The sequence below is a fragment of the Oreochromis niloticus genome, linkage group LG13, assembly GCF_001858045.2.
Source record: "Oreochromis niloticus isolate F11D_XX linkage group LG13, O_niloticus_UMD_NMBU, whole genome shotgun sequence".
NCBI lineage: Eukaryota > Metazoa > Chordata > Actinopteri > Cichliformes > Cichlidae > Oreochromis > Oreochromis niloticus.
In genome coordinates this window covers 27,770,798-27,831,125 of record NC_031978.2, presented here as the reverse complement: position 1 = coordinate 27,831,125, position 60,328 = coordinate 27,770,798, and the positions used below count along the sequence as shown (strand labels likewise).

General features: G+C 39.9%; 2 protein-coding genes and 2 long non-coding RNA genes across 4 annotated transcripts; 2 read left to right on the top strand and 2 right to left on the bottom strand.

Annotated features, from left to right (window-relative positions):
- Positions 1-11,540: 11,540 nt before the first annotated feature.
- LOC109204727 (homeobox protein otx5-B) lies at positions 11,541-14,080 on the bottom strand. The gene is made up of 3 exons (XM_019366286.2): positions 13,874-14,080; positions 13,232-13,416; positions 11,541-12,836 (listed from the first exon to the last, which is right to left on the bottom strand). The coding sequence occupies exons 1-3, from the start codon at positions 13,893-13,895 to the stop codon at positions 12,156-12,158; spliced, it is 888 nt and encodes a 295-aa protein (XP_019221831.2). The 5' UTR covers positions 13,896-14,080; the 3' UTR covers positions 11,541-12,155.
- Positions 14,081-16,185: 2,105 nt separating this feature from the next.
- LOC112841975 (uncharacterized) lies at positions 16,186-19,468 on the bottom strand. Its single transcript, XR_003213490.1, has 2 exons — positions 19,280-19,468; positions 16,186-16,594 (listed from the first exon to the last, which is right to left on the bottom strand). It is a non-coding gene; the product is annotated as an uncharacterized LOC112841975 (long non-coding RNA).
- Positions 19,469-22,969: 3,501 nt separating this feature from the next.
- LOC109204777 (transmembrane protein 254) lies at positions 22,970-33,190 on the top strand. The gene is made up of 5 exons (XM_019366507.2): positions 22,970-23,125; positions 26,000-26,103; positions 27,246-27,307; positions 27,513-27,604; positions 29,511-33,190. The coding sequence occupies exons 1-5, from the start codon at positions 23,039-23,041 to the stop codon at positions 29,550-29,552; spliced, it is 387 nt and encodes a 128-aa protein (XP_019222052.1). The 5' UTR covers positions 22,970-23,038; the 3' UTR covers positions 29,553-33,190.
- A 16,807-nt stretch (positions 33,191-49,997) lies between these two features.
- Positions 49,998-54,508, top strand: LOC109204778 (uncharacterized). Its single transcript, XR_002064274.2, has 2 exons — positions 49,998-52,690; positions 53,114-54,508. It is a non-coding gene; the product is annotated as an uncharacterized LOC109204778 (long non-coding RNA).
- Positions 54,509-60,328: the final 5,820 nt, after the last annotated feature.

Genomic DNA, 60,328 nt, shown 5'->3' with positions numbered 1-60,328 from the left:
TTCAGATCCCAACGTCAAACGAACACTGCGGCATCACTGAGCATTACAAACTGTTCAGATTCTTTCATCTTTAATCAAATGATCACTGTTGCTGCTCTACCAGGTGTAACAATTAAGTTTAACATCCACATCCATGAAAACAGAATATATGAAATTTAACGGTGTTAGAAGCTAGCAGGGAGTTAGCTCGCTAGTTTCCTGGGCTGTAGTTACATCATAAGGTTTTAAAAACTGAGCTTTAAAATGAATAGTGCTAATAAAAACTGAGAGAGGCTGACAGTGATCACTGACTTCTTTTAGGGGCTTGCTCAGATTAAATACAACAAGATACAAAGCATTAAAACATGTTAAAAACACAACAGCCTTAATAAATGCAGAGTAGTTTGGACCCGGAAGCAGCGTTCATACGTCATCACTTACTGACCGGATTGGCTCTAACGGGGGAACATAATTTACAAAATAAACTTCATGTTGTATTAAATTAGATGTGAAACTAGAGATAAAGCCCATCAACTCATCACAGATCTGCAGACAATTGCCTCAAAGACTTCTGTATAAACACTCCTTTTTGAAATCACAGGAGGAGGAGATTCGGAATATTGCATATTTAAAGCACTTAACAGTACTACGTTTAACCACCATAATATTTGATTCACTTCTACATCATCAGGATATAAATATTGAAGTTATATTCTGAGTTTAGTTATTTTCTCTGAGTGACTTATTTTTAGTTTTCTTGTGCTTATGAGTTCTGATTAGATTGTTTAGTTCCTTTTGCATTTCCCCTTTGATGCCTCTGTCTTCTTCCTGCGTTCCCTGTATTTGATCTGTCATGTCTATCATGTATGATAAGTTCTGTCTCCGTGTTTATTCATCTGTGTTCCAGTCGTGTCTCTCGCTCCCTCTGCTCTCTGTATTCAGTCAGTTCGCGTCTTAGTGTGTGTCTCGTATTTCCTGTTTTATTTTGATAGTTGCTTGTCCCGTGTTCAGTGCATTCAGTTTTGCTTCCTCCCTGTCTCATTATGTTAGATCTGTTCCAGCTGCATTCCCCATGACGTCCATCGTTACCCCTCTGTGTATTTTAGGCCCGTTGTCTTCCTCTGCTTGTTGTTGCTTTGTCCCACATAGCTGTGTGATTTCCTCCATGCTTGTGGTAATTCCTAGCTCTCTGTTCCAGTCTTTGTTTTCCAGTTTCCTAGCTTTATTTCCTTGTTTTTAGCCCCTAGTTTTTGAGTTTTTGGTCATTAGTGCCTTTATGTTTGAATATTTTTTATAAAGCAAAATAAAGCTGCATCAATCTAAATTCTGGCAATCTGGCACAAATTTCCACTTGGATTCAAGGATGACTTGATGGAAAACTGATAGTCAAAGTTCACTGACACCATGTTCTACAAAAAAAAGAAAACCCTTCTCTCTCATCTGTTCAACACCATAAGTCTGGAAAAGATGGATTGATTGTATTTTAGACTGACTGAAGTGGTCACACTAATCTCCTCTTGTGATACGATAATCAACAAATATCTATGTTTTTGTTTAAAAAAATGCAGCCATGTGAACTGATTCCTTCACCAGACTCAGTACTTCATGGTTGCTTGTAAATGGTAAATGGACTGGTTCTTATATAGCGCTTTTCTACTCTTCTGAGCACTCAAAGCGCTTTACACAACTTGTGTATTCACCCATTCACACAAGCACATTTTTCTAGGTGCTTTCTAAGTAACATTCACACACACTCATACTCCGATGGATGCATCGGAGAGCAATTTGGGGTTAGTATCTTGCCCAAGGATATTTGGCATGCAGACTAGGGGAAGCCAGGAATCGAACCACCAACCTTCCGATCAGTAGATGACCTGCTCTTCCACCTGAGCTACAGCCACCCATCAGGTATAAAATTTTAAATTACAGGGTGGCCCATTTATATGGATACACCGTAATAAAATGGGAATGGTTGGTGATATTAAAGTCCTGTTTGTGGCACATTAGTATATGTGAGGGGGCAAACTCCTCAAGATGGGTGGTGACCATGGTGGCCATTTAGAAGTCGGCCATCTTGGATACAACTTTTGTTTTTTCAATAGGAAGAGGGCCATGTGACACATCAAACTTATTGGTAATGTCACAAGAAAAACAATGGTGTGCTTGGTTTCAACGTAACTTTATTCTTTCATGAGTTATTTACAAGTTTCTTTTTGTTCACAGCCATTGACATGTCGAAGAGGTTAACACGTGAGGAGCGGATCGAAATTGTGTTGATATCTGGTGAACCCAGTAACCGGGTCATTGCAGCAGATTTCAATGCAAGACACCCTACGAGACCACCCATCTCCCATGCTACAGTTAGCAAACTGCTTGCTAAGTTTCGTGAAACTGGTTCAGCGTTGGATTTGCCAAAATGTGGACGCAAGAAAACTGTCACTAATGCAGAAACATCAGTGGCTGTCCTAGCTTCATTCAGCAAGAGCTCACAGCGTAGCACTCGCCGCATGTCACTGCAGAGTGGCATTAATTGAACATCCCTTCGGCGGATATTAGCTACTCACAAATGGCACCCTTACAAACTCCAGCTTCTGCAGCATCTCAACGAGGATGACCCAGATCGACGCACAGAATTTGCAGAATGGGCAAAACAAAAATTGGAACAGGACCCTCAGTTCATGCAGAAGATTTTGATCAGTGATGAGGCAAACCTTTATGTGAAGTTAACAAACAAAACCACCGCTATTGGTCTGACACTAACCCACACTGGATGGATCCCTCCAAGACTGTTGGAACAACAAAAGTAATGGTTTGGTGTGGTATATGGGGTACAACGATAGTGGGTCCATTCTTCATCAATGGAAACCTCAAGGCCACTGGATATTTGAAATTGCTACATGATGATGTGTTTCCCTCTTTATGCACTGAAGCTGGCACGTTCCCTGAGTTTTTCCAGCGAGATGGTGCACCACCACATTATGGGTGCCAGGTCCGAGCATTCCTAGATGAACAGTTTCCTGGAAAGTGGATTGGTCGTCGTGGGCCAGTTGAATGGCCCCCAAGGTCTCCCGATCTGACCCCCTTAGACTTTTATCTTTGGGGTCATCTGAAGGCAATTGTCTATGGTGTGAAGATACGAGATGTGCAGCACCTGAAACTATGGATACTGGATGCCTGTGCTGGCATTTCTCCTGCGGTGTTGCTATCAGTGTGTGAAGAGTGGGAGAAGAGGGTAGCATTGACAATCCAACACAATGGGCAGCACATTGAACACATTTTATAAGTGGTCAGAAACTTGTAAATAACTCATGAAAGAATAAAGTTACGTTGAAACCAAGCACACCATTGTTTTTCTTGTGACATTACCAATAAGTTTGATGTGTCACATGGCCCTCTTCCTATTGAAAAAACAAAAGTTGTATCCAAGATGGCCGACTTCTAAATGGCCACCATGGTCACCACCAGGGGCGATTCTAGGATCAGAGCTTTGGGGGTGCTGAGCACCCAGAGGGAAGAATGGATTGGAAATTTTTTTTTAAAAGGAATTAAAAAAAAAAAAAAGATATCCTAACCTTAATTACTGGGGGAGATGAATGATGAGTAAAAAGTAAACTGAGTGCATTTTTTGGACAGAGATTGTAGTTAGTTAACACAGATTGGACAGAGATTCACTTTTAAAGTGTGTGTATAACACAATACAGATACATAAAAAATACACTCCAAAAACAGAAGAGTCCTTAAAATGTACAAAATATTATTAAAAAATTAGAAAATTTGAGACACATTGGCCTCTGGTACAATCTATGAAAAGATCGTTAGTGCAGATACTACTATGGCTCTGCAGATTTTTTCTTTTCTTTTATCCTATGTCGCCTCACCTTGAGGTTGTTAAATCTGTCTATCACATTTTGGTGGTCAAGTCTCTCAAGCAGCTCTTTCTCATCTGACATCACAGCCAGTTGCTGGAGTCTGCTTTTTGGCAACCGTGACTTCCTCTGACTGAAGTTCAATATGGTAATGCAGTGACAGGGCTGACAACCGCGTTTGTTTTGCAGACAAACAACACAACTTCCAGATTGTACGAGTAAAATTAGTTGTTTTTTGTTTCTTTGCCAGTTTAACAGTTTATGTTGTGCTTGTTAGTATTTCCTGCCTGTTTTCTTACCTGGTTCTTCCTGACCTTTTCCCCTCTTTCCTCTCTCCCTCTTTGGACTGACAATCATACACAAATAGATTGTATTCAATTAGATTAAAAAATACTATTAAGATCACTAATAAAAAAAAGTCCTCTCAGTGTACTTTCAATTAAAAGGCAAATAACCAAACCACATGTACATCTAATAAAAGATATAAATATTGAAACACTGATCCAACATTATCCTCTATTGATGGATCATTTGATCTTACACTTTTACCTGAATGTGGCTCCTTTTTAAAATAAATAAATAAATAAACTTCCACATATCCATTATGAACCTGACTGTCTCTTTGCACACACACACACACACACACACAAAAGGAGTTATAAGGTTAATGGGCGTCCAGTCAGTTAGCTAGTAAGTACTTTGGGTTTAATATCGGCACATATGGCAAAATAAGCAGCTTCTCTCATTACATTTCAAACAGGACAGTGGTAACAGCAGTAGCTACGGACAATGTTAAATTTTTGATTTTAAATAGGCTGTAAACATTTCAATGGGAGCAACAGGACGGTCAAATATCACTGATTTTACTACAGAGCAGGACAGATTGTAGGGCAGCAAACATCGTAGGAAAACACGTTTTCAACACAGCAGGTTGCCTGGTGTAATGTTTTTCAGCTAAAAAGAAACATGGCCTGACTCCTACCAACTATATGAAGAGTAACTTAGGGTTAAATGCAGCTAATATGTCCTGTTTTAGGGCAGGCGCTTCCACTTCCGCTCCGCTGCATCTCAGACACCATCGCTCTGGCACAAAGGGCACCTGAGAGAGAGGTGGGCTGGAACAAACCATTTTGGGAGGGGGGAGGGGTTATCTATACTTCTGTTGTTAAAATGTTCCATCTCAATTACGTACTGTACGCTTTTTATATTTTTAGTAGTGTGTCCTACAAACAGCAAATATTGTCAAAAAAAAGTAAGAAATCTTTGGGGGTGCTTTGATTCATTTTTGGGGGTGCTTCAGCACCCCCAAAAATGGGCTAAAATCGCCCCTGGTCACCACCCATCTTGAGGAGTTTGCCCCCTCACATATACTAATGTGCCACAAACAGGACTTTAATATCACCAACCATTCCCATTTTATTACGATGTATCCATATAAATGGCCCACCCTGTAGAAAAGAAGTTAACCTCCTTGCCATGAACAAGAAGACACTCACAGGTGAAAAAAAGAGAAATGAAAGGCAGCACAGCCAAAGAGCTGATAATAATAATAATAATAATCAAAGTGTTTTTATTGAGTTTTCAGAAAGCATATCATTCATACAGGAAAGCTCGAACTCAAGTCCTACAACACAGTGTAAGACAAAACTATACCCAGACAGAGAAAAGAGAGAAGAAAAAAAAAAGAAAGAAAAAAAAGGGGGAGGGGGGGGGAGTTGCCAGTTATGGAGTAGACGGAAACTCATCTTCAAAATAGGAAATGAAAGGCTGCCAGACCTTAAAGAATTTCTTGGTGTTGCCCTGTATAGTAAATCTGAGATGTTCTAATTTGAGGTGTGCCATCACCTCTTCCACCCAGCGTTTATGGGGTGGCGGTGTTGCCTTTATCCAGTTAAATAGAATCAGTCTCCTAGCCAACAATGAGGTGAATGCTATTGCCTTCCTCTGAGAGGCTGTTAGTTGAGTTTCCCTCGGTGCCACACCAAAGATGGCTGTCAGAGGCATTGGTTCCATATCTTTATTATAAATGAATGAGAATGTTCTAAAGATGTTAGCCCAAAAGTCTTTCAGCCTGGAACAAGACCAGAACGTGTGGCATAAGTTGGCTGGCACCTGTTTACATCTGGGGCAGGTCGGATCGGCCCCCTGGTACATTCTTGCCAGTTTCTCCCTTGACAAGTGGAGTCTGTGTAACACCTTGAACTGTATCAATCCGTGTCTTACACATACAGAAGCAGAGTGTACTAGATCTACTGCCCCTCCCCAGTCAACCTCTAAAATGTCCAGCCCCAATTCTTCCTCCCATTTCCTTCTTACATTGTCCAGGGAGGGGGAAGCCACATTCTGAATATTTGCATATAGCGTGGAGATTGTCCCCTTAGCAGTCGGATCTGTGTCCATCAGCTCGTCTATCCATCCGCTTTGTGGAAGCTCGAGGGAGGGGCTGAATGACTTTTTCACAAAGTCCCGAACCTGGAAATATCTAAAGTAATTAGTCTTGGAGGAGATTCCATAGTCCTTTTCCAGTTGAGCAGCAGACATAAAAGTACCATTTTTAAAAAGATGTTTGACACATTCCACCCCAGCTCTATACCATTCCCTAAAGGCTGTTCCCCCGAGGGCTGGGGAAAACAAGTGATTTCCATAGATGGGAGCAGATAGGAGGGTGTTTCTGTTTTTAAAATGTGATCTGAATTGAGTCCAAATTTTCAAAGAATTAGATACCACCGGGTTGTTTGTGTAAAGATGTTTGCTCAAGGGCAGAGGAGCGCAGACCAGGGAGCGCAGGGACACTGGGCTAGAGACATATCTTTCCATATGAACCCATATTGGGGTTTCATCCTCATCTAACTCTTTGACCCAAAATAACAACTTATGTATATTAGCAGCAAAATAATAGTGCATATAGCTCGGCAGAGCCAGGCCTCCCTCTTCTTTCTGTCTCTCAAGAAACTCTCTTCTTATCCTGGGGGCTGTTTTTTTCCAAATAAAGGCAGACGTACATTTATTCAATTCCTTAAAAAATGATTTAGGAATGAAAATTGGTATCGTCTGAAATAAATAGAGGAACCGTGGCATTATATTCATTTTAACAGAATTTATCTTCCCTGCTAATGATAAGGGGAGCGATGCCCACCTTTCCATATCTAATTTTGCTTTGTCCAGTGTGACTTTAAAGTTATTGTCCAGTAAATCTTTATATTTACTAGTTACATTAACACCTAAATATGTGAATTTATCCTTATGTATTGCAAAGGGATAGGCCCGGAAAGAAAGTTTCCTCGCCTGTTTATTAATGGGGAAAAGAACACTTTTGTCTAAATTAATTTTATAGCCCGACACCCTCCCAAAATCTTTGATAATACCAAGGGCCACCGGGATACTAACGGCAGGGTTTGACAGGAAAAGGAGGAGATCGTCAGCATATAAGGACAGCCTATGGTCTTGTGTCCCCCTTTGTATCCCTACCAATTCAGCAGCCTGTCTCAGCATTATCGCAAGGGGTTCAATTGCCACATCAAAGAGCAGGGGTGACAAAGGGCACCCCTGTCTTGTTCCCCGGAATAGAAAGAAGGGTTCAGATATGATATTATTTGTTCTCACCATAGCCTGGGGGCTCGAATAAATTATTTTAATCCACGAGCAAAATGTTGGACCAAAGCCGAATCTCTCGAGGGCCGTGAATAGATAGTAATACTCTATTCTACTGAAGGCTTTGTGGGCATCTAGGGATATCACAATCTCTGGCATAATGTTATCTTCAGCAGTATATACTACATTGAACAGACGGCGGAGATTGCTGGAGAGTTGTCTACCTGCAACAAACCCTGTCTGATCAGGATGTATTATCTTACTTATAACAAGCTCAATTCTAGCTGCCAGTACTTTGGTCAGTATTTTATAATCACATCCAAGTAAACTTATTGGGCGATATGACTCACATTTAAGTGGATCCTTATTCTTCTTAAGGAGTACAGAGATCAAGGCCTGTGACATTGTTTGGGGCAGAGCTTTTTTATCAAGAACTTCTTTAAATACTCTGCAAAGCAAGGGTATCAGTTTGGGAGCGAATGTTCTATAAAACTCACTTGGGTACCCATCAGGGCCCGGCGCTTTTCCTGTCTTCATACTCCGAATTGCTTTGTCTATCTCCGTGGCAGATATGGGTTCCTCTAACCTATCTCTATCTGCTGCCTCTAGTGGTGGTATTTCAAGGTTTTCAAAAAAATTCTTCACTCGGTCCCTATCATTTATTTCTGAGGTATACAAGTCCTCATAAAAAGATTTAAATTGATTGTTAATACCCTTCTGATCTATAATTTTATTACCCACATTATCTCCTATCTCTACTATCATATCAGCAGCTGCTGATTGTTTCAGCTGGTAGCTCAGGAGTTTACCGGCACGCTCACCATGCTCATAGAGATCTTGTCTTGATCTAAGATATGAATCCTCCTCACGCTGACTTGTCAGGATGTCATATTCAGTCTGGAGCAAAATCCTTTTTCTATGCAGCTCCTCAGATGGAGTCATAGAATTTGCCCAGTCAACTTCTTTTATTGCTTTCATTAATTCTGTGGTACGTTTCATTTTTCTTTTCCTTTCAACAGCACTGTATGAAATGATTTGTCCGCGTATATACGCTTTTAATGATTCCCATAAAGTGCCACTGCTTATATCAGGAGTATCATTAAGATCCAAGAAAAAAACTATTTGTGAATTAATGAATTCTTTAAAATCATCATCAGCCAATAATCTACTATTAAGACGCCACATCCTCTGAGGTGGTGTATAGTCAGGGAATTTAAGTTTCAGTGTGACCGGGCTATGGTCAGATAGTACTATACCAGGGTACTCTACATTCATTACCATAGGGGTCAATTTATTGTCTAACAAAAGATAATCAATTCTAGTGTAAGTTTGGTGTGGCGGGGAATAAAAGGAGTACTGTCTGGTAGTCGGATTTGCATATCTCCATGAATCGAATATACCATATGTCTTACAAAAGAACCCTAACGCATTGAGCAGATTTACTTAGCACACTAGGTGTTGGGCTAGAGCGGTCCAGAGTTAAATCTAGGACACAATTCAAGTCTCCCCCCAAAATCAAATTATGTGTGTCCAAATTAGGTAGTAACGAAAACAAATCCTTAAAAAATTGAACATTATCCCAATTGGGTGCGTATATATTTGCCAACACTACTGGCATATTGAATAATTTCCCAGCTACAATAACGTATCGACCATGTTTGTCTTTTATGGCAGTTGTTTCTATGAATTGTACATTCCTGTGTATAAGGATGGCCACTCCTCGACTCTTACTATCAAAATTTGAATGATAGATCTGGTTGAATCCCCCCCTACACAGTTTGAGGTGGTCCCTGTTTAACAAATGTGTCTCTTGCAAATATACTATCTCTGCTCCCTGGTCTCTTAAATGTGAAAAGATCTTACTCCGTTTAGCCGGTTTATTGATCGCCCTTACGTTCCAGCTCATCAAGTTTGTGCCCATTCTGCTCACATCCATGTTTGGTGCCATGCCAGGAGTCCACAGCCCAACATGCCCACTAAGCTCCTATGCCGTCCACTATCTGGATCACACCCTGAAGATCTGGCAGCAAGAACAGAAAAAATAAAGGGGCGGTGTCTGGGAAAAAACGGGGAAGCAACACACACACATACACAAGTAACACACAACACATTGCATATATGAACATGAATTCAAACACAGTGCTCTTTAACAAGCACTCTCGTGGCCAACCGGTCCACCATCTCCTACACGCCAAGCCTACCGTGTGCGGCTCCGTGCAAAATATCCCATGGTTCTAAAAATATAATATCACCCCTCTAAACTACTCACCTCCTAAAAGGAGGGGAAAAAAAAGAAAAAACAGTAGGGGGAGCTTGTAGCAAAAAGATCTTTGAAAATAAAATACAGTAATACAAAAATAACGTGTAAGTAGTATAAAGCAGGGCCACAGTATTTCTTAAACAAAATTTTCAAATATAAAACAATATAATGAGATAGTACTTTGTCAATATTGTAAAATCTAATCAACAATATCTTTCCTGAGACATTTAAGTCCTTACACCAGTGTAGCCCTTATACTTAGCCAAACTCAGACCAGCACATATACGTCACCCGGGATTCAGTGTCTTCTTGATGAACTCCATGGCGTCTTTTGGGCTCTCGAAGGTTTTCGTTTGTCCTCCTTCTGGTGTAATCACCAGCGTTGCCGGGTAACGGAGCCCATATCTGACCCCCCCGCAGGTACGCAGGAGGCTCCTTGCTTCTTTGAAGGCTGCTCTCTTGTTGTTTACTTCCTGGGTGTAGTCTGGGAAGATGTGAATCTGTCCACTCCGACCTTCTGGCGTTCTCTCCATTTCCCTCGCCTTCTTCAGTATCTCCTTCTCTATATAGTAGTGGCATCTCACCACGAACGCTCTCGGTGGAGCCCCGGCTCCGTCTCGTCTCGCGCCGAGTGTTCGGTGTGCTCGGTCAAGCGTCGGTGTCACTGATAGCCCCAGTTTTTCTTTCAGCAGTCCAGCTATGAACTCCGGCGGCTTCTTGCCTGTCTCAGCCCCTTCTCTTACCCCCACGATGCGTATGTTGTTGCGTCGTGATCTCGCCTCGAGGTCTTCACTCCGTCTCCTCAACTTCAGCATCTCCTTCTCCATTTCTTTCAGTTTCGTCTCCATGCTGGTTATACTGTCAGACTGATCGTTCAGCGTGTCATCCACTTCTTTTTTCCGCGCTTCCATCTCGTTAGCCAGACTGATGGTCGTCTCGCTTATCAGCCTCACCTCCTCACGTAGCAACTCAAACTGAGCTTTAGTGTTATCTTCCACACTCTTAGCCCACTTTTCCATCTCGGCTTTTGACTCTTTTCTTCCTTTTTCTATTTCTTCTTTGCATCTCATGATCTCGGTTTTTGTCTCCTCTCTGTATTTTGTAATACCAGCATTCGTTTTTTTGATCTCGGACATCATGTCTTGAGCCCACTGAGGCATGTTGTCGGCATGTGCTGGGCTAGCATTGGCTTTGCTAGCTGCGGCGGCAGGGTTGCTATCCGCGTGCAACTTTTCTACGCCGGCACGGGTCTGTCGGTTGGACATTTTCGGTCATAAATTGCCCCGTGAGCACACTCGTTCACTCCAAAGCACGAATCGTATTAAACGAGCTTCCTCAAAATGGTAGCAAACTGGCGATAGCACTATTTTGACTACTTTTACACGGAGCCTCCACACGCACATCTTCACACGGCGAAGCACATCCGGGACCCCGCCAAAGAGCTGATAAATATAAAAGCCTCTAATTAAACCCAAATAACTGAGTGGATATTTTTATCCACTCACTATGTTAACTGGAATTAAACTGAAAACTTAAACTAGCTGTGAAAAAAAAAAAATCTTTGTTTAAGTTGAGCTTGAAAAACTAAACTAATATAAAATAAAAATAATTATGTAGAAAATAAACTAAAACTTAATTGAATTCAAGGCAAAACAAACAAACAAACAAAGTAGAAATTACAGAATAAGAATCACTGTACACGACACCATGATGTTGCAGTACTATGTTGTAAGTTATGAGTCATGGATGCAATGTGAACGTTCATTTAGAATAAACTTTATTGGCAAAACATGCGAACATAATAACAGAATCATATTTATAACTGTATATTCTCTATATTATCATACACTATATGTCAGCCATACAACATAAGAACAAAGCTTAACAGAATCAAATATATTATATCAACATCTTCGTTTCCCAAACCAATAATTAACCTCACAGGGCTTCATAATCTTTACAGCAAACAACATCCTCTGTTGTCAGATCCTTAAAATTAATCAATCAAAATGGAAACATTATACAATAACATCTCTATATCTATAAATTATTTTTGTTAAAATTATTTTTTACATAAAGTCTTATTACAGATTAAATTTAATTTCAGCATTCATTAGGATTTAACATGTCTTTATATTACTCTCCATAATGTCTCTGCACAGAAAGAAAATCCCCTTTTTCTCATATTTACAACTCACAGGCACCATCTATGAGCAGAGCCAAATCTCTGGTCATGAATTAGCTGAGAGTACATTCTTGGAAAGGGGAAGCCAAGAAAACAGTATTATGCAATATAACGACTGATTTTTGTTTCTTTTTTTTTTTTCTTTTTTAAGTAAACTTGAAGAAAATCAAAAAACAATCCTAAAAATGTGCAGTAATTACTAATTACTGCAAAAACATGGCTATTTTGAAAATACGTCAAACACTTGAGCCATTAAAAATACTCATCATAGCCATCAGAAGTAAGGGGGCTCCTCTCCAGTGACTCCGTTGTCCAGTCCATTTCCTCCCAGCCATTCCTCATTCAGCTCCCACATAATATCTTGCAATGACAGCACTGGCAGTGAGCTATGCTGGACCACTGGCGGATGTCCTGCATCCCTGCCGTCCTCAAGAGCTGCTACAGTCTCCCCAATACTCCTCATCTGTGGGGTCGGAACTTCCAGACAACCCGTTGGGCTGCTCTCTCGGCTGCTGTTGAAGTATCCAGAATCAGGAGTGTCTGCTTCGAATATTTGAAGGAGGTCGTGTATGTCTGAACTAGGGTGCATGGAGGCTGCCTGGCTGGAGCTTGAGTTGTAGCTTACCATCTCCACGGAAGGCTGACGCCACGCAGGCACCCCAGTGTTGTTTTGGCAGCCTGGCTGAGGCATGTACTCCCACAGGTTTGAGCTGGGGTTACTGCCCATTGAGCCTCCTGGTTGAATCCCATATGAGGCTCCACACTGTCCATACATTGAAGTGGCATTGAAGGCAGGAGGAAACTGTCCATTGTTCAACACCTGCTGCATTTGAGGTGCAAAGGCCTGTGTGTGGCGGCAAGCCTGTGGACTGTGCGCTGGGCTCTGAGACTGCCACTGAGCTTTGCTGGATCCTTTTGATTTTAGGGTGCGAGCCCTTCGGTTCTGAAACCACACCTGGACGGGAAATGAAGGAAAAATACGTGAGCTTAGATTTAAAAGCAGTACAGCTAAAGCACTCTATTATGCTGTGTTAATAATCGTCTTTCTCTTTTAAGCGGAAGCTATCAGCTGTCAGTGTGTCTCTTCCCTCAAATAAGCTCCTGATAAAAACAGCTGGTGTTATCTCAACAGATAAAGACATACAGTGAGCGCGGTATCAAGTCCCCGCACAGCAACAGTGGAAGAGGTACAAAGTCCATGAGGGTCTTTAACCAGCTCGCAGGTCGAATAATGTCAAAAGTATTGTTATTTTATGTTAAAAAAAGGGAAATCCTAACCTAATCTAAACTTACAAGCTGTATTTATTTCATCATTATATTAATCTTGCTCCTTCATTAACAAATATTTACCTGGATGCGGGACTCGGGCAGGCCTGTGGTCTGGGACAGGCTCTCTCTGATGGTGATTCCAGGGTACGGGTCAGTCTCGAAGGTGGCGCGCAGCAGCTCCACGTGTTCTTTGGAGAAGCTGGTCCTCTTCCTGCGACTGGCGGTGCGAGAGGAGCCGTTGCCGGAGGACACAGGAATGGCGTCATCTGTGCAAAGAAGAGAAAGCAGATTGTTCCATCAGATCAGACGGGATATACAACCTATTTTCTTGCTGTACTATCTTTGCAGCTACATAAAGATGTAAAATGTGGTAATCCAGCTAATAGTTTTCTTGTGATCTTGTTGGTATGAGTCACTGTGCAGTGTCCCAGGAAGCTGACTGTTCATCCGGATGCAGTGTTTCCAGCAGGACAAATGTTTCTTCACTCATCTAAGTGACTCTATCAGTCTCCAGATATCACTTGGATGAGAAATGTTGCGTCTCAATGAACAGATTCAACTTTCTGGGATTTTAAAAATTGTCAACCTGGATGATTGAGCATGCAAAAAGCACGCCACACTTAGTGCTGTTTGCACCTGGTGGACTGTTTGACCCAGGTAGAAAAACCTGAAAACACACAGTTTAGTTTTTCTAAGTTTTCAAACCTGGAGAGGAGCTCTTACCATTAGAGGAGTCGTTCCACATGGCAGCAGCTAGAATGGATCTCTGGATGTGCAGCAGTTGAGAATGGAGGTCACTCGTCTTTCCCTCGAAGTGTCTCTGAGTGTCCCCTGTTTACCTCAGGTCACCTTTTATGAGCTGTCACCTGAGGCCTCCACAGGTGATCCCAGTGATGTCACGGCAGCTGGATGGCTGACTCAGAGTACCCCCACCCCTTGACTCCGCCCCCACCCACATACCCATTATCACCTAAATTGATTGATCGTCGAAACCAGTTAATTAAAATACGACGTGCATGTGATTGTTTGCGTTTTGGGATTGTCGGCACATGATGGCCGCCCAAGAAACAGTAAACATACAGAGCAAGGTAGAGCACGAAGATTAGCCTGCAACTTTTCTGTGCACATATTTATATATCAATACACAGTTTCATATTTTTTATATATTCGTTTGTGTTTTTGCATATATTTTTATTGTGTTAGTGTTATATTTTATTTGTGTTAGTGCTCTGTGGTTTCATTCCAGTAATGTGGATGCATTGAAATGTGCAGCAGAAAGATATAATGTTATATTTTCACTTAAAGGAGGCCACTTTAGAAGCCACTCGTCTTTAATGCGAATATGACAGCAGGGAGTCATGTGATGAGTTTTAAACAGTCTCCTGATGATTAATCAAAACATTAACAATCTTGAAAAACAAACAAACACTTTTGTCGAATTGGAAAAGAGCACTCTGAGTTGAAGCTTGTCAGTGTCTTTGCTTTGCTCTTCATATGCAAAACACCAGCACAGCTGTTATCAGAAGAGGAAAGACAAAGGGGACCTTCTTGATTAACTGTCCTGGTCCAACAGTAGCCTCAGTAATTGGTGGGTGTGTGTGTGTGTGGGGAGGGGGGGCAGATTGTTTAACATGTCCAGGCCTTTACTGAGCTGTGGATGCAGTGACCTTTAACCTTTATGTGTCAAACTCTATTTTCTGTCTTTAAACTAAATCAGATATTACTTCTTGCACTTACTATGCACGGGGATCCCCCCTCAAATGTTTGCCTAAGTCTTCAGCCATTTTTCACGCAGCTAGCTTTTATTGATTCTTCTAAAATCAAGAAACGCGGTGCCAGAGAGCAAAGTGCGCAGATCTGTAGTATGCATTATTAAAACACAATGCAGCTTTGAAGTCTCTGTGAGTTATCTGATACAGGCGTCGACGTTTTTCTTTTTTGTGGTTATCTGTTCCTGGAGCAGAATCAATGTCTCGGTGTGTGAGACCGGCTCCTTTAAGTCCCCCTTAGTTTTTTTATCTGTGGGTCCTATATCCAAATCCCATCACACATCCATTATCAAAGTCCTGCAAAGTAATGGGACCTTCCATCATGACCAGTGTGAGGTAATGTTTTGAGCAGAGCAACTTTACCAACTGGAATAAATCCGATTTTTATTTTTAAATAAAATGAAACGCAGATCTGTCTTTGAATATAAACGCCATGGGTGAGTTTGCACACAATGACGATGTGATTAAAGTCTGCTAAGCAGCTGATCAGCCTACAGGTTGTTCAACTAATGGAAAAGAGTCTTAGTTTGATACCGCTGCCTACAGCGAGCTGCACAAACAGCCATCTGATCAGCTTATTACTTCAATTAAATTGCATATCCTCCAAAAAGGTAAACCGTAAAAAAGTGCATTGCAGCGTAGGGGAGCGATTCACTGCAATCTTAATGCTACGATTATGACTATTGATTATTACGTTATTGCAGGTTTTCTGTTTATTTCCACAAGAGACACATACAAGCTTTTATTACTTTCTGTATAATTGATGTAACGTAATACTGGAAGAAAAATCTACAGGGGGAATTACGGGATTGCAATTTGAATAATAATTAAATGTAGCGTTATGCTAAAGGTACAGAAGTCTCAGAGGTCATTTTAAAAATTCAAAATGGGTACAGAAATCTTTCAGAATACTAAAATAAAGTATGACTTTTTCGAATAAGCATGAGCTCTCTATATAAATATATAAATGATATTTTAAAAAATGACAATTTTATGCAATTTTTACATTTCATATCAGCAAAACAAATTTTTGAAAAAAGAAAATTGGAGCAGAAGATTTTAAATAAATAAACAGCCTATGTCTATGATTTCTGGGTCTTCAGGCTGCAGTGTATAGAAAACACACATGGTTCTCTAGAAGAAGTAGTTACATTAGCACAGTTCTTTTTTGATAAAGGCTAAAATCATACAGTGTAACAACAATTTAAAAGAGAAAGGAAGAGGAAAACTGTAATAAGATCTGACCAATCATAATATAAAAGTCCCTTTTTATATATCATCAACATTTAATTCTCTGTGCAAAGGAGGAGAAGGACATCTGACTTGTTATCAGTGCAGTTCAATAGCCAGCATCCATGATGGGAGGTGCATTAAAGCACAGAGCATGGCTAACGTGCACATTTTTTAGGCATCGACCTTTATTTAATCAGAAAGTGGAACTCTTGACATCAACAATCTCTTCGGCAAGAGTGTCTTCGGCCCAGACAGTCAACATTAACTTAGCTTTTTTTTTGTCAGTGTAAGGTCCACACAGAAAGGGTGCCAGGGTTCAAACCCAGGACCTCCCTGCTGTGAGGCAACAGTGGTAACCAGTAGTTTTCCGTGAAGGCATTGTTTATTTCAAAAAAAGGCAAATATCATTCTGGATACAACAGCATGCGTTCTGCTGTAAAAGCTGTAAAATGTGCAAGAACAAAAGAACAATTTACATAAGAAAAAACTTCAACACTTCTATGTGCATCTCTGCACTGATTTAAATTTGGTTTGAATATGGCTGATAAATTCACAAAGGTTTGTTAATGGAGAGCCAGTTTAGCACAATGCACCATACAAATCCAGTTAATGTATATAGTGTGTCTGTTTATGCTGATAACTGTTGTTGTACGTGATGGTTTCTAGTTTTAAAACATGAGTGTTGTCATTTCTTGACACTCACTGTTTGTCTCAAAGATATTATATGTTAAATTCATCGCAATGAAATATTATGGCAGCTATAAACAAGTACTGAAAACAACTAGAGAATCAGACCACATGTCTAAAGACATTCAAAAATCCTTTAACCTTACCTCAGGGTGATCAATTTGTATGTTCAGTCTAAACTCTTATTTTTATAAGAGTTTAGTTTATTATAACTGACATTAATTACTGGTATTCATTTATTATTAGCATTATTTTTATGTTTTGTTTTGGGTAATATTCTATTATCATTGGACTTTTCAAGACAAGCATTTGTGGAAGAATGCGTCTTTCTGAAGGGCTCGCTGAGCTTGAGCGTGGTTGTGTAGCAGGATCCCACCTTTGCAACGAGTCAGTTCATGAAATGTGTTCGCTCCTAGTTATTCCGCGATCAGCTGTAAGCGGTGTTACTGCTAAGTGGAAGCGTTTAGGAGCCACGGGACTCAGCCGTGAAGTGGCAGACCCTGTAAGTTACACAGCGGGGCCACCGAGAGCCGAGCGCGCACAGTGCGTAAAAGTCGCGGTGATGACTTCATGTTGAGTCCCACGTCTTCTCTGGCATTAAGAACGAAAATAAATGAATAAAATAAAATAGAAACGAAATAAGTAACATTATTTTTTTTAATTTTAAAACAAGAACAAAAACGAAGGGAAAAAACTGCTCTGGAAGCTTCATGGCATGGATTTCTGTGACTGAGCAGCTCCTTTGGGTGTAAACGTGACTCAGTCATTTTTCTATATAACCTGTATAATTAACATAAGCAGGACAAGACTGAAACAGTAATTCAGGCCGGTCATTTGCTGCTTTTACCCTGCGCGTTATTTAGCCTTCACAATACCCGGGCTGCCGTAATTATTGAGGCAGGAAAGGAAAATCGCTTTACTGAGATTATTGGATGTCTAGCAGTTAAAAAAAATTAAAAGAGAGAGAGATGAGTTGCATTTTAGTGACGCACAAGGAGACAGTCTCCATCCTTAAATGCGCCAAAGATCTATATAATCATTTGTGAATTTATATTTATTATTAACATATTTCATTTTAAATGTTATTTTCAGCACCAATGTGCAGCTATAGAGACAACCCATAAACTGGAATTTAGTTTTCAAGTTAATTCATTTATTCACGTGTTCGGGGTAATGCAAAAACTCAGCAGAGATGCAGAAATGAGAGCGCATACACATGCAGGATGATTAGAGCACACCTTTTAAACAGAAGTTAAAACAGAAAAACTTCAACTAAAAAAATAAAAAAGCTATATACACGCAGACCAAGTGTTTTCTTCATGCGTTACACACACACACACACACACATTTTTCAGCGTTTTACTTTTGTTATTATTAAATGATCTCTGTTTGTTCTCTACCTTTACTCCGATCTCATCGTCAAACACCAAGAGTAACGAATCAGGCAGCCAGAGACAGAGAGGCAGGCTGCCCGCCTCAGCTGTGCTCGTCTTTGGGGTACGCACAGGTGACTGCCGCTGTGACCAAAGCTCACGGTGTCGCAGGTGAAGCAGTGCGCCTGGCGTGTGGCTCTGAGACTTTCCCCACTCCTGCTTTAAATCACTGCCCGGGGGTAGCTGCTCACAGGAGGCCAAAACAACCTCAGAGCACCGGGTAATGCTCCGGATAGTCCCCTGTTTGGAGTGTAAGTGTATCTCCAGGGTTGTTAAAGAATACCAAACAGGTTTATAACCAACTGATGTTTGTGTTTTACTGCAGTGCATTGTCTCCTTTTGTGTAATTTTTCTACATAGAATAAATAAATAGCTAATTTAATAATAAATGAATAAATAAAAGAGGCTACCAGCACTGTTCCATGAACCCCCTCCCAGCCCATCAGTAGGTTTACCCCTACGCTTATGGGAACTAGAACAGCAGCAGACTGCAGCCATGGATAAAAGTGGTTGGTGTGATTATTTGAGAAGAACACCGAAATAAGGTAATTTAACTCATTAAATCAGCTGTATTAAGGTAAAATTGAAATCAGCCTTGTTTTCTGCTCTGCAGCTTTGAAGTTTACTTTAACTTTAAACTTTAAAGTTGTTTTTGCATTAAATTTCCTTAAGTGTTTTTTTCTGAAATTCACTAAAAATCGCTGTTATCACCAGATTTGTAATTAACAGGTTTTATGTCAGCACATCAGTTTTCTGAATCCTTGCCAAGTCAGCTAATCTTATCAAGATCCATTCAGGCCTCAGTGCTGCACAGATTAAGCAAACAGCCTGAAGTCCACGTAGCAGCAGAACTTAGCAGCTGATACGAAAACATCGTTACAATTATGTTAGCATACCTCGCCTAGCTTCAGGCACTTGAAGCTAACATGCCAGCTAGTCTGTGAATGCTGAGGGTTAGCATGTAGCTAATGTACCTTTGTTTGACCAAGAAGATGTGCCAAACTTACCTCAAAACGTCTTCAAAATGCCTTCAGACAACTTGCAAAGTACTTCTCCTCTGAATTAAAAAAAAAAAAAAAGTAAATAAAAACAAGTAGGGAGAAGTTTTTAAATTGATATAATTATTAACAGTTTGTATATTCAGGCTAAACTCTGTAGCTTTGTAGATGAGCAATGCCACAAACTTACAAGATATATGTAACATAACAACATAAACAATAGCATTTGAAACTACAAGAATCAAACTCAAAAGAATTATTTTTTCAACATATTAATGACCATAATTCATTATTGTTTTTGTTAGTTTTATATTACAGTTTGGCTGTTCTGATAATATAATTTATGTTTCCATGGAAACTTTGACTTTATTCAGCATATGTAATTAATTTTTAGGAGGGACCAAAACATGAAAATAACTCACTTTAATGATATTAAGTGGAGATGTTTGGTTATGGACCCGTGTGTGTCTTTAATGAAGCGACACTAAATTAAACTAAACTATACTATAGGAACCATGCAATCACTGCACTCTGTATATCAAAGTATTCTAGAGTCAAATGTGATGCCCTCTGTGTGACAGCTAAAGCTTGGGCCAGACTGAACCAGGCAAAGGGACAACAATCCCAAACAGCAAATCAACAGCAGAATAACTGGAATTATTAGAAAATATTGGGTTTTCTTAACTAATAATATGTATATACACACATTTTTCATCATATTCTTACATGCATATATCCTAGATTCTTCATGTATATATATATATATATATATATATATATATATATATATATATATATATATATATATACACACACATATACATATTATACCTTTAGAATTAGAAATGCACCAAAATTGTGTTCTGATGTGCACTAACTGGTGGAGGTTCTAAATGATAATAAAGTGGCTACTCTATTCTATTGTAAAGTAGATCATAGCTTGAGGTGTTGTAATGCTCCGGTCAAAGTCCAGACCTCAACCTGTATGAAATGCTGTGGCGGGACTTTACGAAAGCTGCAACAAACCTCAGTGAACTGAAGTAATGTTGTAAAGAATAGTGGGTCATAAAGAAAATGATTACTGTGAATTTTTGTTAATCATTGTGGTTCTGCATAAATCATGGGGTAATCTACTGTAGTTTTCACAGGACTGCGGAGAGTCCTTTTTTTCACATAATATTTCAATTTAAATTTCTTCAGTACTACTTGTGACACAGTGTCACTACAGTAGTGACACTTATAGGACTGAAATTTATAAATGCAATTTTTTAAATTCATCATTCAGTCTGAATGATGAATTTAAAACCGTTCAAGGTAATTCTTTCATTCAAAGTAATGCAAAGCAACCCCAAAACTGTCTTCCTCTTCCCCAGAAATGGATCGTTTAACGTTACGTGTAGATATTCAGGTAGGCAACAGGGACAGAGATGGAGAGAGACAGAGAGGAGGCTTGGGGGTTCGCATCAGTGCACCCTGGACCCAGGCACGTGCGGGGGGGGTCGGAAGGGGCTTGAGCACCCGCCCCTTTCCTGATGGGTGCCCAAAGTGCCCTTTTGTTGAGGCAAATATTTTTTTAATTTTTAATTATTTTTTTTCAAATGTGTGTGTGCGTGCGGAGTCCTGTCTGTGCCCCTCAACAATAATATTTAACTATTAATCACAGTTTTGCTAAATAAAAGGATCTGGCTTGCATCAGTAACATGATCACCATTAACCAATGATCGCCCTTGACGGCAGAACGCGCTGGTTACGAGCCGGGAACGAGCTCACAAAGAGCACGCGCATTTTTTGCGGTCCGGACGGAGCTGTAGGAGAAACACAAATTACCTCAGACACACAGACTGATGCAACAAAACCAGTAAGTAGGTGTAGAGCGTACACTGTAGTATGTAGCACACAGGAGTATTAGCTTATTATGTACACGTTGGTAAGCTGTCTTGTGACAACTGACGAACTGAAACAAACGAGCGTGCTGTGTGTGTAACAGCGCGACAAACATTACCTGTCCTTTTATTAACTGCACAAGTAGTGCTGGTCATAGCTGCTGGCTAACTGGGTAGGGCTGTCGTGGGTCTGTAGCTCTTTCCACCGTTTTAGGGAACATATTTAGTTTTAAAGTAAGTTACAGGGCTTTTCCTGCCTTTCTGGAGGGATTATATGTCACTTAAAACGATCTAATATGCATGTCCACATAATAATGGATTATTATAAATATAATATTTAAAAAACATGCTGTATTTCAAAGAACATACATTAAGAAACAGATTATATTCGATTTATATTTTAAATAAGACAAAATGCTGATTTTACAGCAGCAAAATTATTGTATCTCTACAGTTTAAAAATGTAATAAGCTTTCTGCCTGCACAGAGTGGATAGTGAAACAAATGGAATCATCATAAATACATTATTTCATATTTATTACTTTTTTCCCCTCATCACTTTATTATTGTAGCTCTAGTAATAAATAATAAGGGAAGGATTCTAGATCAGCACCATGATGGAAACTTGTGCCCACAGTACATACAGTATTCTGAAGAAGGTCTAAAATGTCACTGCGTGTGCATGCATGTGTGTGTTTTATGTATATGGATTTTTTAAATTATTACTCATGATATAATATTGTCCAGACATGGCTGGTAAGGAATGAGGAGGAAACAGTAGGAGCTTTGTGAGGCTACTAAAGGCAGTGAATCTCTCAGCAGCTGGATTACAAAGAGCACAGGTAACATTAACACATGTACGAGTTGTTGGAGAGGTATTCCAGTATAAAAATAATAATAAGCACAACTGAAATGTTTTGCTTCTATAACATTTTTCTGTCATCATTTTATTATAGATTAAGTGTAAGAGTTGTTAAGTGTGGATAATTAAATAATAGTTTATTGCAATAGCAAGTTGTGCCTTGTTCTCAGATGGACAGCAAGTGGAGAGTGATAGATGAGATGAGGAAATAGAAGGAGGAAGAGAGGCAAAGAGTGAATCACAGGCAGAGCCTTGTTTATTTCTGTTTTTTGTTGCCTTATGGTTCCAAGCACTGTCACCAATCTTTGCATTTTGTTATTATCTCATGACACTTGTTTAGTCAGCTACCATCTCTCCTATGGACTTTTTAATGTCTACAGTCTCAGATCAACACAGCCCTGCCCTCCAGCACTATCAGCAGCAGGAGCAGCAGCAACCCCTCAACACCAACATTGTACCCATCAGGTAAAACATAGGCTACGTTTACTTTGCCTCACAACAGTGATATAGTATGATGCGATCCCATATTAGATTCTTGATGAATGTGTGTTGTTGTTATTCAGCCTGGTTCAATGTGCCCCTTTTTAGCTTTGAGCACCCACCCTGTAAACGTCTCTGCACGGCCCTGCCTGGACCCCACAGTTACAGCTGGATACCGAGTGCCGCCTGGTGTCTGAGTGTGAGAGCTCCCCCTCAACCTATTCCTACTTTAACGTAACATCACTTTAACATAACATCACTGCTCAAAGTGGCTGCTCAAACCTCAAACCAAAGGAAATGACCTGGGCTACCGGGTGGACAGTCCGCTGATTAATGAAACTATCCTGTCGACTTAAATTAATTTAAAAAAAAACATTTTTAAAAGTAAAGCGATAATTGTCATTATTTCGGTAAAATTTTCCCATTTGTGTAATAATCAAAAAAAAGGGGGGAGGGAAAAAAGAAAAAGAACCCCTGCCCGGACGGTTTAAATATCCGGGTTTAATTGCACGGTCATATTTGTACGGGGCAGCGGCAGCAGTGATGGCTACAAGTGATGGACGCGATTATTTTCAGAGAACACGTCTCTTCTGGATGGTCACCCTGTCAGTGGCGCTGATATATTTCGCTGTAAGTTCGTTAAATCAGCTGTACTGTGGTACAACTGAGATATTATTACCGTCAGTCTTTTTTCTGTCATTTGTAACTGCTCGCGGAGCCCGTGGAGTTGTGTTGCACAATATGTCCTCCGGGTAATTTTATTTTTCTGAAAATTACTCGGGGCTCGGGGAGAGTTTAGTCCTCCCTGTTGTCGATTGCTACTTAATTTTTAAATGGGGAAAATGTATAAATATCGGCAGGTTAGTGTATGGAGCCATTGCCAAGGGTGTCTATGTAAAAGCTAATGTTATCGAGGTTCATTCAGTTCTCGGTGTGACACAGGTCAAACAAACAGCTCAAAGTCCACTGTACGGGTTAACATTAGCAGCTGATACAGAACTCAGTTCAAATTAGCTACGTTAGCTTTCTTTCATTAAGGCTGCCCGCGGTAGTGCTCGGTGAGCACTGAGCTGTAACGTAAGGGGCGCTTAAGCTAACAGGTGGGCTGGTTTGTACGTGTTGGGGTTAGCTTGTAGCTAATTAACCGTTTGTTTCGTCAAGAAAATATGGTAAAGTGACCCCAAAGCATTCATGCCTGCTTTCCAAAGTATTGCCATTAAGGAGAAATGACTCAAACTGGGGTAGATGGGAGCATAACCGTTTAAATGTACAAACAGTACGGTGGCCCGAAGATGCCAACGTTTCAGAACTAAAAACACGCGAATTTTAAATAAGTTCCACTGTGCTGAAATTACTTTTTAATGCCAAGCTTCTAAAATTGGTTTAAAATTTGGAGAGTATCACTGCTAAACAGACGAAATGTTATCAACCTGTTGCCAGTGCCAGGTTTGTTTATTTAGGTAAACGACAGGAATGTTGTCCCTACCTACTCTGTGAAGTGCTTTTTTTTTTTGTGCCTTTGACAGTGTCACTGTTCTCATATCCATGTTTTCTGAAATGGTGTATTTTGCACCTTGGGGCCACCAAATCAAAATATCCCAGGGTTGATTTATCTATAACCAATTCTAGTTCAAGAAACAAGGCTTGCTGTTGAGGGTATTTTGTGGACATCCAAAGTGGGTTCCAGCAATATCTGTGTTGTTTTTGTGGCCAGAGCCACAGTCAGCCTGACAGGTCAGAGGTGGGAAGAAATGGACAATGGCAGCAGTGTGTTCTATTTGTCAGCTCATGTCTTTAAAAGAAATGTTTTTCATGAATATTTATCGTTAAATGAATTAACAGTTAGTTGGAAGCTGAAGATTATATTGTGTAGAAGATCAGTAATTGGATCAGACCACAATTATGCCTACACTTGGCTTTCTTTGGTATAACTCAAACAGCCAAACACAGTGAACAGAACTGATTTTCATCTAAAACTGTGACATATTTTATGGCATTTTGCACAACAAGGCTGCACTTTGTAGTGCATAAATCGGCTACAGCCATGGTCTAAACTGCTGGAAAGAGTCATTCATAGCACCCTTCCACAGCAGGAAAATAAAATTATTGCCACTGTGGGGTCTTCTCATTAAAACAGCAAGTCATTGCCTGTGAGCACTGAGAGTGTCTGATGTTGGCAACTCTTGTTAATATGGGGACCATGGAGGGGACTTTCAGCAGGAAAAAATACGACTTGCTGTGGTCATATGCATGCCATGAAATGAGTATATATCATACAGTAGGGCTGCACGATTTTGCATAAAATGAGAATCACGATTTTTTGGCTTAGAATTGAGATCACGATTCTCTCACGATTCTCTTTTCCAGTATAAATATTTATTGCACTTATTAACTGCACATCAACTTCGTAACAGTTGAGACTGAACATAAAAACAATAAATAAACATAAAAGCAACAAATGTCTCACGTTTTGTTGTTGCCGCAAAATGTTGTACTGCTTGAAATTCCGTCTCCACCGTTGCTCGACACTGTGTGTATAGAGCAGGTAGTGCAACAATAGAAAAATAGTTGCGGGACGGCACTGTGTAGCGTTTGTCTAGGGTGTTGATCATTTTCCTAAATCCCTCGTTTTGCACAGTGTTGATGGGAGCCATATCTTTGGTCAGGTGATAAGTGATAGCCTCCGTAATTTCTTTGTGCCTTCGGAAGTTCGACGTGTATAGGGAAGTGCTGTATAAGGTTCCCGTTATTAACGTTAGGGTGGTTGACCGGGACGGATTTTCTCCTGTCACTTTCTCGTCATCCCTGACGTGGTCTCCATTGTTTTTTCCCTGCTAATTTTAGCATCACACGGCACAGCTTCTGTATCACGTGGTATAAGGCTCCGCCCTTGTCATTTGTTGAGCAGGAAGAGTGAGCGCTTGTTTTCATGCAGAGTACGTCCCGGATCAAAATGCGGTACAGTCGTCGTCGTCTTTTTTTTTTTTTTAAATCGTTGTCATTTGGAAAGGAGATCGCACATAAGTATGAATCGAGATCGCGATTTTCTAACGATTAATCGTGCAGCCCTATCATACAGTCATTAGAAACACAGACAGTCTTTGACTAAACTAAAGTTCTCACACAGTACTGAGCAGAAGTCTTGAGCCACCCATCCTTTAAACTTATTTCTTTAATTTTTTATAACACTGGGCCGAAGTATGGCAGTTTACTAAAACGTGCAGACATACATGGAAATGCAGTTTATAGGGCAAAAACAAAGCTTAACTGTAGTCTTCACATTTTGAACTCTCTCAGGCAAGCTTTCATGTGATTTCTTTAAGTAGTCTTTGGGAATAGTTCTCTGGACTTGAAGGACATTCCAAAGGTCTTTTTTGAGCAGGGAAAAAACTTCAAAAGACCTTCAGAATAATTGCTTATTTAAAGATATTGCCCTTCAAAAAATTAGAAGGGAGTTTTGTTTTTTGTATATGGTGTTTTTAAACTCCTTCTTTCTGGTTCCAGTGCACAGTGTTTGCACCAGATGTAGTCCCATTTGAGCTCCTTGGTCCATTTGGCACCTTCTCCAAAAACTTTGCATATAACCATCCTGATCTACTGTACAAAGGGTAAGTAATGCAGCACTGTGAAGCCTGCAAACAAAGAATTCTGGTAATGAGGTTTGCTCATTATAGCTTTTGTAATGCAAGCCAATCACTTTAGGAGATCTAAATATACATTTTTCTAATGATGTGCAAATCACCACGCCCAACCCCCCTCAACCGGCACACGCATGCCACACACGCCCTGCACATGTGGCTCGTTGACACCACATTCATAGGTTGCAAATTGACGCTCATGCTGTGGAGTAATAGGACGGCAATCGGAGCTTAATGTATTGTTGTGGTTTCGGTCACGTGACTCAGCTGCTAAGTCAGTCTGTTCAAAGGCAAGGCAGCTGGAAGCCATCATCGAGTCACTGGTGGTTTGAAATCTGAAACGACTGATCACTTTAAGCCAGGGGCGATTTTAGCCCATTTTGAATCAAAGCACCCCCAAAGATTTCTTACTTTTTTTGACAATATTTTTTGTTTGTGGGACACACTACTAAAAATAAAAAAAGCATACAGTACTTAATTGAGATGGTACATTTTAACAACAAAAGTATAGATAACCCGTCCCCCCCCTCCCAAAATGGTTTGTTCCAGCTCAGCTCTCCCCTACCGTGGCTCTAGCTCCGTTGCTGCAGTGCCAGAGCGATAGTGGCTGAGACGGAGCAGAGGTGGAATTGCCTGGCTTAAAACAGGACATATTAGCTGCATTTAATCTTCGGTTACTCTTTATATATTTAGGTAGGAGTCAGGCCATGTTTCTTTTTAGCTGAAAAACATTACACCCAGGTAACCTGCAGTGTTGAAAACGTGTTTCCCGACTATGTTTGCTGCCCTACAATCCGTCCTGCTCTGTAGTAAAATCATTGACATTTGACCGTCCTGTTGCTCCCATTGAAATGTATACAGCCTATTTAAAATCTAAAACTTAACATTGTCCGTAGCTACTGCTGTTACAACTGTCCTGTTTAAAATGTAATGAGAGAAACTGGTTATTTTGTCATATATGCATGTGCTCATATCGAACCCAAGGTATTAACTAGCTAACTGACTGGATGCCCATTAACCTTATAACTCCCCGTGTGTGTGTGTGTGTGTGTGTGTGTGTGTGTGTGTGTGTGTGTGTGTGTGTGTGTGTGTGTGTGTGTGTGTGTGTACAGAGACACAGCCAGGGTCATAATGGATATGAGGAAGTTTTTTCAAAAACAGGAGCCACATTCAGGTAAAAGTGTAAGATCAAATGATCCATCAATAAAGGATAATGTTGGATCAGTGTTTCAATATTTATATCCTTTATTATGTGTACATGTGGTTTGGGTATTTGCCTTTTGGTTGAAAGTACACTGAGAGAGGACTTTTTTTATTAGTGATCTTAATAGTATTTTTGTAATCTAATTGAATACAATCTATTTGTGTATAATTGTCAGTCCAAAGAGGGAGAGAGGAAAGAGGGGGAGAGGAAAGAGGGGAACATGAGAAGTACAAGAGTACTATAAAGTACAAGATCAGGAAGAAGCAGGTAAGAAAACAGACAGGGAGTACTAACAGGCAAAACAAAAAAAGTTAAACTGGCAAAGACAAAAAAACAACAACTAATTTTACTCATACAGTCTGGAAGTTGTGTTCTCCCTATATTAAAGCTGCTATACAGAATCTGCAAAACAAACTGGGTGGTCAGCCCTGGCACTGCATTACCATATTGAACTTCAGTCAGAGGAAGTCACAGTTGCCAAAAACTTTTTGAAGCTCAAGAGTGAGGCTGATGCCATTCCAGATATGTTAACATTGTACAATCTTCTGGATAATCAGATTTTCCCCACACTGAAAACTGTTATTCAGGTTGCCCTAACAAACCCAGTTAGAGCTGTATCTGTCAAAGGTCTTTTAGAGTCTGGAGTCAGCTCCATACCTGGCTGAGAAGGACCATGGGTCAAAGCAGACTCCAGCACCTGGCTGTGATGTCAGTTGAGAAAGAGATGCTTGAGAGACTTGACCACCAAAATGTGATAGACAGATTTGCCAACCTCAAGGTGAGGCGACATAGGTTAAAAGAAAAGAAAAAAATCTGCAGAGCCATAGTAGTATCTGCAGTAAAGATCTTTTCATACATTGTACAGAAACGGCTTTAGTGAAGGTTACAAATGATCTTCTTATGGCCTCTGACAGTGGACTCATCTCTGTGCTTGTCCTGCTAGACCTCAGTGCAGCGTTCGATACTGTCGACCATAATATCCTAATAGAGCGATTAGAAAATGCTGTAGGTATTACAGGTACTATGCTGCACTGGTTTGTATCATATCTATCTAATAGACTCCAATTTGTACATGTAAATGGAGAGTCCTCTTCACACACTAAGGTCAGTTATGGTGTTCCACAGGGTTCAGTGCTAGGACCAATTCTGTTTACATTATACATGCTTCCCCCAAGGCAACATCATTTGAAGACATAGCATAAATTTTCACTGCTATGCAGATGACACGCAGTTCTATCCATCTATGAAGCCAGATAACACACACCAATTAGTTAAACTGCAGGAATGTCTTAAAGACATAAAGACCTGGATGGCCGCTAACTTTCTGCTTCTTAATTCAGATAAAACTGAGGTTATTGTACTCAGCCCTGAAAATCTTAGAAACATGGTATCTAACCAGATTCTTACTCTGGATGGCATTACCTTGGCCTCCAGTAACGCTGTGAGGAACCTTGGAGTCAGTTTTGACCAGGAGATGTCCTTCAACGCACATATTAAACAAATATGGAAGACTGCTTTCTTCCATTTGCGCAACATCTCTAAAGTTAGAAATATCCTGTCTCAGAGTGACGCTGAAAAACTAGTTCATGCATTTATTACTTCCAGGCTGGACTACTGCAATTCATTATTATGAGGATGTCCTAAAAACTTGCTGAAAGGCCTTCAGCTGATCCAAAATGCTCCTGTTTTGGCTTCCCATCATTGGCTTCCTGTTAAATCCAGAATTCAAAATCCTGCTCCTCACATACAAGGTCTTAAATAATCAGGCCCCTTAATGACCTTGTAGTACCATATCACCCTATTAGAGCACTTCGCTCTCACACTGCAGGCCTACTTGCTGTTCCTAGAGTATTTAAAAGTAGAATGGGAGGCAGAGCCTTCAGTTTTCAGGCCCCTCTTCTGTGGAACCAGCTTCCAGTTTGGATTCAGAAGACAGACACTATCTCTACTTTCAAGATTAGGCTTCAAACTTTCCTTTTTGCTAAAGCATATAGTTAGGGCTAGACCAGGTGACCCTGAATCCTCCCTTAGTTATGCTGCAATAGACATAGGCTGATGCATCCCATGATGCATGAAGTTTTTCCTTTCCAGTCACCTTTCTCACTCACTATGTGTTAATAGACCTCTCTGCATTGAATCATATCTGTTATTAACCTCTGTCTCTCTTCCACAGCATGTCTTTATTCTGTCCTTCCTTCCTCATTGTGATGAGTAAAGTTTACCTTCCTGGATGGGCAGCTCTCTGGGTGCTCAGCACCCCCAAACTTCTGATCCTGGAATCGCCCCTGGTCACCACCCATCTTGAGGAGTTTGCCCCCTCACATATACTAATGTGCCACAAACAGGACTTAATATCACCAACCATTCCCATTTTATTACGGTGTATCCATATAAATGGCCCACCCTGTAGAAAAGAAGTTAACCTCCTTGCCATGAACAAGAAGACACTCACAGGTGAAAAAAAGAGAAATGAAAGGCAGCACAGCCAAAGAGCTGATAAATATAAAAGCCTCTAATTAAACCCAAATAACTGGGTGGATATTTTTATCCACTCACTATAGTTAACTGGAACTAAACTGAAAACTTAAACTAGCTGTGAAAAAGAAATCTTTGTTTAACTTGAACTTGAAAAACTAAACTAATATAAAATAAAAATAATTATGTAGAAAATAAACTAAATTGAATTTAAGGCAAAAAAAAAACCAAACAAAGTAGAAATTACAGAATAAGAATCACTGTATCACGACACCATGATGTTGCAGTACTATGTTGTAAGTTTTGAGTCATGGATGCAATGTGAACGTTCATTTAGAATAAACTTTATTGGCAAAACATGCGAACAAAATAACAGAATCATATTTATAACTGTATATTCTCTATATTATCATACACTATGTCAGCCATACAACATAAGAACAAAGCTTAACAGAATCAAATATATTATATCAACATCTTCGTTTCCCAAACCAATAATTAACCTCACAGGGCTTCATAATCTTTACAGCAAACAACATCCTCTGTTGTCAGATCCTTAAAATTAATCAATCAAAATGGAAACATTATACAATAACATCTCTATATCTATAAATTATTTTTGTTAAAATTATTTTTTACATAAAGTCTTATTACAGATTAAATTTAATTTCAGCATTCATTAGGATTTAACATGTTTTTATATTACTCTCCATAATGTCTCTGCACAGAAAGAAAATCCCCTTTTTCTCATATTTACAACTCACAGGCACCATCTATGAGCAGAGCCAAATCTCTGGTCATGAATTAGCTGAGAGTACATTCTTGGAAAGGGGAAGCCAAGAAAACAGTATTATGCAATATAACAACTGATTTGTTTCTTCTTTTTTTTTTTTTTTCGTTTTTAAGTAAACTTGAAGAAAATCAAAAAACAATCCTAAAACTGTGTAGTAATTACTGCAAAAACATGGCTTTTTTTTAAAAAAAATATTTTGAAAATACGTCAAACACTTGAGCCATTAAAAATACTCATCATAGCCATCAGAAGTAAGGGGGCTCCTCTCCAGTGACTCCGTTGTACAGTCCATTTCCTCCCAGCCATTCCTCATTCAGCTCCCACATAATATCTTGCAATGACAGCACTGGCAGTGAGCTATGCTGGACCACTGGCGGATGTCCTGCATCCCTGCCGTCCTCAAGAGCTGCTACAGTCTCCCCAATACTCCTCATCTGTGGGGTCGGAACTTCCAGACAACCCGTTGGGCTGCTCTCTCGGCTGCTGTTGAAGTATCCAGAATCAGGAGTGTCTGCTTTGAATATTTGAAGGAGGTCGTGTATGTCTGAACTAGGGTGCATGGAGGCTGCCTGGCTGGAGCTTGAGTTGTAGCTTACCATCTCCACGGAAGGCTGACGCCACGCAGGCACCCCAGTGGAGTTTTGGCAGCCTGTGTACTCCCACAGGTTTGAGCTGGGGTTACTGCCCATTGAGCCTCCTGGTTCAATCCCATAGGAGACTCCACACTGTCCATACGCTCCGGTGGCATTGAAGGCAGGAGGAAACTGTCCATTGTTCAACACCTGCTGCATTTGAGGTGCAAAGGCCTGTGTGTGGCGGCAAGCCTGTGGACACTGCGCTGGGCTCTGAGACTGCCACTGGGCTTTGCTGGATCCTTTTGATTTTAGGGTGCGAGCTCTTCAGTTCTGAAACCACACCTGGACGGGAAATGAAGGAAAAATACGTGAGCTTAGATTTAAAAGCAGTACAGCTAAAGCACTCTATGCTGTGTTAATAATCATCTTTCTCTTTTAAGCGGAAGCTATCAGCTGTCAGTGTGTCTCTTCCCTCAAATAAGCTCCTGATAAAAACAGCTGGTGTTATCTCAACAGATAAAGACATACAGTGAGCGCGGTATCAAGTCCCCGCACAGCAACAGTGGAAGAGGTACAAAGTCCATGAGGGTCTTTAACAAGCTCGCAGGTCGAATAATGTCAAAAGTATTGTTATTTTATGTTAAAAAAAGGGAAATCCTAACCTAATCTAAACTTACAAGTTGTATTTATTTCATCATTATATTAATCTTGCGCCTTCATTAACAAATGGATGCGGGACCCGGGCAGGCCTGTGGTCTGGGACAGGCTCTCTCTGATGGTGATTCCAGGGTACGGGTCAGTCTCGAAGGTGGCGCGCAGCAGCTCCACGTGTTCTTTGGAGAAGCTGGTCCTCTTCCTGCGACTGGCGGTGCGAGAGGAGCCGTTGCCGGAGGCCACAGGAATGGCGTCATCTGTGCAAAGAAGAGAAAGCAGATTGTTCCATCAGATCAGACGGGATATACAACCTATTTTCTTGCTGTACTATCTTTGCAGCTACATAAAGATGTAAAATGTGGTAATCCAGCTAATAGTTTTCTTGTGATCTTGTTGGTATGAGTCACTGTGCAGTGTCCCAGGAAGCTGACTGTTCATCCGGATGCAGTGTTTCCAGCAGGACAAATGTTTCTTCACTCATCTAAGTGACTCTATCAGTCTCCAGATATCACTTGGATGAGAAATGTTGTCTCAATGAACAGATTCAACTTTCTGGGATTTTAAAAATTGTCAATGTGGATGATTGAGCGTGCAAAAAGCACGCCACACTTGGTGCTGTTTGCACCTGGTGGGCTGTTTGACCCAGGTGGAAAAACCTGAAAACACACAGTTTAGTTTTTCTAAGTTTTCAAACCTGGAGAGCAGCTCTTACCATTAGAGGAGTCGTTCCACATGGCAGCAGCTAGAATGGATCTCTGGATGTGCAGCAGTTGAGAATGGAGGTCACTCTTCTTTCCCTCGAAGTGTCTCTGAGTGTCCCCCGTTTACCTCAGGTCACCTTTTATGAGCTGTCACCTGAGGCCTCCACAGGTGATCCCAGTGACGTCACGACAGCTGGATGGCTAACTCGGAGTACCCCCACCCCTTGACTCCGCCCCCACCCACGTACCCATTATCACCTAAGTTGATTGATCGTCGAAACCAGTTAATTAAAATACGACGTGCATGATTGTCGGCACATGATGGCCGCATAAGAAACAGTAAACATACAGAGCAAGGTAGATCGCGAAGATTAGCCAGCAACTTTTCTGTGCACATATTTGTATATCGATACAGTTTTATATTTTTTATATATTCGTTTGTGTTTTTCATATATTTTTACTTTTAGTGTTATATTTTATTTGTGTTAGTGCTCTGTGGTTTCATTCCAGTAATGTGGATGCATTGAAATGTGCAGCAGAAAGATTGTTAAGAGATTTTTACATTTACTTTCTCAGAAACTCACACCTTTTGAAATCATTCATGGCAGACCATTTCCACTGCCAATCACAAGTGAACCTTTAGATAAATCAATCAGAGACCACACTAGCAGAATGGATGTCGAAGCTACTAGAAAACAAAGATATTGTTTTGAACAATAAACTGCCTTCTGAATCTTCTCCAGTATCTTGCAGGTTGGAGCCAGGTGATTGGGTCCTGATTCGAGTTCTCCATAGAAAGAATTGGAGCTCGCCCCGCTAGGAAGGTCCCTACCAAGTGCTCATCACCACCCAAACCGCCTGTAAGATAGCAGAAAGACCATCTTGGATTCACCAAATCCACTGCAAGAAAGTGAGTGACAGCCTAGACTCATAGACTCCAGCACCCCTACCTTCTGGTGATCTACCTGGTGAAGAGAGGGCTGATTGGGTATATCCCGCCCTCTACTTCTCGCCAGTAGTCTACTCACCCGAGGATCTAGGTGTGTTTGGCTGTCATGAAGACACTCGCCGTCCTAGCAGCTGTCCTGCTCCTAGCAGGACTCCTCGCGCTTTTCGAGGACAATAAAGAAGACAAACAACACCACCTGCAGACAAGATGGACACATGACAACTCATATCTTCGTGACATGACACAAGACCACATTCACCCATGGATGAATAACGCATAGTATCGCTATGTGCATGACAGAACCAAGGGAGAGCCTAACAACACTGCGTGTTACATCTGCTCCCACATGCCAAGCACCTCAACGCATCCCACCTTTTATGGAGACTACATGAACAAAACACAAGCCAAATGTGCCGCCAGCTTTTCGGGCATTGGCTATCAGCATAATAAAATCACCATCAACGAGACAAGCTCATCTACCATCTACTCGCTTAACTTCCTTAGTATCTTTCAGGGACCACCCCAATACGAGATAATCACCATTGAAGACGCTGGACTTGACAATGGAACGTGTGACCAACTTTTCTGGATCAACTTCAACGTGACAAACCGGAACACATCCATTCACTTCCCAGTGTTCTTGGACCAAACCCCAGGAAAGAACCACTCCATGTGCTACCAGCAAAACAATGGTAACAGACCGCTTGGAAACACCACTAACTGTAATCAGACCGCTGGAAGTGGAGAAGGTGCCCCTGTGAACACGACCGGCCCCTCAAATGGCACTTACTGGGTCCAAGGAATGGCCTGGCTATGTGGACAACGTGCTTATTTCATACTACCCCCAGGCTGGACCGGAGTTTGTGCCCCATCTTCATATCAGACCACACCTTCAGGATGACCGCTGTAAACACCACCCCAACCACACGACGGAAAGGAAGATCAACATCTCCAGGTATCAACCACACGACCCCGTGTACGGCAGTGATGTGCCCGAGGAATTCAAACTATGGACCACTGGACAGAAGGTCCTCCACTCACTGTTTCCGTGGGTTGGAACCGGAAAAAACATGTTAAGGATTGAAACATTGGATTATCGCTTTGGACTCTTTCTGAACGCGTCATGTAAAATCAATGACGAACAAAACCAAGAAATCGACGCTCTGTGCATTGCAGTAATGCAACGCAGAGTAGCATTGGATATGATTCTCGCCGAGAAAGGAGGACTATGTGTCCTCTTCGACAACACCTGCTGTACCTACATCCCGGACAATGTGCATTCCTCAAACATGACTGATGCTCTGAATGCCTTGAGGCAACTGAAGGAAGCCCAAAGTCAGGACTATGTGAAAAACACCACTGACTGGTTCACCTGGCTTTTCAACGGCTCATGGCTACAAGTACTGAAGAGACTACTCATTGGAGTTGGAGTGTTTTTAATTTTGTTCTGCTTCTTTGCCACATGTATTATCCCATGTCTAAAAGCCATAATCAAACAAATGATTAACACCTCACTTGCAGCATACGTCAGTATTCCACTTGATTTAGAACCTAATGATGAGAGTGAAGATGAAAATGATGAAAATACCACTGTTTAAAATTATAACGTGAATATAACCATGTTTGATTAAAATCACATGCACAATGATGAGCTACTTGAAAATGCAGACAGCAAGAAAGTAGACTTTGATGTTGTAAGCATGTTTTATGAAGAAATTAAATCAGCAAAAACAGGAGGGAATGTTAAGAGATTTTTACATTTACTTACTTTGATAACTTTTATTTTGCTTGAGTATAATTTCTTGTGAGAACATGATGTGCCCGCAACCTACAGATTAAGGAACAGAAGCATGCGTGAGGAAGTTACAAAGTCACACCCTTTCAGGCAGAGACGATTACAACCTGAAGCTGATATGACAAAAGATACTAGTTCCTCTTGTCTTATGGATAACGGCCACTCATGCGATAACCATATCTAGAGATGTTTTTCTATTACGTATGCTCCACCTAGAGATGCTGTGTAATCTATTCTCTGCTATAAAATAAAGAACGGACTGAGGCTCTGCGCAACTTGCTTGTGTCTTGCCACGCAGTAAGCTTCGCCCGTGTACACGAAATAAACTGAGTTTGTGTTACTTACTCTCCTTCCTGGGGTCCGTTCTTCGTACCTCGCTAAGTAAGTTAGCTGGATTTGATTGTTGACGATTTCGCGTGATCTTGGATCATTCGGTTCTCCGAAGCTCATCCAGGACTTGCTGTCATAGCAACAGATCCGTAAGCGTAAACCTGCTTGGGAGCAGGCTTACTTTATGTAAACAGGATTAGATCGCGGCCACTCAGGTATGTCCGCTTCATTTATACGAAAGCAACAGCAATATTTCTCCACCGTTTTTCCATAAATAAATATTATCAGTGTAACTAAAGATAATGCAGTATTTGATTCTTTTATTGATTTCATACAGATACATACAGGTCATTTCCTAAAAAAAAGGGAAATGTACTATTAATCATTCTATTTCATGTATTTGATTATTTCAGATGTAATTCATATTTTAGAGTAGTAATAGTAAAAAAACTTCGTGTAATCAAGATGAGAGACCACGGCTATAAAAGCGAAGGTGGATTTGGGAAGTCTGTCGCAGCCATGTCCTGTCCGTTTGTACGCGAGCAAGGAAGGTGCAAGATTGATAAGGAGAGTTTTCAGAATTCAGCGGATATTGCGGGATAGACAGGATCCTTTAGCTCAGCGCGACAGTGTGCTCATAGAGAGATATCAATTCTCCCGTGAGGGTATAATTTACTTAACACACTCTCTCTCTCACTCACACACACACTCTCTCTCTCGCTCTCTCTCTCTATATAGATGTATATATATCTCCCAACTTACTGTGCATGCTTCAGTCACCCCTTGCATGGGAACAGGTAAAAGTGATGGAGTGTTATGTAAAACTACACACAAAAAAACCCACAATGTCAAATGTCACAGTACAAAAAGCCGGGGTGTGACGAGGGGGTGCAGGACCACCACCTGTCTTTATTTGCTCTGCCCTTTTCTTGGTTGCTGTTATAAACAAACAGATTATTTCAGGGTCTCTTTTCAAGATACTAAAAGCAATATAAGTGATAAATATTACCATTCTGTAGAATACTCTTATATTTCACTTTTACTTGTTCCCATGTTCTAGTGGGTCCAGTTGTGGCTCTAATGTGAAAGAGGATATAATGTAATATAATAAATTACTTACGAGTTTAATTTGTCAGCAACTTTCTGCCAGCCCTCTCTCCTTCCTTTTGCAGCCTTTGCGGTGTTCCCTTGCGTTTTAATTAAACTCTGAAACTCCTGAAATCCCTCAATCAAGAGTTCTTGCTCTGCTGCCGTGAAATACTGAGCGCGCTCCTTCGACATCTTCGCCGACCAATCAAAGGGTTGCCGATCAATGTTTCTACTATCGATGCGTAGCCCCTTTTAAGCCACCCAGTGATCTCAGATCACTTCATCCAGCTATACTAATCGTCAACAACAGGTGTGTTCGGAGAACCGGATTAGCGAGCTCAAAGTTAGCGCGATGATTTGATCTTGGATGTGTCATTTGATCTTGGATGTGTCATTTGATCTTGGATGTAGTAAGCGAGGTACGAAGAACGGACCCCAGGTTTTCCTTTGACATATTTCTTGGTCCTTCGAGCCGGATTGGAAACAACAGCTGATTGAGCTGTGACTCCAAACCACAGACCCTCAGTGCATCCCGACGTCGTGAGAAGCCGACCTTGAAGTCTGTCGACAGCCCTCTCTAGGCAGAGGAGAGAAGTCCTAGGACGTGAATTCGGGTCTAGGCCAAGGTGTTAGAAACGGTCCACGACGGTGGGGTGCAGTGAGGTGATCTGAGCACTCGCAACACACCCTGTGAAGGAGGTAAGACACAAGTTTTGTTCTATAAATAAAACCGTTTAGACGCGTTAAGCCTGACCCACTGTACAGGTGCACAAAAGAAAAGCGCAAAGGTCTTATCCGCCGCAAGGATTAATAGCGCATTAGGCTGACCCACTGCACGGGTGCACAAAAGAGAGAGTAATCCGCTGTAAGGATTTATGACGTCTAAAACCTAACTTGAAAAAGTTAAAACTGGCCTGGTCCGCCGCAAGGACCCGCGCGCGTAAAGAAACAAGAGTGAATATATGTGTTTTGTGTATGTCATTTTCTGTCTGTTGGAAGCAAACTAATTTTACAGCACAATACGCTGCTGAGTTGCTTCCAGTTGTTATTGTTATTTTATTTGCTGTAAGACGCTGAAGTACTGGTGACAAAGGAGAAGTAGGTTGGACTTCATCCCGTAAAACTGACACCGCTCCGCGAATAGCTCGGAGTAGAAGGGCGTGTCAGCAACCACTCCTGAGTCTCATACCAGAGAAAGCTCTGCAGTTATGTTGTCCAATTGGAAAAGGGCACTCTGAGTTGAACCTTGTCAGTGTCTTTGCTTTGCTCTTCATATGCAAAACACCAGCACAGCTGTTATCAGAAGAGGAAAAACAAAGGGGACCTTCTTGATTAACTGTCCTGGTCCAACAGTAGGCTCAGTAATTGGTGGGTGGGTGGGTGTGTGTGGGGGGGGATTCATAGCGCAGCCCAGCTCAGTTTCCAACAATGGCGGCAGCTAGTTAGTTAGTTTTAATATTACTCTTATTATTCTTTCTGGGTCACAAAATAAACGTTTAACATATTTTCAGGCGAGAATGTAACTGTAAACCTAAAATATCTGCTCAGTTTATCAAGACACCACATATTTTCAAAAGCGCGCCGACGTCTTCGGAGACGTCTGTTACCCACTAGCTCCATAGCTAGCCGGGGGCAAGGCTCACTAGAGCCCGTGAGAACACCGGTGTCCCATTATATTTTAGATAGCAAGGAGTTTATTAAACTTCACCGAAACAATCTGCAAATTTCATTAAAATTTAATAAACTATCATCTTGTCTTTATTTTTAGTTAGCACATACCTTAAACACTTAAAGCTGTAAGTTAATGATAGTTATATAAGAGCAGATACATGCTGGTGCGATAAGCTGTACGTTTTACGTCCAATGGATGCATGATCTGATTAGTCGACTAATCGCAAAAATAATCGGTGACTAGTCGACTATCAAAATAATCGTTTGTGGCAGCCCTAATGTGGATGCAGTGACCTTTAACCTTTATGTGTCAAACTCTATTTTCTGTCTTTAAACTAAATCAGATATTACTTCTTGCACTTACTATGCATGGAGATCCCCCCTCAAATGTTTGCCTAAGTCTTCGGCCATTTTTCCCGCAGCTAGCTTTTATTGATTCTTCTAAAATCAAGAAACGCGGTGCCAGAGAGCAAAGTGTGCAGATCTGTAGTATGCATTATTAAAACACAATGCAGCTTTGAAGTCTCTGTGAGTTATCTGATACAGGTGTCGACGTTTTTCTTTTTTGTAGTTATCTGTTCCTGGAGCAGAATCAATGTCTCGGTGTGTGAGACCGGCTCCTTTAAGTCCCCCTTAGTTTTTTTTTTTATCTGTGGGTCCTATATCCAAATCCCATCACACATCCATTATCAAAGTCCTGCAGAGTAATGGGACCTTCCATCATGACCAGTGTGAGGTAATGTTTTGAGCAGAGCAACTTTACCAACTGGAATAAATCCGATTTTTATTTTTAAATAAAGTGAAATGCAGATCTGTCTTTGAATATAAACGCCATGGGTGAGTTTGCACACAATGACGATGTGATTAAAGTCTGCTAAGCAGCTGATCAGCCTACAGCAGGGGTGTCAAACGTACGGCCCGCCGGCCGGATCAGGCCCGCAAACGGGTTTAATCCGGCCCGTGAGATGATTTTGTAAAGTATACAAATGAGTTGCAGTTTTTCAATAAAGAAACTGCTGTTCCAATTGTGTCCATTGGATGGCGCAATAGCAATTGTGAGCTACTTTCTTTTGCCCGCGAAATTTAAACCTGATGTGCTTTGGCATGGGAAAGTGAATGGGAAAGCTGTATGTTTGGTGTGTCCCCAGCATGTTGCAGTGCTGAAAGAATATAACCTCTGTCGCCACTATGTGAGTCTTCATGCCTACAAATATGACAACTTTCAAAGACAGTGGAGAAGAGAGAAGGTGAATGAACTGTTGGCGGGTCTGAAGAAACAGCAGTCTGTGTTTACTCACAGCAGAGACATCAGTGACGCTGCAGTGAAAGCTAGCTACCTCACTGCTAACGAAATTGCACTAGCTACAAAACAATTTAGTGAGGGTGAATTTGTAAAAACATGTATGATGAAGGCATCGGAGATTGTGTGCCCTGAAAAGCGCCAGGCCTTTGCAAATATCAGCCTGACAAGAAATACAGTTGCCGACAGGATTTCTGATCTTTCAGTGGATTTGGACAGCCAGTTGAAGCAAAAAGTAAAGTCATTTATTGTGTTTTCAGTTGCAATTGATGAAGGCACGGACATTACAGATGTTGCACAACTGGCAATTTTCATCCGCGGAGTTGATGACACATTGACCGTCACCGAGGAGTTCGTGGAGTTGGTACCGATGACAGATACAACGACCGCAGCTGATATTTTCACCGCACTCGTCGGCGCGCTGGACAGGGTCGGAGTGGACTGGTCGCGCACTGTCAGCCTGGCTACAGATGGTGCGCCCTCAATGATCGGGAAGAAAGCAGGCGTTGTAAAAAAGTTCATAGATAAAGTGCAATCTGCAAATGGAGGACGTGAAGACCACATCTATGGCTTGCCATACCACACTGAGGCAAGATGGTTGAGCAGAGGTGCTGTGCTGAGGCGTTTCTTTGATTTACGAGAAGAAATTGAACAGTTTATGGAAGAAAAGGGCAAACCAGTGTTAGAATTTCATTCCGCAGAATGGATGCAGGACCTTGCATTTATGGTGGATGTTACAGAGCACCTGAATAACCTGAACAAACAGCTGCAAGGACGCAACAAAGTTGTCACGCAGTATTATGACAGCATACGTTCTTTCGAGTCGAAGCTGTTATTGTGGGAGACGCAGCTCTCTGGTGGTGATGCAGCTCACTTCCCCTGTCTGAAAAATGTGTGCACGATCCAAAGTGTGGCAGATATGAAGCGGTTTAAAGATAAAATAACGGGACTGTTACTACAGTTTGAGCAACGATTTCAGATTTTTGGTGAACTGGAGAAAGACTTCAAAGTATTTTGCTCGCCGTTCACCGCGAATCCCTTTGATCTGCCCGTCAGGATCCAACTTGAAATAATAGACTTGCAGTGTGACTCGGATTTGAAGGGCAAATTTGCCGCAGCTGTCTTGAACACATTCTATCAGAATCTCTTGCCAGGTTACCCCAACTTGACAGCCCTTGCTGCAAAACTGTTGTGCATGTTCGGAACCACGTATCTTTGTGCGCAAGTTTTCTCTGTAATGAGCATAAATAAAACAAAACTGCGCTCAAGGCTCACGCACAAGCACTTGAATCACATCATGGAGTTAGCTGCCGCTCAGGATGTGAAACCTGATATTGATGAGCTGGTGAAAGCTAAAAGATGCCAGGTATCAGGAGTCAAATAAACTATGCAACCCCACTGAAAGTGCTGCATGAGACACCCTCATGTAGTTCTGTGATCTGTGATATAGTTCTGTGAATCACTGAGGCACTGTGTGTTTGTGTGTTCTTTGTCCTCAGAATTTTCAAATAACTTGAGGTGTTTTATGATTAATAGCTATGTTGTGCCTATACTATTTTGAACATACTGGCCACAGGCTCTAGCTTTTTTATGTTGATGGTATTAAAACGAAAGAAAACAATCTGAAGTTGTTGTTTTTAAGTTATATATATACACAAGGATTTTACCAGTCCGGCCCACTAGAGAATAGACTTTTATCCATGTGGCCCCTGAACTAAAATGAGTTTGACACCCCTGGCCTACAGGTTGTTCAACTAATGGAAAAGAGTCTTAGTTTGATACCGCTGCCTACAGCGAGCTGCACAAACAGCCATCTGATCAGCTTATTACTTCATTTAAATTGCATATCCCGTAAAAAAGTGCATTGCAGCGTAGGGGAGCGATTCACTGCAATCTTAATGCTACGATTATGACTATTGATTATTACGTTATTGCAGGTTTTCTGTTTATTTCCACAAGAGACACATACAAGCTTTTATTACTTTCTGTATAATTGATGTAACGTAATACTGGAAGAAAAATCTACAGGGGGAATTACGGGATTGCAATTTGAATAATAATTAAATGTAGAGTTATGCTAAAGGTACAGAAGTCTCACAGGTCATTTTAAAAATTCAAAATGGGTACAGAAATCTTTCAGAATACTAAAATAAAGTATGACTTTTTCGAATAAGCATGAGCTCTCTATATAAATATATAAATGATATTTTAAAAAATGACAATTTTATGCAATTTTTACATTTCATATCAGCAAAACAAATTTTTGAAAAAAGAAAATTGGAGCAGAAGATTTTAAATAAATAAACAGTCTATGTCTATGATTTCTGGGTCTTCAGGCTGCAGTGTATAGAAAACACACATGGTTCTCTAGAAGAAGTAGTTACGTTAGCACAGTTCTTTTTTGATAAAGGCTAAAATCATACAGTGCAACAACAATTTAAAAGAGAAAGGAAGAGGAAAACTGTAATAAGATCTGACCAATCATAATATAAAAGTCCCTTTTTTATATATCATCAACATTTAATTCTCTGTGCAAAGGAGGAGAAGGACATCTGACTTGTTATCAGTGCAGTTCAATAGCCAGCATCCATGATGGGAGGTGCATTAAAGCACAGAGCATGGCTAACGTGCACATTTTTTAGGCATCGACCTTTATTTAATCAGAAAGTGGAACTCTTGACATCAACAATCTCTTCGGCAAGAGTGTCTTCGGCCCAGACAGTCAACATTAACTTAGCATTTTTTTTTGTCAGTGTAAGGTCCACACAGAAAGGGTGCCAGGGTTCAAACCCAGGACCTCCCTGCTGTGAGGCAACAGGGGTAACCAGTAGTTTTCCGTGAAGGCGTTGTTTATTTCAAAAAAAGGCAAATATCATTCTGGATACAACAGCATGCGTTCTGCTGTAAAAGCTGTAAAATGTGCAAGAACAAAAGAACAATTTACATAAGAAAAAACTTCAACACTTCTATGTGCATCTCTGCACTGATTTAAATTTGGTTTGAATATGGCTGATAAATTCACAAAGGTTTGTTAATGGAGAGCCAGTTTAGCACAATGCACCATACAAATCCAGTTAATGTATATAGTGTGTCTGTTTATGCTGATAACTGTTGTTGTACGTGATGGTTTCTAGTTTTAAAACATGAGTGTTGTCATTTCTTGACACTCACTGTTTGTCTCAAAGATATTATATGTTAAATTCATCGCAATGAAATATTATGGCAGCTATAAACAAGTACTGAAAACAACTAGAGAATCAGACCACATGTCTAAAGACATTCAAAAATCCTTTAACCTTACCTCAGGGTGATCAATTTGTATGTTCAGTCTAAACTCTTATTTTTATAAGAGTTTAGTTTATTATAACTGACATTAATTACTGGTATTCATTTATTATTAGCATTATTTTTATGTTTTGTTTTGGGTAATATTCTATTATCATTGGACTTTTCAAGACAAGCATTTGTGGAAGAATGCGTCTTTCTGAAGGGCTCGCTGAGCTTGAGCGTGGTTGTGTAGCAGGATCCCACCTTTGCAACGAGTCAGTTCATGAAATGTGTTCGCTCCTAGTTATTCCGCGATCAGCTGTAACCGGTGTTACTGCTAAGTGGAAGCGTTTAGGAGCCACGGGACTCAGCCGTGAAGTGGCAGACCCTGTAAGTTACACAGCGGGGCCACCGAGAGCCGAGCGCGCACAGTGCGTAAAAGTCGCGCTGATGACTTCATGTTGAGTCCCACGTCTTCTCTGGCATTAAGAACGAAAATAAATGAATAAAATAAAATAGAAACGAAATAAGTAACATTATTTTTTTAATTTTAAAACAAGAACAAAAAAGAAGGGAAAAAACTGCTCTGGAAGCTTCATGGCATGGATTTCTGTGACTGAGCAGCTCCTTTGGGTGTAAACGTGACTCAGTCATTTTTCTATATAACCTGTATAATTAACATAAGCAGGACAAGACTGAAACAGTAATTCAGGCCGGTCATTTGCTGCTTTTACCCTGCGCGTTATTTAGCCTTCACAATACCCGGGCTGCCGTAATTATTGAGGCAGGAAAGGAAAATCGCTTTACTGAGATTATTGGATGTCTAGCAGTTAAAAAAAAATTAAAAGAGGGAGAGATGAGTTGCATTTTAGTGACGCACAAGGAGACAGTCTCCATCCTTAAATGCGCCAAAGATCTATATAATCATTTGTGAATTTATATTTATTATTAACATATTTCATTTTAAATGTTATTTTCAGCACCAATGTGCAGCTATAGAGACAACCCATAAACTGGAATTTAGTTTTCAAGTTGATTCATTTATTCACGTGTTCGGGGTAATGCAAAAACTCAGCAGAGATGCAGAAATGAGAGCGCATACACATGCAGGATGATTAGAGCACACCTTTTAAACAGAAGTTAAAACAGGAAAAACTTCAACTAAAAAAATAAAAAGCTATATACACGCAGACCAAGTGTTTTCTTCATGCGTTACACACACAAATTTTTCAGCGTTTTACTTTTGTTATTATTAAATGATCTCTGTTTGTTCTCTACCTTTACTCCGATCTCATCGTCAAACACCAAGAGTAACGAATCAGCCAGCCAGAGACAGAGAGGCAGGCTGCCCGCCTCAGCTGTGCTCGTCTTTGGGGTACGCACAGGTGACTGCCGCTGTGACCAAAGCTCACGGTGTCGCAGGTGAAGCAGTGCGCCTGGCGTGTGGCTCTGAGACTTTCCCCACTCCTGCTTTAAATCACTGCCCGGGGGTAGCTGCTCACAGGAGGCCAAAACAACCTCAGAGCACCGGGTAATGCTCCGGATAGTCCCCTGTTTGGAGTGTAAGTGTATCTCCAGGGTTGTTAAAGAATACCAAACAGGTTTATAACCAACTGATGTTTGTGTTTTACTGCAGTGCATTGTCTCCTTTTGTGTAATTTTTCTACATAGAATAAATAAATAGCTAATTTAAAAATAAACTAGAAAAATTTGCATTTCCTGCGAAAATGCAGTGTGGATGCTTTAAAGCTGAAGCTGTCTGCAAAAACTAGCTGAAAAAGCTGAAAAGTTACAGAAATTGTAAAACGTTTGCAGAAGCAAAGGAACTTTGCTAAAATGTAATAACTTAGCAGAACTGCAATATCTTAGAGGAAACATAATACTTGGCAGAAATACAATAGCATAGCAGAACTTAGCAGAAATATTGTAACTTACCAGAAACATGATAACTTCTCAAAAATACAAGAATTTAGGAGAAATAGTATAAGATAACAGAAAGAATATATTTAGCCAAAAATACTTAAACATTACAGAAACACTATGATTTAGAAAAATAGTACAACATAGCAGAAATACTGTGATTTACCAGAGACACTGTGATGAACTATGAATATTGTAATTTTAAATTAAAACTATGTTTTAGCACAAATACTATAATTTGGCAGAAATACTATCATTTGGCAGAAATACTATGTTTCAGCACAAATACTCTGGTTTAGCACAAATATTATAACATAGCAGAATACACTTATATAGCAGAAATGCTATATTTAGAAAGAAAAATATAATACAGTAGAAATACTATGATTTAGCAGAAATACTGTAATCAGCACATATACTGTAACATGACAGAAATTCCTCCACTTAGTAGTAATACTATAACATAAGACAAATGTTATGATTTGGCACAAAAACCAAGATTTGGCAAAATACTATGATTTAGCAGAAATACTATGATTGAGCAGAAGTACTAAGATGTAGTAAAAGTACTTTGATTTAACAGAAATACAATTATGGAGGAGTAATACTTTAAAATGGGAGAAATATTGATACACACACACATACACAGAGCCTAAAGGGAACAGTATTTGTGCCATGGAGTTTTAACAAGAATCTGAAGTCCATATTAGAAAAGCTGGTAAAATCATAAAAGTTTGCAGAATACTGTAAAAGGCTTTCTCTCTCTCTCTCTCTCTCTCTCTCTCTCTCTCTCTCTGTGTGTGTGTCTCGCACACACACACACGCACACAAACACACACACGGAGAGAGAAGCAAGTTTCTAGCTCAGTCAAGCAGCCTGGGAGCTGCTGAATTTGAATCCACCAATCAGAGAGGCTGTGTACTTTTTCCCGCCAAAACAGGTGCACACACGCAGCACAGAGACAGGATTTTTGTAGTCTATTTCTCATAGTGAGGATTCCCCTCAAACAAATGGCCATAATTACCTAACCGTAGGGGTTAGAGCGGTCGTTCTTAGATCGTTTTGTTCAGAAGAGATGGGGGAATCGTCAAGTGTTGTCTATTTAAAATAAAAATGTAAATTTTTAGAGATATATGACATTGATGACTTGTTGGCTTAAAAGCCGTGAAGGCCCCAATATGCAAATTTGAATGTGTCAGACCTCAGATATGATTGGCTGGTTGGGAAGCCGTGCAGGCCCTGATTTGTGGATTTGAATTCCTCAGCCCTCAGATATGATTGGCTGGCTGGGAAGCCGTGCAGACCCTGATACGCAAATTTGAATGTCTCAGTCCTCACAGAGGATTGGCTGCCTGGGGACCTGGCAGTAATATATGGAAATAGTATGATTAAGCATAAATACTACATTTAGTAGAAATACTATATTTTTGCACAAATCCTATAAAAAGCAGAAATACTAAAATTTTGCAGAAATACTATATTAAGCACAAATCCTATAAAAAGCAGAAATACTATATTAGGCACAAATCCTATAAAAAGCAGAAATAGTATGATTTAGCACAATAGTAATAACTTAAACAGAAAAATTGGAAAAGCAAAATAGACAGCTGAAAAAATGCTGAACATGCTGAGGGTCCCTCAAATATTCTTGTTAAATGAAAAAAATCGGCAAAAAAAATATAACAGGCACACAATCACAAATATGGACACACATGCAAACACACATGCACAGAGAGAGACACACACACAAGATCCAATTCAGTCAACCAGTCTAAATATATTGAATTTGAATCTTACAATGAGATGCTTCCATAAAAAGTCTCTCTCTCTCTCTCTCTCTCTCTCTCTCTCTCTCTCTCTCTGTCATACAAACACACACACACAGACACACACACACACAAGATCCAATTCAGTCAACCAGTCTAAATATATTGAATTTAAATCTTACAATGAGATCATCCCATAAAAAGGCTTTGTCTCTCTCTCTCTCTCTCTCTCTCTGTCTCTCTCTCTGTCACACACACACACACACACACATACACACACACAAAATCCAATTCAGTCAACCAGTCTACATATATTGAATTTGAATCTTACAATGAGATCATCCCATAAAAAGGCTTTCTCTCTCTCTCTCTCTCTCTCTGTCACACACAGACACACACACACACACACACAAGATCCAATTCAGTCAACCAGTCTAAATATATTGAATTTAAATCTTACAATGAGATCATCCCATAAAAAGGCTTTCTCTCTCTCTCTCGCTCTCTGTCACACACACACACACACACAGGGAGAGAGAAGTAAGTTTCTAGCTCAGTCAAGCAGCCTGGGAGCTGCTGAATTTGAATCCACCAATCAGAGAGCCTGTGCACTTTTTCCCGCCAAAACAGGTGCACGCAGCACAGAGAGAGACAGGATTTTTGCAGTCTATTTCTCATAATGACGACTCCCCTCAAACAAATGACCATAATTTCCTAACCGTAGGGGCTAGAATGGTCATTCTTACACCGTTTTGTTCAGAAGAGATGGGGGAATCTTAAAGTGTTGACAATTTATCATTAAAATATGATTTATTAAAGATATTTGACTTCTAATGCACCATAACTGAGTAGAGCAAAGCAAAAACTGCCTTGACTTGCCCTCAAACAATGCTTTCTAACTCTAAATCTATTTGGAGTATCAATATCATTCTTTCACCGTAAGAGACAGCAGGCTTTGGTGAACAATCATGGAAATTTTCAGATCTCTGTGGAAATCCATTAAAAAGATATGACGAGAGAAAAAAGTGGTTCATTTCCAGAGTTTGAAATCTGAAGACATCTGAGCGAAGGACGAATTTCCTACCCTCAAACAAGTCTAACTCATTTCACAACGGTAATAGGTGAGAAAGAAATTCTTGAATTGTGAGCGTCAGGAGTGTCTGAAGATATACTGGGACAAGCCTTATGTCTTAACTTTGCTTCGTTAAGGAGATATGACGATTTGAATATGCCTCTCATTACAGAAATCAAGCGGTGATTTTGAACAAGCTCTCCATTGACTTTCTATGGAGAGTTTTGCGACTTTGTGTTGGTCTGAGGAGATTTGCCAAAATTCTATAAATCCCACAACAATGATAGTGACATTTTCGGAAAGCCAGCAAAAATACCTACGTTTTGATATATAATTTGTGGAAGTTGAGTGAAAATTGAGCAAGTAGCAAGAAGTTGTTCGGACATGAAGAGAAGACTGCAAAACCTTCAGTGGCACACTGAAAGCCAAGTGCATAGCAACCATAACAACGCATGTATTTTGTGAAAAATCACAATTTTGCAACTGAAAACTTTAAGAGGCATAAAAGTAAAATGGTAAAACATTTGAAAAAGCTGATTTATACCTGAATAGCCCAATAATTTGTGAACATTTTAAAGTTTAAATGGTTGTTCTACATGAAAATATGACGAAGTAGTTAAGTTTCAAAAACAAGCAAATTTTAGCAGAATTGCAGAAGTTTCCCATTCATTTCAATGGGACAAATTAAGCTTAATATTTTAAAAAGTATAATAGTGAAAAATACCAAAAGACATAGCCATCATTAGCAGAAATAGCAGAATAGTTCAAAATTTGAACGGTGAAAATCGGCTAAAAATTGTGGAAGTAGTTAAGTGCCAGAAAGTATACGGAAGTCCCAAGAGGAACTCAATAGTGTGGATGCTTAAAGCATCCACACAATGACTAAATAAAAGAGGCTACCAGCACTGTTCCATGAACCCCCTCCCAGCCCATCAGTAGGTTTATCCCTACGCTTATGGGAACTAGAACAGCAGCAGACTGCAGCCATGGATAAAAGTGGTTGGTGTGATTATTTGAGAAGAACACTGAAATAAGGTAATTTAACTCATTAAATCAGCTGTATTAAGGTAAAATTGAAATCAGCCTTGTTTTCTGCTCTGCAGCTTTGAAGTTTACTTTAACTTTAAACTTTAAAGTTGTTTTTGCATTAAATTTCCTTAAGTGTTTTTTTCTGAAATTCACTAAAAATCGCTGTTATCACCAGATTTGTAATTAACAGGTTTTATGTCAGCACATCAGTTTTCTGAATCCTTGCCAAGTCAGCTAATCTTATCAAGATCCATTCAGGCCTCAGTGCTGCACAGATTAAGCAAACAGCCTGAAGTCCACGTAGCAGCAGAACTTAGCAGCTGATACGAAAACATCGTTACAATTATGTTAGCATACCTCGCCTAGCTTCAGGCACTTGAAGCTAACATGCCAGCTAGTCTGTGAATGCTGAGGGTTAGCATGTAGCTAATGTACCTTTGTTTGACCAAGAAGATGTGCCAAACTTACCTCAAAACGTCTTCAAAATGCCTTCAGACAACTTGCAAAGTACTTCTCCTCTGAATTAAAAAAAAAAAAGTAAATAAAAACAACTAGGGAGAAGTTTTTAAATTGATATAATTATTAACAGTTTGTATATTCAGGCTAAACTCTGTAGCTTTGTAGATGAGCAATGCCACAAACTTACAAGATATATGTAACATAATAAAATAAACAATAGCATTTGAAACTACAAGAATCAAACTCAAAAGAATTATTTTTTCAACATATTAATGACCACAATTCATTATTGTTTTTGTTAGTTTTATATTACAGTTTGGCTGTTCTGATAATATAATTTATGTTTCCATGGAAACTTTGACTTTATTCAGCATATGTAATTAATTTTTAGGAGGGACCAAAACATGAAAATAACTCACTTTAATGATATTAAGTGGAGATGTTTGGTTATGGACCCGTGTGTGTCTTTAATGAAGCGACACTAAATTAAACTAAACTATACTATAGGAACCATGCAATCACTGCACTCTGTATATCAAAGTATTCTAGAGTCAAATGTGATGCCCTCTGTGTGACAGCTAAAGCTTGGGCCAGACTGAACCAGGCAAAGGGACAACAATCCCAAACAGCAAATCAACAGCAGAATAACTGGAATTATTAGAAAATATTGGGTTTTCTTAACTAATAATATGTATATACACACATTTTTCATCATATTCTTACATGCATATATCCTAGATTCTTTTTGTATGTGTGTGTGTGTGTGTGTGTGTGTATGTATGAGAGAGATATAGATAGAGATATACCTTTAGAATTAGAAATGCACCAAAATTGTGTTCTGATGTGCACTAACTGGTGGAGGTTCTGAATGATAATAAAGTGGCTACTCTATTCTATTGTAAAGTAAATAATAGCTTGAGGTGTTGTAATGCTCCGGTCAAAGTCCAGACCTCAACCTGTATGAAATGCTGTGGCGGGACTTTACGAAAGTTGCAACAAACCTCAGTGAACTGAAGTAATGTTGTAAAGAATAGTGGGTCATAAAGAAAATGATTACTTTGAATTTTTGTTAATCATTGTGGTTCTGCATAAATCATGGGGTAATCTACTGTAGTTTTCACAGGACTGCGGAGAGTCCTTTTTTTTTCACATAATATTTCATTTTAAATTTCTTCAGTACTACTTGGTATATAGTGACACTTATAGGACTGAAATTTATAAATACAATTTTTTAAATTCATCATTCAGTCTGAATGATGAATTTAAAACCGTTCAAGGTACACTGAAAAAAATGCAATAGGGTGGTTGTTGAATTTGCATAAAATTACTTCATATATCCAGCATGACTAATTTAAATTTCACGTCTAAACATATCTTTGTCTTTTAATTTTCACATATTCTTTAAGAATATTCATTCTTTTAGAACAAATCATGTTGAAAAGAAACAAGTTAGTAGTGTTATTTGCTCAAGCTCCGCCCCCTGGAAAGGAAAAATCGGCTGCACTGTCCGCCATTTTTGTCTCTCGCTTTGGAAAATCTACTACCATCTGGAGTTTTACACTTGAAGGTAAATAAGATTTTAAAGCTAACAGACCAGTGAGAAAGAGTGTAGACCCTTTATATATGTGGACTTTTACTGGGGTGTTGTTATTTTACAGGTATGTGGGCTGTTTATCGAAAACCAGGAAAGGCCAATGTTAGGCTCCAGTTAGCTAATGGTAACCGAAATTATGCATAAGCAAATTAGTAATTAACATATATAATGTGAGTTAATATTGTTTGTATATTCTTTCAGTCTAAATTAACAGACTATTACAAACTTGCATCGGTGTCTGTAGTAAGTGGTGGTACCTGCAGTGTCTTAACCATTAAACAAGCTAATGTAGGGCCGGGATATGACTAGTTTGTTGAAACATGTCTGCTGCTAATGTGACTGCGCACACATGGTAACATTACCAGCACATAGCCACAGCCGCTATAAACATGCTAAAAGGTCAATCTAGCTTCTGTAATCAGCAGCTGGAAGACTCAACACAGACCCAAGATTCAGTGTAACGGTTATCTAAATGTTGTGTGTCCTGTTTGTAAGCGCAGAAAAAGAAATTAAATAAAATGACGACCTTGAGCTTCAAGCTAATGTAAGCGTAATGCTATAGCATAAAGCTAATGCAATGATGAGGTTGTTAAATTAGTAAAAATACAGTAAATATATCCAACATGAATCATTTATATTTTTGGTCTAAACATAATTAAGTCTCATGCCTTTCACTTGTTTTAGAAGGATGTTCAGTCTTTTAAAACCAGTCATATCAAAATAACAGAAAATAGTTATGTTTTCTGTTGAAACTCCACCCCCCAGGGTGTGTTCTGCGAGGGAAAATTCACTGTGGCGTCCGCCATTTTTTGTCTTCGCTTTGTTTACTTTTGGTGCTGAGCTATACTTTGTCGAGGTAAACTGAAAACTACATGTTTGAGAGGAAACGAAGAGAACATCCATTAGATGGGGAAGTTTTTCTCATGAATTGCCGTTGAGCAACATAATGGAAAAAACAAGTCATTCCTTAAGTTAACTAACGATAATGCTAGCTTAAGCTGCGGGACAATATTATGTGCATTAGCTTTTTTGCCCTAAGTAAACCGACTTCACTAAAGTCGGTTTACTTAGGGCATGACACCTATGCAGTACTCATTAGGAGAGGAAGTGCATGACGTGGGGCTTTATTTCATGTTCTGGGGCAGTGAATGTAATGTACTGATAACATGTTAAAGACACAAAAAAACCCAACAATTTATTTTAACTGATTTATAGAGAGACTGAGAGGAGGGCTTAAAGAGATAAGAAAAAAATGGCAATATAAATATATTAAATTTATTTTTTCTGTATCGATATATGGTGCTTATCCCTGCTGAAGGGCAGATTGGTGTTGCTTCAGAACAATTCTCTAGCGCTGTTACGTAGAGGTGTTACAGTTAAGGTTTTAATAACATTATTTTATTTACTAGTGAAGATTTGCATATGTTATCTCACATTCTGTACGGTAAATTTTCTGGAAAGGTCAAATTAACTAATTTAACTAAGTATTAATGAAAGACCTTGATGTGTATATGACAATAATAGATGTAGTTTCTGGGTCATTTTCAGAACTGCAAAATGTCCAGAAGGAGGCAACTGCTGTGGTTGCAAACAGGCTTTGGGTGGTATGGAAGTAAGGGCAACTATGGAACTGCTCAGCAACATGGGACCCATAGCTAATAAATTGTAATTTGACAAAAATAACAACTTTGTGTGGATGTAACCTTGTGAGATCTGAGATTTTGACAGCATTTTTATGTGACAACTTCTCTTTTTAGATAAATGCAGAGTTTAAGTGCATTACCACCATGCCACTGCAGTCCAGATTACTCTCGCAGATAGATGTGCTATCTGACAAACTAATAAAGGTCTTCAAAAGGCGAGGAGGACAAATAAGAAGAAGACTTCAGAACATTCTGGAGCCCACGGCCCAGGTAAGAAAAAAAAATAATTTGTGTATACACTTTAGGGAAAATAATAATTTTAACAAAATGCTGCTTGTCACTCTATGCCAGGAGTATGTTGAAAATTACCTGGGATTTTCACAATTTACCATGGGTGCGTTTTTTTTTTTTCTTTTACCTGCATTAGAACTATGTGTGGAGTTCATAGTTGAACACCTCTCTATGCTCTGACAGTATTCTGCTTCTTTGCATGGAGATTTCACTTAGAAATGCATTACCTTTTTAAGCATTCTGAGGACTCAAATCACATGCTGTAATGAATCCATTTTTGTTCACCTAATGTGTTAATGTTAACATTTTTTGGAATAGTGACACAGATTAAAATAAGATTTGGTATAATGTTCTTTGACCAGTGTTCTGTTTAATTAAATTTTGGAATTCTGCATTTTCTAGGCCACAGATGAAGCCATTATCCAACGATCTAATAAGGAAACAACCATGGGAATTTACATCATAAAGTCAAAAGATTCCAATGGCAGCCCTGAGGACATTGGGATAGTCCTTGAAGGCCAGAGAGTCTGGCAGGATTTGGATAACTATACCCTAGCAGCTGCAGTGCTGTTTGGACTAATGTACACTTTGAACCTCACCTACCCACTGGAAAAGTATACCTTCGAGGTATTATAGAAACTGGTTATGGAGCTCAAAAGGAACAGCCTTTCAAAGAAGGCCCAGGTTTTCAGGACCAGACTGTACGATTGAACAGTTTTCCAGTTATGATGTGGGAACAACATGTTTACCTCTTCGAATATGTACCATCCTTTCTTTTAAGCCAGCACTGGTAAAGTTGCAGTACATAGTGAAACTTATTTTTCTGGCACTTTTCAACTTGGGGCCTTTACTACTGCAGTGTTCAGTGTTCACTTTTCAAGCCATGGCTCTTTTGAAAAAAAAATTCAAACTTTGAATGTCCATTTTTCTCAATGGAAATGGTGCCTTGCACCAATTTCACCAGTTTGCAATTTCTTTCCCAAGGTGCACCACTACAAACAGATTGCATGGTCTAGTATTAGTGATTGTGATGTTTAGTGATAGAAGCAAGCCAATACTAATCAGTTTAGGTCTCTTGGTTTTGTGCCTGTGGGTTATAATGTTATTTTAAGTCTCTTCTTTGTGTCATTTTAATAATTACACCCCTGTTGCCATATTACCTTATGGCTCTTACATTTAAAAAACTATTTTTTACATAAGCGTGATGTCATAAGGCCCCACAATGTTGAATCCAGGTTACAGCAGATAACTTTGAGGAATGTTGTGGAATGTTTTTCAAGAGATGCATTGTACAAATATGACTCATGTATATTTTGGAAGCCTGAATTGAAAGTCCATTGTTACAACTGTGTAGTATTTTCAAAAATACAGGTCATTGTTCAAAAATGTTTTGCTTATTTCTTTGATTGAAGAGAAAGTGTACAGTACATACAGTAAGATCAGCCTTAATTTAGTTTTATTTATTGAACACTCAATTATATATTAGATTATATATTATATATTAGAAATTTGTTATAAAATAAAATAAGCTTACCATAAAATAATCTTGTCAATATAACACATAGTAGTTCAATACAATTAACACAAAAAGTTCATGTCTGATAAACAAGTGGTTTCTATAAATATTTGACCGGAATGAAAAACGTAACAACAACATAAAAAAGTCATGTTCATGTTACCAGAAAAATGTGTGCAGGTATAACATAAAAAAACTAAGGTTAACCAAACATAACTTAATTTCGTGCAACCGATTACAATAATTTTTTTATGTTTATCCCACTGATTATTTTTTTCAGTGTAATTCTTTCATTCAAAGTAGTGCAAAGCAACCCCAAAACTGTCTTCCTCTTCCCCAGAAATGGATCGTTTAACGTTACGTATAGATATTCCGGGGGGGTCGGAAGGGGCTTGAGCACCCGCCCCTTTCCTGATGGGTGCCCAAAGTGCCCTTTTGTTGAGGCAAATATTTTTTTAATTTTTAATTATTTTTTTTAAGTGTGTGTGTGTGCGTGCAGAGTCCTGTCTGTGCCCCTCAATAGGATCTGGCTTGCATCAGTCACATGATCACCATTGTCCAGTCCATTTCCTCCCAGCCATTCCTCACCCAGCTCCCACATAATATCTTGCACTGCCAGCACTGGCAGTGAGCTATGCTGGACCCCAGTGGCGTTTTGGCAGCCTGCCTGTGGCATGTACTCCCACAGGTTTGAGCTGGGGTTACTGCCCATTGAGCCTCCTGGTTCAATCCCATAGGAGACTCCACACTGTCCATACGCTCCGGTGGCATTGAAGGCAGGAGGAAACTGTCCATTGTTCAACACCTGCTGCATTTGAGGTGCATAGACCTGTGTGTGGCGGCAAGCCTGTGGACACTGCACTGGGCTCTGGGCTTTGCTGGATCCTTTTGATTTTAGGGTGCGAGCTCTTCGGTTCTGAAACCACACCTGGACGGGAAATGAAGGAAAAATACGTGAGCTTAGATTTAAAAGCAGTACAGCTAAAGCACTCTATTATGCTGTGTTAATAATCGTCTTTCTCTTTTAAGCGGAAGCTATCAGCTGTCAGTGTGTCTCTTCCCTCAAATAAGCTCCTGATAAAAACAGCTGGTGTTATCTCAACAGATAAAGACATACAGTGAGCGCGGTATCGAGTCCCCGCACAGCAACAGTGGAAGAGGTACAAAGTCCATGAGGGTCTTTAACCAGCTCGCAGGTCGAATAATGTCAAAAGTATTGTTATTTTATGTTAAAAAAAGGGAAATCCTAACCTAATCTAAACTTACAAGCTGTATTTATTTCATCATTATATTAATCTTGCTCCTTCATTAACAAATATTTACCTGGATGCGGGACTCGGGCAGGCCTGTGATCTGGGACAGGCTCTCTCTGATGGTGATTCCAGGGTACGGGTCAGTCTCGAAGGTGGCGCACAGCAGCTCCACGTGTTCTTTGGAGAAGCTGGTCCTCTTCCTGCGACTGGCGGTGCGAGAGGAGCCGTTGCCGGAGGCCACAGGAATGGCGTCATCTGTGCAAAGAAGAGAAAGCAGATTGTTCCATCAGATCAGACGGGATATACAACCTATTTTCTTGCTGTACTATCTTTGCAGCTACATAAAGATGTAAAATGTGGTAATCCAGCTAATAGTTTTCTTGTGATCTTGTTGGTATGAGTCACTGTGCAGTGTCCCAGGAAGCTGACTGTTCATCCGGATGCAGTGTTTCCAGCAGGACAAATGTTTCTTCACTCATCTAAGTGACTCAATCAGTCTCCAGATATCACTTGGATGAGAAATGTTGCGTCTCAATGAACAGATTCAACTTTCTGGGATTTTAAAAATTGTCAACCTGGATGATTGAGCGTGCAAAAAGCACGCCACACTTAGTGCTGTTTGCACCTGGTGGACTGTTTGACCCAGGTAGAAAAACCTGAAAACACACAGTTTAGTTTTTCTAAGTTTTCAAACCTGGAGAGCAGCTCTTACCATTAGAGGAGTCGTTCCACATGGCAGCAGCTAGAATGGATCTCTGGATGTGCAGCAGTTGAGAATGGAGGTCACTCGTCTTTCCCTCGAAGTGTCTCTGAGTGTCCCCTGTTTACCTCAGGTCACCTTTTATGAGCTGTCACCTGAGGCCTCCACAGGTGATCCCAGTGATGTCACGGCAGCTGGATGGCTGACTCAGAGTACCCCCACCCCTTGACTCCGCCCCCACCCATTATCACCTAAATTGATTGATCGTCGAAACCAGTTAATTAAAATACGACGTGCATGTGATTGTTTGCGTTTTGGGATTGTCGGCACATGATGGTCGCCCAAGAAACAGTAAATATACAGAGCAAGGTAGAGCACGAAGATTAGCCTGCAACTAATTCTGTGCACATATTGTCACGGGGTGCCGAGGCAGGCCGTGTGTGAATATTAATGGACCCAAAATGCAGACTGCTTCAGTTGTGAGCGAGCTTTATTAACAAAAGGGAAAACCAACGAGAACGAGGAGGAGGAAAACCAAACCCTAAGAATAAACTAAACTGGGAAAAGCTACACAAAAACTAACCTAAAACCTTGAGGTGAGAAACGTAGATGCAGGGAGAATACACCAGGACATGACGGGGAGCAACACAGACGAACCAGCAATCACTAAGACAAAAGACACGACTAAAATACACTCAGAGAACACAGGGAGATTACACACAGGTGGGGGACACAGCTGGGAGAGATTAACATGACGAGACAAGGGAGGCAAACTAAAAACACTCACATCAGACGCAGACCTTCACAATAAAACAGGAAACACATACACACAAAGACACAGACTAGGAAACGCAGACTTAACACAGGAGTAGACGGCAGAACGGAATAACACTAAACCGAAGGAAGAACAGAACCAAAATGACACTAGTAGAAAACACAAAACGCTGGGTCAAAAGGACCCAGGATCGTGACACATATTTATATATTGATACACAGTTTTATATTTTTTATATATTCGTTTGTGTTTTTGCATATATTTTTATTGTGTTAGTGTTATATTTTACTTGTGTTAGTGCTCTGTGGTTTCATTCCAGTAATGTGGATGCATTGAAATGTGCAGCAGAAAGATATGTTATATTTTCACTTAAAGGAGGCCACTTTAGAAGCCACTCGTCTTTAATGCGAATATGACAGCAGGGAGTCATGTGATTAGTTTTAAACAGTCTCCTGATGATTAATCAAAACATTAACAATCTTGAAAAACAAACAAACACTTTTGTCGAATTGGAAAAGAGCAGTCTGAGTTGAAGCTTGTCAGTGTCTTTGCTTTGCTCTTCATATGCAAAACACCAGCACAGCTGTTATCAGAAGAGGAAAGACAAAGGGGACCTTCTTGATTAACTGTCCTGGTCCAACAGTAGCCTCAGTAATTGGTGGGTGTGTGTGTGGGGAGGGGGGGCAGATTGTTTAACATGTCCAGGCCTTTACTGAGCTGTGGATGCAGTGACCTTTAACCTTTATGTGTCAAACTCTATTTTCTGTCTTTAAACTAAATCAGATATTACTTCTTGCACTTACTATGCACGGGGATCCCCCCTCAAATGTTTGCCTAAGTCTTTGGCCATTTTTCACGCAGCTAGCTTTTATTGATTCTTCTAAAATCAAGAAACGCGGTGCCAGAGAGCAAAGTGCGCAGATCTGTAGTATGCATTATTAAAACACAATGCAGCTTTGAAGTCTCTGTGAGTTATCTGATACAGGCGTCGACGTTTTTCTTTTTTGTGGTTATCTGTTCCTGGAGCAGAATCAATGTCTCGGTGTGTGAGACCGGCTCCTTTAAGTCCCCCTTAGTTTTTTATCTGTGGGTCCTATATCCAAATCCCATCACACATCCATTATCAAAGTCCTGCAAAGTAATGGGACCTTCCATCATGACCAGTGTGAGGTAATGTTTTGAGCAGAGCAACTTTACCAACTGGAATAAATCCGATTTTTATTTTTAAATAAAATGAAACGCAGATCTGTCTTTGAATATAAACGCCATGGGTGAGTTTGCACACAATGACGATGTGATTAAAGTCTGCTAAGCAGCTGATCAGCCTACAGGTTGTTCAACTAATGGAAAAGAGTCTTAGTTTGATACCGCTGCCTACAGCGAGCTGCACAAACAGCCATCTGATCAGCTTATTACTTCAATTAAATTGCATATCCTCCAAAAAGGTAAACCGTAAAAAAGTGCATTGCAGCGTAGGGGAGCGATTCACTGCAATCTTAATGCTACGATTATGACTATTGATTATTACGTTATTGCAGGTTTTCTGTTTATTTCCACAAGAGACACATACAAGCTTTTATTACTTTCTGTATAATTGATGTAACGTAATACTGGAAGAAAAATCTACAGGGGAATTACGGGATTGCAATTTGAATAATAATTAAATGTAGCGTTATGCTAAAGGTACAGAAGTCTCACAGGTCATTTTAAAAATTCAAAATGGGTACAGAAATCTTTCAGAATACTAAAATAAAGTATGACTTTTTCGAATAAGCATGAGCTCTCTATATAAATATATAAATGATATTTTAAAAAATGACAATTTTATGCAATTTTTACATTTCATATCAGCAAAACAAATTTTTGAAAAAAGAAAATTGGAGCAGAAGATTTTAAATAAATAAACAGTCTATGTCTATGATTTCTGGGTCTTCAGGCTGCAGTGTATAGAAAACACACATGGTTCTCTAGAAGAAGTAGTTACGTTAGCACAGTTCTTTTTTGATAAAGGCTAAAATCATACAGTGCAACAACAATTTAAAAGAGAAAGGAAGAGGAAAACTGTAATAAGATCTGACCAATCATAATATAAAAGTCCCTTTTTTATATATCATCAACATTTAATTCTCTGTGCAAAGGAGGAGAAGGACATCTGACTTGTTATCAGTGCAGTTCAATAGCCAGCATCCATGATGGGAGGTGCATTAAAGCACAGAGCATGGCTAACGTGCACATTTTTTAGGCATCGACCTTTATTTAATCAGAAAGTGGAACTCTTGACATCAACAATCTCTTCGGCAAGAGTGTCTTCGGCCCAGACAGTCAACATTAACTTAGCATTTTTTTTTGTCAGTGTAAGGTCCACACAGAAAGGGTGCCAGGGTTCAAACCCAGGACCTCCCTGCTGTGAGGCAACAGTGGTAACCAGTAGTTTTCCGTGAAGGCGTTGTTTATTTCAAAAAAAGGCAAATATCATTCTGGATACAACAGCATGCGTTCTGCTGTAAAAGCTGTAAAATGTGCAAGAACAAAAGAACAATTTACATAAGAAAAAACTTCAACACTTCTATGTGCATCTCTGCACTGATTTAAATTTGGTTTGAATATGGCTGATAAATTCACAAAGGTTTGTTAATGGAGAGCCAGTTTAGCACAATGCACCATACAAATCCAGTTAATGTATATAGTGTGTCTGTTTATGCTGATAACTGTTGTTGTACGTGATGGTTTCTAGTTTTAAAACATGAGTGTTGTCATTTCTTGACACTCACTGTTTGTCTCAAAGATATTATATGTTAAATTCATCGCAATGAAATATTATGGCAGCTATAAACAAGTACTGAAAACAACTAGAGAATCAGACCACATGTCTAAAGACATTCAAAAATCCTTTAACCTTACCTCAGGGTGATCAATTTGTATGTTCAGTCTAAACTCTTATTTTTATAAGAGTTTAGTTTATTATAACTGACATTAATTACTGGTATTCATTTATTATTAGCATTATTTTTATGTTTTGTTTTGGGTAATATTCTATTATCATTGGACTTTTCAAGACAAGCATTTGTGGAAGAATGCGTCTTTCTGAAGGGCTCGCTGAGCTTGAGCGTAGTTGTGTAGCAGGATCCCACCTTTGCAACGAGTCAGTTCATGAAATGTGTTCGCTCCTAGTTATTCCGCGATCAGCTGTAACCGGTGTTACTGCTAAGTGGAAGCGTTTAGGAGCCACGGGACTCAGCCGTGAAGTGGCAGACCCTGTAAGTTACACAGCGGGGCCACCGAGAGCCGAGCGCGCACAGTGCGTAAAAGTCGCGGTGATGACTTCATGTTGAGTCCCACGTCTTCTCTGGCATTAAGAACGAAAATAAATGAA

What these genes read in the sequence shown, in the direction of transcription:
- LOC109204727 (XM_019366286.2), bottom strand. Translation starts at nt 13,895, where the DNA reads ATGTGGAACGACTCCTCTAATG. An exon ending in GTGGAACGACTCCTCTAATG is followed by an intron (nt 13,417 to 13,873) that starts GTAAGAGCTCCT and finishes TTCTTTGCACAG; the next exon opens with ATGACGCCATTCCTGTGTCC. An exon ending in TGCCCGAGTCCCGCATCCAG is followed by an intron (nt 12,837 to 13,231) that starts GTAAATATTTGT and finishes TTTCCCGTCCAG; the next exon opens with GTGTGGTTTCAGAACCGAAG.
- LOC109204777 (XM_019366507.2), top strand. Translation starts at nt 23,039, where the DNA reads ATGGCTACAAGTGATGGACGCGATTATTTTCAGAGAACACGTCTCTTC. An exon ending in CCTGATCTACTGTACAAAGG is followed by an intron (nt 26,104 to 27,245) that starts GTAAGTAATGCA and finishes GTGTGTGTACAG; the next exon opens with AGACACAGCCAGGGTCATAA. An exon ending in AAAACAGGAGCCACATTCAG is followed by an intron (nt 27,308 to 27,512) that starts GTAAAAGTGTAA and finishes TATAATTGTCAG; the next exon opens with TCCAAAGAGGGAGAGAGGAA.